The sequence below is a fragment of the Zeus faber genome (genome assembly GCF_960531495.2).
Source record: "Zeus faber genome assembly, chromosome: 10".
Classification (NCBI taxonomy): Eukaryota; Metazoa; Chordata; class Actinopteri; order Zeiformes; family Zeidae; genus Zeus; species Zeus faber.
In genome coordinates, this window is record NC_137199.1 from 18,672,654 (window position 1) to 18,744,742 (window position 72,089).

Sequence of the window (72,089 nt, forward strand, 5' to 3'; positions counted from 1 at the left end):
AACCCTGAGTGGCAAGAACACACGGCGGTGTCTCGTACGGGAGGCTCAGAGCGCGCGGGTTGGTATTCTTAAACATGCTTCACAAGTCGTTGGCAGCTGCTCCCCCTCGCAGCTCGCTGCCAGGAGAGCCGCTCGCCTAACCCCACAACCTATTTCACCTCTTTTACCTGGAACCCTCTCTCCTCTGCTGCTCCCACCACAGCCACTTACAGGATCTTAATCTCTCTCTACCTACACAGTGTTTATCCTGTGTGCTCCTCCACTCATTATTCCACGTTCAACGACCGCCCCCATCTGCCCCTCCCTCTCGCCCTCTCCCTCTCCCTCACTCCCTGCCTCTCCAGCTCCACCTCGGCCCCATCCAACTCTCCGTCTCCTTTTCCTCTGATTATTCCGCTCATTCCAGTCCTTTTCGCCTCTCCTCGCCGACGCTCGGCTCCCGTGCGCTGGGAAAGAGTACGGAAAGTGATTCCCCTTGGTGACCGCTCCGAAATTCCACCGCCGCGTCCCTCGCAATGACAACTCCAGACCGTTTCCATCAAGGCGTCTGAGAAACAGACGTCCGCGGACCAGATGTCCGAGGCCCCCGACAAAAAGTCACTCGTCATTGCGCCGTGCGAGTACGCGCGTCCTTTGAAATTACTGACAGTGACAGAGTCGATGCTTTATTCAAGAGAATCACCGTAATATTTATGAGCATTTAATCTTGGAAGGCGCAGGCTCGTGTGTGGTGCTAATGGGGTGTTCATAAATTGCACTGAGCTGTTGCAGCAGCGGACAGATGCTCCACTCGCCCCCGAACGTCACGTTGCTGCTCCGTCGACGCTCAGCTTGGTCCACCAGCAGATTCTCACGGCGCTGAGCACATCTGGTCCATGGGTTTCTGGTTCTGGAACACGGAGCCTCCTATTTGTTAACCCATGGTGTCATTAACCGGGGCCTGCGCTGCCAGAGTAGTGGGGGATTCTACAAGGAGCAGCTATTTTGAGAAACAGTCTGTAAAGTTATTGGCGTGAGGTGCCAATTGCCACCTGTGTCGTTTATTACTATCTTTCCTCCAGTATGTAATATATCTGAACGCTTAGATATTTCAACATCCTTGTATTCTGGGAGGGACTGCCTGATATATAGAGGGCATTCAACATACGATATGTGCGTGTTAGGTCAGGTGACGGACATCGATCGTGGTGGAAGAGTGATTCCGTCCCGTGTGAATCCAGACCTGCCCCTCAACCCCGTCTGAGCTGGTAATGTCAGCAGAGGAGGATCATCAGGACGCAATGAGGCTTTTCCACTCTCTGCCTCAACCTATTCCCTGCTGCACCATCAGTGAGTAATAGACTCCAGATCTGCTTTTTTAAGCCACGCAGCTCTGCTGTATGGGAAAAAGGGATGTTCCATTTTTTTTTTTGTTGTGTTCTACTCATTTTTCTTTACAGTTTCCCCCCCGCTCTCTGTGTGCTCAGCCGCACCACGGCGTCCTTCCAGAGTTTGCCTATAACGTGAGTGGGCGAGATTAAAGTCAGAAGTCAGTTTATTTTTTACTTATGAAGCCAAGTAACGGCCCCGGGGCGAATCGTCCCGAGGTGTGGCGGGCGCCGGCACATCTTGTCAGGTGCGAGTGGAAAGAGCACGCAGACACAGATAGAGGGCGTGGGGGAAGCTGGAGGCTGGAGCACAATGCTGAGCAAACAGCATTTGACCCCACGGGATGATAAGACTTTCCAAAGAACTCTCTGAACAATCACACCTTACCCCAGAACAGCGGCAGGCACCGAGCCTCTATTTCCGCCTGGCTCGACAAACAACAAATATTGATTCGAAATTCAGTCCACTGTGTGTCAAAAAATGGATCCAAATACGAGGATTGCCTTTGTGTGTCGTTAAAAGCTCTCAGCGTACCGTCTTTGGAGGAAAGGGATCCATTTTTTTCATCATCTGAATGTTTCAGTGGCAAACAGAAGGTTAAACCGAGACACATCTACAATCAGTGTTTCCGTTTTTGAAAAGGATCCGAGAAAAAACGTCATATTCGGAGATCTACAAACGAATACAATAACACACCTCACCGTCTACACGTCCACACTGTCTGTCTTTCAATGGTAATTTCGGCTAATTGCAATTCAATGGAGTTTCTCAAGGCACCAGCGTTCCAAAATACCAGCGCGCACACGTAAGCCGTGACACGCACACGGCTAAATGAAATGCTTTGATTACGCGGCGTGTTGCCCTCGTCATGGAGCGGCCATTGAAATTTCCATGATTATTGAAGACACACAGGGCTCCACCCTGCTGCAGATTTATTTTCACACATGCTGGGTGAGGTGTCTGCAATTCCTCCCCGCCCTGTCATTGTTTGTTCTGCTGTTAAGTGTGAATATGAGCAGGGGCCGGCGAGAAACATAGCCCGGTTATGAGACCTTATTTTTTCGCTCCACCGAGTGTCGTTTGCTCATGTCACCAACTGAACAGCTTTCCAGACGTCTGCAGTCTCCTGTCTGACAATGAGCTGGAGAAGCAGCCAGCGCCGTTTCCCCCCGTCGTCCCCCACATCAGAGCTCTTTCCCCGATATGACCTAAGAACGAGATGCTGTGCATTTCCCTCAATGTTTTTACTTGGTTTTTTTTCTACCAAAATGCCTTTTACACTCATGCATAATGCATAGTCCATGAACGGCCAGTACATTGCTCACTCCGGTGTTGAAGTTATGTTTTTCAGAGCAACAGATTGGTGTTAATAGGTTAATGGGAGAACGCTTAATACTTTCTCTGTGCAGTGTCAAAATAAATTGCCAATGATGTGTGAGGCAAGTCATTTCTACCATGTTCGATGAAGTCATGGCCTCGCGTTCTTGTACTGGTAAATCTCTCTAATTACCCCTATGTTTATCTGCGGCTTTAACACACGTTCACCTCGATGAAGTAATTTGGGCAAATGAGACGGGCGAATCGTTAAAGGTACATTAAGCAATATTTCGTACTGCCGATCGCCCTGAGAATCATCTCCCCGATCTACCACTACATGTGCTTTGCAGCTAATTTTCTTTTTGACAAGATGGTACCTGTTAGTCTAACATCCAATATGGCCTCAAAAAAATTTAATTTGTGGTGTTAACAAGGTCAGTACGGTAGATTTTTGAACACTTGTGTGTGGTGTCACACTTCCTGCTCCTGCTTTTACTTGTGCAAGTTTTGCCAATTGATACACTCTCAGCAACCCTGTGCTTTTAGTCATTTCTTGGTCACTATAGCTCCACGTAAAACCATTTCCTGGAAAAGAGCATCGGAGGGCAGAATTAGGAGTTTGATGACTTCAGTTTCCCTGAGGCGTAGCTTGTGGAGCTAGTTCTGTCACACAATTCGACACCGCCACACACTTCCACGCCCTTATGGGCGGGACTATTTAAGCAGCCAATCCCTTCTGCCCTACCTGCTCTGCTGCTTGCTTTGCTGCGCTCCCTCCACCTCCCCTGAATCCCCCAGCCCAGACGGCAACCTCAAATGATGCAAAACGTATAAAGATCATTTGAAATTAATCTAAGAGTTGTCCGTCAGAAAACGCAGCTTTAACGATTACGAAACACAACAGCGTAAAAAGATGATTACATGGCTGTCAGCGATATATCAATTCAATGCGCGCATCCCATCCACCTCAAACGGGTGCCTCCATTACCAGCTCTCTGTCCAGAGGCTGAAGTGTGCTGGGGATGAACAAGCAAATGCCATCAAATTCCATCTCATAATACCACAAAATACCTAAGCACTTGATTCTGCTTTTCGGATATGAGCCTACCCTTCCAACACGGAACATCGTTAGCATTAACCCGAATCGTCCTCCGCTTTGGAGCAGACGGTCTCAGCGGTCAAATGAAACACGGGCTCTGAGGGCCACTTCATCTCCCAAGGTGTCGCGCCGCCGCTTGAGAGGGGAGATGGCTAAAGGCTGCATCGATCTCCCGCCGGTTTCTGAAAAGCCACGCATGACCTCTCTCCAAACGGGCACCGCTCCAACTGCGCTGCCTGTTTATCTACACTGCCATCAGGGCGGCGTGGAATGTACCACGAGCATTCGCGCGCGCACACACACACACAAACACACACACACACACACACACACACACACACACCCTCGCTCATGAGAGGGGTCTGCCTCAACCTGCTAATATGAGGTGTTTGTGTTTTAACCTCTTCTTTTTTTTTTTTCTTACTCAGGGTAAATGTTTTGATTAAAAGGCTGTTACTATTTTGCTCGTCACAATGGCTTTGTAGTGGAAGGGCTTTTGCGGCTGTGTTGATGGACTGACAGCCGCTCCCTGCCTCAAGTGAGCGGCCGAGCGAGGGAGAGAAGCTGTCAACACCCGACTGCCATCACCGCCGCAGCCTGAGAGGAGGGAGGGAGGGAGGGAGAGAGAGAATGAAAAAGACGGAGAGAATTACCCAGAGAGAGAGAGGGGGGCGGGGGGGGGGGGGGGGGGGAGAGATCTGAGAAGTTGGTGGGATTTGAAAAACAAACTGGACTGGACAGACTGTGTGTGCGTGTGTGTTTGCGTGTGTGTGTGTGTGTGTGTGTGTGTGTGTGTGTGTGTGTGTGTGTGTGTGTGTGTGTGTGTGTGTGTGTGTGTGTGTGTGTGCGTTTGCATGTGTGCGCGTGTGTGTGTGTGTGTTGGAGCGAAAGGGAAGGTCGGTTGTCAGAGTTGGAAGAAGTACTCAAGAGCTTTGACTTAAGTTAAAGTAGAAATACTTGCAGACAAAACTACTCTAATCAAAGTTAAGAACCATGGTGACGCTTCTACTCAAGTAAAAGTAGATAAGTACAAGCTTTAACATGTACTTCATGCTTTATCTGTAAACGTACTACATGCTCAACATATCTCATCTGTCCTGCTTTTGATCTATGTAAATGTAAATAACAGATTTAAAAAAGCGACTGAAAAGTGTAGTAGATATATATTTTGAAACCTTGTGGAATGAATGTCTTTGAAACTGAATATCCTACTTAAGTAAGTACAGATAGCTACTTGAATGTATACTTAAGTACTTGTACTTTATTACTTTCCACCACCATGTAAAAAAAAAGAATAGAAAATATTTATAGACCAAGTTTTCGTGAAAATCTGATTTACCGTGTAGCAGGAGTTATGACCTTTTTAAACAAAAAAATTGACTTTTAATTACTAGCGCCACCATCTGGCCGATCTGAATATTTTTTGTTTATGAACCATTTGCAAGGGAATATCTATGCATGTTGCAAATTTCATGTAAATTTAAAATGCAAATTGTATTTCCCATCTCACAGGAATTGCACAAACATGAAGAACAACTGCAATATTATCAATGATAATAATAATTTATATAGCTGCAGGCGGCAATACACAAGGTCCAGTTTAGGGGGCCTCATCCCCGCTGCGCGCTGCCCGGCCAGGGAGAGCAGAGGAAGCAGGAAGGTTATTTCTCTGCTCTTTATGATTGGCTTTTCATATCACATCGCAGCACAAGTAGATGAAATGTCTTTAAAACAACTGTCCATGTTTACCTGTAAACCTTAACTTGTCATTGTTATAACTCATTGTGTTCTCTGTGGAAATAGAGCTGCACTCTCAGTGACAGACAGGTGACCGTTTGGTGGCGTGTCAGGCAATGATGATGGAGTGACGGAGCGATGTAGCGACGCGGTGACGACTTTCTGTGACTTTATAATTTTCCGATACCATGATGCGTTTGATAAACGCATCATGGATTCCTCCAGTTTGTATCTTATGACTTCCTTGAATCCCGCAAAGTAAGGAGGGACACAATGCCACATCTAACACCGGGTTGGATGCGAACGCAATGCCTTTATTTACGAAAACAGCAAAAGAGCTCAAATACCAATCGAAAAGCCCCGCCGACGTCGAGCAGGTGAGACGATACACAGACACATACACATGAGAAGTTTGTAACCGCTACAGAGGGATGGAGTCCACACCACACAGCTCACACGATTTGAATGGACGTTTGGAGCCACAACCTGAAAATATATAACATCATTTGTGACAATGATGATGTCACAAAGTGATCTTGCTTCACCATCTGACCGGAAGTTTTAGAACGTTGGCGTGTCGGTGATGCCTGAACGTTTGGCTACTTCCGGTCAAATTTCATTGTTTTTTCACTAATTCCCGCGCCAAATGCAGATCGATATGGAGGAAAGTTGAACCACGAGATGTCTAAGGCGTCCCAGTTCTGACGAGACCTAAACTGTGTCCGTGGGTCCAGGTAGAGTGAAGCCCATGCAGACCAGGGTCCCCTAACCCTAAATCTAACCCCAGACACAATGAAAAGTTTGGGCAATGGACGAGACTGTTCCGCTGTTTTTTTTCTGTGAGGATGGAGGATTTATGGCAATGCCATAAACTGTGTCAACAAAAGGAGTAAAACAAAAATAATAATTAAAGAACAAAACAAAAACTAAGGCGAGTTTTCCTCTGGAGGAATTAATAAGCCACATTGGAGGGGAGAGTCGCACACATGAATAAACAAAAGATCCATGGTTATCATCTCTTCCGTTTCCAGTGACATCAGCAACACAGCTCTGTCAGGAATACGACCCATCCCTGTGTTTTGGGGTTTTTGTGTGTGTGTGTGTGTGTGTGTGTGTGTGTGTGTGTGTGTGTGTGTGTGTGTGTGTGTGTGTGTGTGTGTGTGTGTGTGTGTGTGTGTGTGTAATTGTTTTCCCCGTGGACGTCTCATAAATGTTGCTCATAAGTGATGTTCAATTTCAGGAATAATAGTCGCAAAGGTGTGATCCCTCTGCAATGTGCATATCAGAATTGGCGGAATGAAAATAACTGCATATGAGTTGAGGAAGGGAAAAAAAAGAAATGGGAAAAACAACAACAACAACAACAACAACATGAGGTAGAGGACTATCATCCAAGATGTCCATGTAAAGTTAAAGGTATTTTTTGGCAAACGGGCTTTCAGGTGTGTGTGTGGTTTGGAGATGGAACCGTGGGGACTGAAGAACAATGTCACAGCGCCCCCTCCTGGTGTTTTGCAGTGCAAAATGTGGAGGAGATGGAGATGTATTCGACTTAATTTTAAGTGAATGCAGAACAAGGTGACGTCGGAGTCAGGGCAGTAAAGTAAAAATGCCAGAGGCTAGAGGCATTTTCTTCCCACCGTGACATGCAATGTATAAAAAAGGAATACCTTGTCAAACATGGTCAAATGGAGTCTTGAATTGCCATGACATTACATGTGTACTGAGATATTATACCACACACACAATAAGCACACAGGTAAAGGTGTGTACATATTTGAAGGGAAGGAGAAATTTTGAACCAACCCATCTCATGAAAAAGGTTTATATTCAGATATAAAGTATTACCTGTGGACAGCCAACTATTATTGGTGAATAAAACCCTGCACTTTGGAATAAAAACAAGTTCCAACAAAAGCTGCTTTTTTTTTTTACCTAATGAATCATAATTTCAGGGCATCCTCTACTTCTGTAAATGAAATAGAAAAAACTTTAGAAATGCAAGAAAGCTTATGATTGTGTATGTGGTTATGATACCCTACCTAAGCACCAATACTACTACTACTACTACTACTACTACTACTACTACTACTACTACTACTAATAATAATAATAATAATAATAATAATAATAATAATAATAATAATAATAAATATAGCTGGAGGCAGCAGGCAGAAATTCACAGGGTCCAGTTTAGTTGTTTTAGGTCTGTATTACAGTTTTCCCTGTTCTGTGAAACGCAGCACAAGTTACAAAAATTATTAACACCGTGGCCTTATGTCTGGACGAATCAAAGTGCACTTATTGTATGTCACTACATGTTGCTCCTCTGGTGTTCAGTTGAAATATCCCTGAAGAACGGTGTTTAAAGAATTACGATCGTTCCTGGATGACGCAGTGCGGACACATAAGAAATCATTGATTCCTCCAATGGTTCTTAGAATTTCCTGTGGTGCAAAAATGTTTAATTTGAATGATTATAGTTTTCCGAGATTTCTTTAAAAGCAGCCCCGGCTCAAGCTGTCTGTCTGTCTAGGCGTTGTTCTCGCAAGTGGCTGGAGGGGAATGAGTTCTGAAAGACGAAGCTTGGACTTATTTAACTTTGTAGATGATGTCACAAAGCACCCCACTACTTTTTCACTGTACAATCGATGTTCATCAAACTTGGAAGACAAGACATCTGAAACAACAATCGGTTCTAACCAGACCTCAACCATGTCCCTATGTTCTGCCGTTGTCGGGTTTTCAGATACTTTTAGCCCTTAAAATGCCAACATTTTAAAAAAGCAATAACAATAACTGCAGGCTTGACACCTAACAATAATAATATTGATATTAATGTTCATATTATTTATATACATAAAATAATGCGATAATAGGAGAATGCTTAAGTTATTTGAACTTTACACTTCTGCCTAAATCAAGTAATGCAGCCAAATAAGGCAAGTGTTTTTTTTAATAATCAGTGATAGTGACATCGTGTAAAGATGAATGCATGACAGTCCTCACTGTTGTCGCATATTGACTGCAAGTGATGATTTTATCCGAAGATGACTATAAGTCTATTTCGCCAACATTTAATCAAATATGATTAAATACAAGCGAATTATTTTTCTATTATACTTTATCAGGAAAAAACTAAGTCATATGGTTTCGTTTTAAATAACTGGGTTGAAAACAGTAAGAGGCTGGCAAACAGTAAAGTTTTGCACAAGAACATGAATTCAAGACCAAGACACTGTGTACTGTATGTCCTTCACCCATTTGCCTCGACATTGATGAATTGATATTAATGCGTTTTTACATTAAATGGGATAAAAAGTGGGCATGTACAGTAACAGGGGAACCTACCATTGAGTCTCTGAATGCGTACAACAGCGCCCTCTAGCGTCAGAGAACTATACTTCAAGACCTGGAACAGAACTACCGATAAGTCTAACGCACTTATCATAAATTGATAATAAGAATACACGTTTTAGGCATAAAATGAAAAAATTGCTTCAGATAGAAATGCTGAATTGACACAAAAATTTGCATCTAAATGAATTTTAGAATGTGCTTTAATTATGCATTTTATTGCTTTATTTATTGTTGTCTTTACGTAAAGCAAAAACGTTTTTTATATTGGTGTATATTATGCAAATCTAATTTGTAAGGGACGTTTTAACGTAATACCGGTCTGAACTCAATTTAAAATAGTCTGACTGTGGAGACAGTATTTTCCCATAATGTATTTGCCGCACTGCTCCACCTCATGGTACAAGAGTTATTTCAATAAATATGAAATACCTTATTCAAGAGTCACCTTGTTTTTCATGTTATTTTTAACATGAAATGCAAGGTTGGTGGTAACATTTTCCTATGACAATGTATTGTGTACAGCGACACAGAACATTGTTTAATCTAAATAACTTAAATAATTATCGGAATATAATGATAAAATGCATACGCTTTACAGATCATATACATGAAAATACATTGATAAATAAGGCATAAAAAAAGAAAATACAAAATAAGCATTATAAATGTACAGAAGATAAGGGAAGACATTCACTAAAAGGGTTTACTCCAATTACACAAAGTACTGTACACTATACTATATATTCCCAAAGATGCATACATTGATTACATTAGTACATTACATTACAAAATCACTACATGCAGAAGTTATGAAAAAAGAATAATGCTTTTTGGTATTTGCTATTACATTGTTTCTTTGAGGTTGAGCCTTCAAATCATAACATGGTTTCTAAGTGGATATGATCTCTACACATTATCTGACCCAGACCCCGCCCTCCCCCTCTCCACCTGACCTACTATGCCATGACGCTCTGGACTGCTTCCCTCCTCCCTTTTCTCTACACAAGCAGTGCAGCAGACCTAACCCTCTCCGGTGCATCTCTCAACTCAGATTAACCCATCTCTAAACTCACCTGAGCCCACTTGAGTTCCCCCATCGGACGAGTCACCGGCAGGCATGAAATCCCCTAACCTCATAGGTCTCGGCACTCCCAACCCCCAACCATGTCCTAATTGATCCCCCTATCAACTTCTATAATCTATCCACCTCAGTGAAAGTAGTGTCCTAAACTGTCATGGGCCACATTATACGTAACAATCCAATCCGCTCCAACCTCTCTCCACCAACACCCTACTCAAATGCCCTAATTATCACTCCCATCACCATAATAAAAGCTAGTGAAATAGTGCAACCTACCATTATCACCATCTGTGCATGCTGCCATGACGTTTTGTACTCAACTGCAGTAAAAAAAACAAACAGAATATGCTCTTACTAGCCCCACAATATTACCAGGGAAACAAATTGCCTTCCACAAAAGGCGTTTGCAAAATCCACCCGGCACACGCACACGCACACGCACACGCACAAGCACACGCACACGCACACACACACACACACACACACACACACACACACACACACACACACACACACACACACACACACACACACACACACACACACACACACACACACACACACACAGGACAGGTGGACTGAACACCCTCCCTCTCGCCCCGCACTGTAATTGCTGTTCCAATTTTTGTCTGCTTAATTAATCATGTTTTGTCAGATACATGTCGTTGTCTGATGTTTCTATGATTATGTTTTGTAAAGTACATATTGTTGTCTCTTTGTTTATCTATCTCACCCTGATTCTCTCCCTTTTGGAGTAGTAATGATGATTGGTTGTTTATAGATAAAACATGGTAAGATGGTTCTCTAATGAGGGGGATTGGTGGAGGTCTTGTGTAACAAAAAGCTGGGCCCTGGTCACCCCACGGGTGAGAGTTGTTGCAGCAGTTCTTGACTATTTATAAAGTGTGGCATTGCAGGATGAAAATTCGAACTCCACTTGCAGATGAACTCTGTCTTGGATAAAATAGCATACAAACACCCTGTGTTGTATGCCCAGCATGCTGACAGCAGAGGTTAAAAAAATAAAGAAAAAATTGAAATCCACCAATAGTGCGTGGAGGTCGCTTTTCTCCCTCTTGACTATTTGAATTCCTGCTTTCTGTACCGAGGTGTAACCTGTTCTACTTTATATAAGCTTAACCTTTATGAATTAACCGAAATGAACAAGACAGAGTGGCCTCAGGTGTCCGATCCCTCCTGCGTAATAACGGCAAAGTAATTTTAATTTTAATTTTAATTTTAATTTCAATTTCAATTTCAATTTCAATTTTAATTTTAATATTAATTTTAATTTTAATTTTAATTTTAATTTTAATTTTAATTTTAATTTTAATTTTAATTTCAATTTTAATTTCAATTTTTATTTTAATTTTAATTTCAATTTTTATTTTAATTTTTATTATCACGATTGTTATTCAGCTAGGAATAATAATCGGGTCCCTTAAATCCTGAACGAATCGCTCCCAGAGAGAGCGATGGGTGAATCCCAGGCATACTAGTCGAGCGCAGATGGCGACCGGGGTCGGTAGGAACATGGCTCTTTCCCGGGGACTGAGATGCTGTCAGAGGGTCTTCTCCTGGATCCCAGTGCTTATTATCATCTCGGTGGTGCTGTGGTCATATTACGCTTACGTATTTGAGCTATGTCTGTGTGAGTATCAACATATGTTGTTGTTTTCCTGTTTTCCTCGCAGTGTTTTGATCGCTCGCAGCGATCTACCTGGTGTTGACAAGAAGAGCAGGAACTGGTGTTTTTTTTTTCCTGGGAGCTTTTGTTTAGACCACTAACGTACAGGGATTTTTTTTTTTCCTCTTTAGTTTTGTTTGAAACGTGTGACCTGCATCGATTCACTCTCGCTAAAAAACACGGATCGTTCAGCTCTCCCTTGTTCAGGTTAGCCGGCCGGTGATCGCAGCTTATTGTCTTCGTATTCAGGATCGGAATCTCGATCAAGAATCAGATCAGAATCGGAATCTGAATCTATTAACTGTGACAATTGTATTTTCATATTAAAAAGACTTTGCCTTGGTAGTAGTTGGTGCATTGTAGTTCAGACAGACGAGTAACAAAACAATACAGAATATACAAAATGTGCCGGATAAATATATATAAATGACAATAAAACCCTATGGGTGGGACTAGTGGCAGAAAGTATTGACCGAGCAGAGATGTAAATATCAACATAAATATCAAATGTGTATATTTCTGTTGATTTTTTTCTGATGAATAATACGTATACATACTGTAGTATGGACACGGCCAACAATGGGTTAAGTCTAACTTATTACAGTGTTATTACAATATATTGTTATGATATATTGCACCGTTATTGTACCATTATTCTTCTATTGTTATTCCTCTATTATTTATTATTAGTTATGTATTATTAGTTGTTATTTTAACGCAGAGAGTTGCTGTAGCTTTATATGCAAGTTGTGTATAACGTGGCTCATTATGTTCTGTTTCTGTGTTGTTGTTGTGTTACAGTCACAGTCACCAACACACTGGAGAAGGGTAAGCGCTGCTTTAGTGTAACACACATTCAGATTGATGTTATTTCATGAGCGTCAGGACGAACCAGCGACTGCTATTGTCTCACTCTTGCAGTGGCGTACCTGCTAGTGTTCCATGTCTGCTTTGTGATGTTTTCCTGGACGTATTGGAAGTCCATCTTCATTCCACCTGCCTCACCATGCAAAAAGGTAGCGGGTATGACACAAACCAGTCATGTCATTCTTAGAAAATATACACATTTCCCATGACAAACACAATCAATCTATATCTTTGACCATGTATGTTTTTTTCTGTTTGCTGTCCCTAGTTCCAGCTGTCGTATTCGGACAAAGAACGATACGAGATGGAGGAGAGGCCGGACGCTCAAAAACAAATCTTGGTTGAGATTGCGAAGAAGCTGCCCATTTTCACCCGGGCCCAATCCGGAGGTATTACTGCCCCTTTTTGGTTTTGCCGTATTATAGGTAATGTGAATCTGACGTCACATTGCTGGAGTGAGCCGCCATATTTGGGGGGGTCACTTGCATCGACTGTGATTGTCGGTTGGCGTTTTTGAGTTATAAAGTGCCTTGGAAGTCTTGTCGAGTGGAAAAACCGCCACAGAAAATCTCGCAACCATTTTGTGTGAGACCTTGACCCCTCTTTTTCTCCTTTCCTTTCTCCATTTTTGTACGTTTTGGATATTATAGCTATTTCTCTATACAATTGAATGGAGGTGATCCTCCGAAAATGGCGACTGGAGTCCATATCAACCGTCAAACTTCACATTCCTTATAGGCTTATTGCCAACATTTTTGTTTAGTGTTTAAGGATTTTATTCTATGTTATATATGTTTGTGTGCGTGCATGTGTTGTAGTGTGGTGTGCTGTGTGACAATTAAAGATTCTTCTTCTTCTTCTTCTTTATTTCATTTGTTATTGTACAGGACCGTATATATTTTGTTTTTGGACAGGACCTTTTATTTTTTCTATCTATCTATCTATCTATCTATCTATCTATCTATCTATCTATCTATCTATCTATCTATCTATCTATCTATCTATCTATCTATCTGTCTGTCTGTCTGTCTGTCTGTCTGTAAGGTATTTCATTTAGCATTTATGAAATACCTTCTTTCTTCTTCAGTATTTCCTTCCACGGGCCTACATTTCTACATAATACCTTTTGGTGTTCAAAAGGAAGAAGCGAAGGCAATAAGCTTGGTGTATATCTCCGTGTGAGTGCATACAGGCACCGCCTCCGGAGTAATCAGCCTCTTTCATGAGCACTGATCGCTTCCACAGAGCTCTAGTGCTGGAAGGCAGTTGAAGGGTACGCTCGGCTCGAATGTCTGATCTTTCAACTGGCCATCCCCTTGTCTCCAGCTATCAGGTTCTGCGACCGCTGCCAGGTGCTGAAGCCCGATCGCTGCCACCACTGCTCGGTTTGTGAAACGTAAGTCCGCCTCCCCTCTCCAATCCATTCATCTAGATGCATTGCTCCCAGTAAGAGGATATTCGTCGACTCATCGACTGTTACGATAATTAGGTGTCGCGAAGTCGCGACACAGTCTGTTTGAGAGGAAATCACAATCAGAGCGGTGGTGTTGAAACTTTAGTCCAAACTTTTAAATTATTTGTAGATCTTATATCAAAGATCCAGCAACTGGATTGCTTATTTCAGAAACAGATTTGGGTGAACTGATGAGGAGAAATCAGTGAAAGTCAACAGAGTAAATAAAACGAAACCCAGAAGCCATGCTCAGACACCATTGGCTCCCAGAACCCGGAACTTGTGCTGAAATCCTATCGGCTCACAGAACTAGGGGCCTCGGGAGGGTGGCTCCTCCCACTGAAACAGCAGGTTTACAAAACATCTTTTGGGGACCAGAGACCACATATTAATTTGGTGAAAAGGAGCATAATAGGTCACCTTTAAAGTCGTATTTGAAGTTTTATTCGATTTCCAATGCAATGCCTTTTGTTTTGGTAGATGTGTCTTAAAGATGGACCATCACTGTCCGTGGTGAGTGGCAACCTTTATTTATCCCAAAGCTGGACTCCATTTGATTTACACTGACTTAAATACTGACTTGTGCAATTTCTCCTTTTTTTTTTGTTTTTTGTTTTTTAAGGGTCAACAACTGCGTCGGTTTTGCCAACTACAAGTTCTTCCTACTCTTCCTCTCCTACTCCATGGTGTATTGCGTATTCATCGCCGCCACAGTCTTACAGTATTTCCTCAAGTTCTGGGTGGTGAGTGTCACTTGTGCTGTTGTGAGTCACCACCGCCCGACAGGAAATAATGGCTGTATCTCAAGATTAGGAAATCTGTTGAATCACCTTTGAGGCGATAATGTTCGAATAAAAAATGGAGCCTCTGCGTTAAGATGATGCCCTTGTTTCTCAAGCCTTTGTTTCCCTTTCCCAGGGAGACTTGCCAAATGGACCCGCAAAGTTCCACGTGCTCTTCCTCATGTTTGTTGCGCTCATGTTCTTTGTCAGTCTCATGTTCCTCTTCGGTTACCACTGCTGGTTGGTGGCCAAGAACAGGTCTACTCTAGGTAAGTGTTTACATATTTATCAGAGCCACTCCTGGGCCCCTTATTAGCAGATTTCACTCCACCGTCTCGCTCCCTAAGCTGTGACTAGGGTTCAAGCTGTGACTAGGGTTCACATTTACCCTTTGTGTTCTTTCAGAGGCCTTCTCCGCTCCAGTCTTTGTTAGCGGACCGGACAGAAACGGCTTCAACGTGGGCATGCGCAGAAACTTGCAGCAGGTTTTCGGAGAGGACAGGAGGCTGTGGTTTATTCCGGTCTTCACAAGGTGAGACTCGTGCCAAAAGGAAGGACTCGCTTATCGCTTGGATCTGTTACCCTTCCTAGTGATATTCGTGACTGAAGTTCCCCCTCAAGTGGATGAGGAACTTGAGAGAGGGACTGAATACGTGGCTGAGACTTAGTAACAGTGTTTGCAGTACTTGCAGTAATTGCGTTGCATTTGTTGTGTTTTCCAGCCAAGGTAACGGGCACTACTTCCCTCTAAAGAGTCTGAGTGAGTCGCAGAACCCCTTACTGGCAAATGAGGAGATGTGGGAGGAATCAGACGACAGGTCAGACGACGGGAGCTTGGGTGAGTTGCACAGGTTTTGAGATGTGTGCGTAATCCTACGTGTTGTTGATCCACTCCCCTGTTTCTCGGAGGATGACTGATGAATACACAGCTTCTTTAGAAATCCTGTCATTGGGTCATTTTCACGGCGGCTCTTGACTACCACCTGGTGGTCAGACGCGAATCAACAGTTGTTTCTGAAACCAGGGATATGACAGATATTCTTTTTTTATATATTCTAGTTCATCTGTGCTTCTTTATTTGTTTTAAATCCAGGTGATGACCAGGACCCCTCCATAACGATAGAGATGGGGCAATAGGGAGTCATTCAAGTCGGCGCAGAGGAAACAGGATTTCATCGATCACTCTGTTCCACAAAAAGCATATGCATTCCCAGTCTCGTGGACGTTCGGATGGACTGAAAGATCCAAAATGGAGCCAAATGTGTGGATGGTACTTGCACCCCCCCCCATTGAAACTTTTACCCCTGGTCATCAATTAAATCGACGAGGGATGGGACTTGATGGACAACCGCAGCGTCGCCCCTCTTGTGCGGATGAAGCTACGGATGGAACCATGTACAGCAGCGTCACTGTGATTCAACAGAAAATGAGAGAGACGTCAAACATCTGCGCACGTACACACACACACACACGTACACACACACACATGCACGCAAACACGCACGCACGCGTGAGGGACATGCATTCTTGACTGTGTTTCTCTTAACTTTGCATTGGTTGTTCAACACGGTGTCAACTTCTCTCGGGGCTTTGACGATCGTTCACTGGAAACCTTCCGGCCTCGTGCTGAGGCCTGTTCCAGCGCCCCTACCAGTCTCTTCTAGTTCAGATGTTGGTTTATGAGTTTACAGGGCCTAGTGTTGAGCCAGAGCATCCAAACGGTACAGAGTGTTTTATTAATTTATTCTTTGATTTAATCCATGGCTTCCCTGAGGTCTTACGTATGTGACGTTGCAAAAGATTTGTACTTATATCCAATTGGCGTCTCAAAGCACATTGCAGGTAGATTATTTTACTAAAACCCAAGCTTTATCTGTGCCTAAGAATATTTTTACAATGAACATATCCTCTCCTACGGGCACATCATGCCCTGTTTTGGACCTATTTTGTTACAAACAGATCACATCTCTTTGAGAAGGTCTGAAGTTGGAACGCCACTGTGGATGAGCTATCAGTCTACGGGCCAAGAAGCTTCTAGTCTGACATTAATTTGTGGACTTAAGTTTAAAACACCCTTTTGTTAAAGGGATAATTCCAATTTTTCTGTGTGACATTCATCCTTATTTACCAATCATATCATGTTGATCAACCTCGTAGATCGATAAAATATGATTTTCATGTTAATCCAACCTTCTCCGTGTCCTCATGTAATACTAAGTCATGTTTATTTGGGTTGACGTGCCCAGAATGTGTCTTTTTCAAAGTGAGGCGATTATTGCTCTCAGGCATAAAGCAAAACATCTGAAAGATGGCTCAAGGCCATTTTATGCACCTTTGAAAATCTCCTGGAATGTAGCAGTCACAATGGTAACATTCTGTACATTACCGTCTGTAAATTCCATCACTATACTATATGTTGACATTTGTGCTTAACCGTTTGTTACTTTTCACAAATTTACTTAAGATTAGGTGTTTCAAAGAAATATTCAAGTCACTGATCCTCATTCACTGGTGGGTAGAGGCCGTCAGTGTTCAATTGCTTATATCATATTGTATTGTTTTCTAAATCATATTTAATGTACGGATTTAAACCAATGACATAGATTCCCTTCATTGACCTAGTTGAGTGGGGGAGGGTGTGTGTACTCATTGTCCGAGCGGATGCACTTTGAGCAACAGCCTGTTGCAGTGGAAAAGACTTGTCTACTCTGTACAAAAAGTTCACCTTATAACAGGTGTTTGACAAACATGTTGACTTATTCAATTAGATAGCCCCCCCCCCCCCCCCCGCAGTTTTGGGAAGCCAAATCACATGCCCCTAATGCATGACGATTGTCATTGTTTTAATAATCAAGATCTTATTTTATGTGGTGTTGTATGATTGTTGGACATGTGTTGAGAAATTAAGATGTGATATTCCGACGTGGTGTTAAGTTTATATTTATTGATATAGTATGCAGAGAGAGATTTGGCCTATCAATTTACAGGCGGTGTCATTTTACTCCATGAAATATGGAAGGACTCTTGAAAAATTATTGCAACATAGATTTATTAAATTTTAGACAGTTATTACAGGTAAAGTACACATCAGACCAGTTCAATGTACTCGTACAGAGTTTGCAGTTAGGAGTACAATATCACTACACAGTGCTTATGATCCCTTTTAAATGACGTTTGCTCAAGTACATGTTTGGAACCTCCCTTTTTAAAGTCACCTTTAATATCAAAAAAACCCCCACTGATTCTTGCTTCAGTTGCTTTTCTGTCAGTTGACAAATCTATGAATTCTGAGTCAGTGGATGTAACGGATGAAAATAAATCGAATTGAATTAGAATGTCAGTAGCACTTTCTCTTCAGAAACGATACACGGCAAGAAAATAAATACAGTGTGTATGAGCAGATCAGTCGTAACGTACGGGAACCTTTAGAGAGCGAGAAGCGGGATTTGGCACAACAAGAAGGACAGCACGAGATACAGTTAAATGAGGCGACCAATAACACAAACAGGAAATAAAACAAACCACGCACACAACTGTATCCAAGTGTTCTTCAGGTTGTCATGAAGTCAGTCAGTGCCGAAGTACCGTTGTCCAAAATGTGTTGGAGCCACTGGATGCACCTCCGTGGTCAGTATAGTGATGTCTGGGAACTCCTGGATGATGGACTTAGCTCCTTGAGCAAAGAAAAAGAACTGCATCATTAGCCTGGATGGATCAACATCTGAAAACATCCTTAAAACTGGAAGCATTACAGATATGGATTGTGGATAGGCAGAGGTGGGAAAAATCCAGGTTCCGGAAGTACGCTTCTGGGGTTTTTTCTCCAGCCATGCACTGATTCGGCTGATTTCACTCATTACTTGGACCTATTGGTTGATGCCTATTAGCAATCAACACGGTTGACACAAAATCCTGGGGTGGAATATTACTTTCTGAACACGGATCTTCCACCTCTGCCGATATTCAGAAGAGCAATTATGGGTTAAAAAGAGGAGATTAGAAATGGCTCATGAAACCGCTTTTTATCCCCATGTTACCATGTGAATTTGGTCATTAATGGGTTATGTTTAATTGCAGAGCCTCTCAAGTGGCAGTGTGCATCTTTTTGGACATCAGGACTAAATGGGAAATGAGTGGTAGATGGGAGTGTTCTCACGGTAATAACATACCATGGGGGGTGGAGAACAGGCTTAGTAGGATGATGTGTTTGGGCTGGACTCCGTGCTCTATCAACACTCTCACAGCCTCGATCACTGTGTTCCCTGTACCTGGACAGAGTGCGAGAGATGCATTGAAACGACATAACTAGTTCTAACAGCATGAATGTGATACTAGTATTACTTGTATTCTATGGGGCGGTTTTGCGGATACACATTAGGCCAAATCTTACACTAAATCACGCTTTTAATCTGGACAAGGTGAATTGGCCTTTCTCGGTCATGGTTTAAAATAGTCTAAGACTTGCCCTTGTCTTGATTAAAAAAAAATATATATAGGATTTCCATAAGGAAGATTAGATTAGAGCTAATCCAGGTCTAAGTGAAGGAAACCCAGGCAGAGGCAGGTTTATCTGGAATAATGGACGTGACCTCCAGGTCGACCTTGACAATCGAGAAAATGGATGATTTGGACTAGGACCAGCATCAAGACCAGACAGGAGTGGCTGACTAGTCCTTCATCACCTAAGTCGAGGACTTCCTATTCTAGAACTAATTCATCTAAAATCAAGGAAAGTCTCAGAAAGGCATTATTTAATTGTGGATTCATTTAAACAGGATTGTTTTGAATCTTGATCTTAGTCCTCATTTAGATCAAACCCTGTCTGCAAAACCGCCCCTGAATGTGGTACCAACTCCCGGTCATCGTCACGACACATTTCTCGACTTTCTACTTCTGGACGATCTGATACGGATCACGTCGTTGTGCCAAAACCCTGTTGCTACAATGAGCTCAGATGCCTCCCATGCATCAAATTAATTGTTCTCCCTTAGTTGTCGAGGCTTATTTTTTGAGGAAGAATGGCAAAATAAAATACTGTTTCATAGTGACAGAGGTGGCCATGGCTATTAGGAATCTATTTTTGGAGACCCTTATTATGCTATTCAGCAGCTTGGTGGCCAGCTTTCAGGCAATGTATAATTTCCACCATGAGAACTATAATTATGAGCAGTGAGTGAACAGTACAGTATGATGTGTAAATATAGAACGGGCAGTTACAGATAACAGGAACAGTAAAAATATGGAAAGGGTTTTTTCTAAAACGGGAAGAAAAAAATACATATAAAAGGTATTATTGAAGAAACCAAACTTGGATAAAAACATCCTTAGGAACTATAGGCCTATAGTCTAATTTAACCTTTATGAGCAAGCATGAGAAAGTCGTTTTCTATCAACTGAATACTTTCCACAATGAAGACAATATTCTAGAGAACTTCCAGTCAGGTTTCAGATCTAATCATGGAACAGAAACAGCAGTATAAACAGTGGACGACCTTAGATTTTGTGCTGATGCCAACAAAGTGTCAGTTCTTATTCTTCAAGATTTGAGTGCAGAAAACGGATCGGTCAATCGGAAAGTGCTCTTAACTGGTTCTGAACATGTCTTGGTCCCCTTCTTTTATTCTTTTTACATGCTCCGCCCAGGTAATGTCATCAGTCCACACAATGGCTGCCGGTGTCTTTTAGAATTGATTTCAAGGTCCTCCTGCTACTTGTTTATAAAGCTCTTAATGGAATAGCATCTCCCTATATTTCCGACTCCTTGTCTTTTTATGCCCTTAAACGAACCCTTAAGTCTTTTAAATGTCCCCGCAGCACTACCATAAGAAATGTGGGGAGGCAAACCTTACTCTGGCATTTAACTAGTAGGACTTCTTACCATTGTTTTTTGTATCGTATTTCATTATATATTTTTTTGTTTTTTCCTCAAATGTACTATTCATTCACTTTAAATTGTTAATTACTGTAAATTATGCTTCAGGGTATTTTGTGTGCACATTTCTACCACTTACTGAGGATGGGATACATGAGCAGCACTTTCCTCCTGTAAATGTCTGGGGGAAACTTGGCGTAGTAGACCTTGGCTTTTTGGGTCTCCTCGTCACTCTGGATCAGGATCTTTCCGATACGGATGGACCGGCAGCAGTCCCGCAGACCCTGCTCCATCGCCTCCCCTGAATGAGGCCGCAGGTAAACAGAGCAAATGTTTTGGGGCTCGTCGCACTCCATCATTTTGGCTGCGGTGTATGACCCCACTGCTCTTATCTAACGGCAAACAAAGATAGGCACGCAGTGTTTTGCAATAGCCACATTGACAATTAATTGCATAACTTTTCTCATGTAATCAAAAGGGGAGAGGATTAGGAGGAGGGGAAAAATTTGTTGATTTTAACTGTGAAAATTGCTTTCGGAGAAAATTGTAATATATTGGGAATCCATCAAAATGTCGTCCCATAGAATTATTTTCTCAACACTGTCTGATCAATGTCAATAAGAGAAAATAGGTTGTGACTGCTACAGAGCCAACACAAAAGGCTGAGCTCGAGAATTAGGGCAGCTAAAAATGTATGCGGGTGTGCAGTGTGCACAGACTGCAAAAACTGTCAGGTGCTATGTGACAGACTTCCTCCTGTCCCTTGACTTACCACTTCTCATAATGCTGACGCCACAGTTGCCCCTTTCAAACTTGACACCTTCATACTTGTACCCTGGGGGAAATCGAAGCAGGAGCAGTCAAGAAAAAAAGATAGAAACCTACTCAGACAGTACAGATCAAGGAACTCCGTGTTTTGTTTTGTTTTTTTGCACAGGCTTTGTTGAACAGCTCAATTTACGTAACACGCCAAATCCGGATCTTCGGTACCGGATCTCAGATCACAGAGTATGCTATGTGAGGATGAGGAGGAGGAGGAGGAGGAACGCACCTGTTGGAGTGGTGACGGTGCACTCCGAGTAGGGAAGCTGGTTCAGTCCCTCCTCAACCACTAGTCTGATCTATCGACGGGGAGGAAATTAAGCACTGCACGGATTTAGATGGACAAACACACGCAGCTGTGGAATACTGAACGATGATCTTACCAGTCGGTCAGCACAGAAAACAAAGTCTCCCCTGCTGGTTGTTCTGCAAGGTTGAAATCAAAATATTCTCAAATTGAAGTCAGGGCTGACAATCATGATTTAGTTGGACATTAATTGTGATCGCGATTACATATTGCATTGTCTTTTTCTGTTCAATCATACGTGTTGTGGAATTGTTTCTGAGGACACGACCTCTCCAAATAATCGCGATTAGGCGACGATGCAACAACCTGGCGGCTCAAGTTGAGATCGCACAGCTTTAAACGCCATTATCAAAACAAATGCGGTTTAAATTGAGATGGGTGACAGTAGATGTCTGTCAGCGACTCACTTATCTCTGATTATTGTCTGTAATTCTCGTATCTGGTCGTTCAAGGGTAGCAATTTGAGCTGTGGCCCCAGAGCCTCTTGGCTCACGGGCTGGATGCTAGGGTCCTCTGAGGCGTCAGGACTGGGAACCACCGCGGGGACACTGCCGGTGCTGTTGCTCGCGAACCGCACTTGCTTCATCGGGTGCTCTTGACCAGTGTTGACATTGTTCAATTGCTGATTGTGGCATGGCATCCTGAATGGACTGGGGAGGGGAAAAATAGAAAACCAAAGCTCTTCCCTGAAGTGTACACGTAGCACTTAAGCCAGTGTTAGCGCCGCTGGGCACGCTGACCTGCCACACACACACACCAACTAGGCAGCGTGGGCTCGCTAATCTGGGACTCCACGTCCAAACGTCAATAATAACCTCCCCGACTACAAGCCTACTGGCCAGGCCTCGGACACCACCACCTGACGTACTATCCGAAAAATACTCGACGGCGTTGCGCAGACACCGGGTGAGATTAGCGAGAGCTTCCCCGACGAAAACAAACAGCGCCTCGCTCTGCTAGCGTCGACACTGACGGGCGGAATCGGGAACCAGGATGTGACGTAACACGCATGTCGACGAATCCTATGCGCCTTCTCTCGCGCTGCGTTCAAGTCTCGTGGTAATTACTGTTTCAACGCCATCGAGGAACTTGGAAGGAGCGTCAAACAATAGCGAAAACGAACACAAGTGCCGTGTTTGTTACATTCGTTTTAGTATTCGAGATAAATTACAAAGTAATGAAATGATCAAGAATTATTTCAGCGTTTATTAATAAAGTGGCATCATATGTAAAATAGTGCACACATGGCCGGATACATTGGTTTCTTCTTTTTGTTTGTTGACAACGTGTGTATTGTATTAGTCACTGATAATTTATCAATTTTATTTTGATTTTCGTTTGTTAATCAATAACATAATAACGAATCAATTCATATTTAATGATAATATTACCATGTGTAAAATAATGCAGACATGATCTATTTCATAGGTAGCTATATTAAAATCCTATTTGATTTGATTTTGAGCCATTTCGACTCTTTTTTTTTTTTAATGGAAGGCCGTATCATCAAGCGGGCCCAATCGGGTGAACAGCATTACGGATATCGAACAACCTAGTTCCCGTCTCTCCCATGTGACCTGAACGCATCATCAACAACATGGCGCCGATGTTGCTCCCGCTGAAGTGTGGGTTTCGCTATCAAAGACGCAAACTGTGGCTCCTGCTCCGCCAGACGAGTTCGTGTCCCGCGTGGAGCCAGAGCGAGAAGCAGGGCAGACGGGAGCGTAGACACCAAAGCACACATCTGGTAGGTGACACTTTGTTAGCGGGAAAGGGTGACGGTGTTTCCCCCCGGTGACTGTCACCACGCAAGGACGGAGGTGCGACGCCAAAAAGTGTGGCCGTCGGACGAGTTGAGTCGCGTCTCGTGTAGAAACGAACGGTCGCTTTCCGGAATGTTCGGGGCGTAGTGGCTTCGCTTTCACACATACCGGGAAGAAGGCGAAACAAGACGAAATGACCGCTGCCACTGTCATCTATCTATCTATCCATCCATCTATCCAGGATCTATGTTTTCATGGTTCCTAGTAGCCAGGGCCCATTTTGGAGAGAAAAACGTGTTTTATTAGGTCTGTCCCATGAGATAAGACGGCCTGTCCCACCCAGTAAAACTGCTGATGTCACCCCCCGCCCCACACGTGTCAACATTCTTCTCCTGATAATCAATAATAAACTTTTCTGTTTTTTCCCAATTGTCACTCGTGTTAAGAGGTCCCTTTGCCATCTTTGTCTGGCAAGGATCCATCACGTTCCACACTTGTTGATACCTGTATTAAAGTGCGAATCCATACCATCCTCTTGTGTTGAGTGGATTACGCAACATGTCCGAGGATTGCGTGCAGTTTCACGTTTTCCCAGTTTTGTTTTGCAAGTTAAAGCAGTTCAAGTGCAGTGAATAACCAGAAATGGTACAAAGGTAGGTGGTAAACTGCCAGAGGTAAAAAAAATAAAAATAAATTATATATATATATATATATATATATATATGGCCTTTTTCAGGGCTCAAGTAATTGCTTAACAACTTACAGATGTTCTTAAGCAATGGAAGTTTATTGAACGTGCAATAGATAACTTTTCGACTTCCCCCCCCCTAGAGTTTCCAACTGTTATTTTAGTTTACGACGCTGTCGCAAAGGCAGCTGGATTGCTTTACATTTTCATCGGTGTAGCTCCGTGAGCTAATGTACTGCAATGAAACGTGTTCTTTGTTTAGATTATCAAACGGAAAATGGACCATTTTGTTTGTTTCTGGCTGCTACCGTAAGCTAGCGTTGGCAACATGGCTACCGCGAGCATCTTGGCTACTCTCCAAACCAAGTAACAACCGCAAGAATCCCAATTTGCATTAGAAACCCTGATCCTAGTGCTACGACAAAGGCAGGTATGCAAATATGCAGGTTGTTTACATACTGGTCCAGTAGAAAGAATGGCAACTGAAAGTCTGTTAGGGACACTCTCAAGTCCCGGAGCTCTCTCCATCGAGTGACGGCCCGTCTGGTGTTCAATGTTGTTCTACCTTCTATCACTCTCCCTCTTCCCGTTCTTGGCCTCCTCTGTCAACAGGGTTCTTTTTCTTTTGCTGGATAGAGTTTCCACTGCCACTTGGGTTGTTCCAAAGTCCGCTACTGGTTGCGCATTGTGACGCACTCCTGTGATGCACTGCCGTGAATGGCTCTTTCATTTTCGTACCCACCAGGAGTTCGTACCCGGTGGCGTTCCAAATTGCATAATGATATGAAGGCTTATAGGGAACCGATCTACACGCCAGTGGTAGACATTATTCTATGGTCATTAAGCTGTGCAATAAACATTAACCTCATAATAAGTTAAAGCAAAAAAAGTTGTCTATTGCTCCTTGAAAGACTTGAAAGTCGACGCAAACAATTCCTACAGTTGTCCCAACTTTTGTTGATTACTTACAAACCCTTCTGTCTGCAGTGTTGGGACAGACTGTCTTATTACACCCTCTAAAGCATTATTTGGACAATATTGGACTGCAGGAAGTAGTATATTGCTATCGTAATGGTGAGAAAAAGGCAATTAACAAAGGTAGACGGAGAGACATTACTTTTAACAACTTTTAACCTTTAAAAGGTCTTTCCTTTAGAGAAATTGCAAAGAAATCCAAGGTGTCAATGAGTACAGTTTCCTACACCATCAAAAGGCACTTGGAAACTGGAGGACTCTTTTGACAGGTAGAGGTCAGGCAGACTCAAAGCCACAACAGAATCAGAAAACAAGTTTCTAATAGTCAAAAGCTTGTGTGCTAGGCGGCGCACAGGACAACACCTTAACACTGGTCGGAGTAAACAAGTCTCAAGGTGGAGGTATACTAAAAGACGCAAGAACAAAAGACGTTAGAACCACATGAGAACATGTCCCGGAAACACTGTCAGCAGGATACTCAATAAGAACTCTGCAGTGAAAGAAGCAGAAACTTTACAGCGAGAGGAGGTGGGAGTGGCTTTGCCTTACATAAAGATGAAAAATAATAAATAAATAGTGAAATCAAACTCAATGTCACTGATTGACAGTACCCATATTTCTTTAAATAGTGACAAAGGCTGTTATTTACCTCAACTGCCGTCTTGGTGCCGTACTCCCCAAAATAAATACATCTAAAATAAAATCGAGTTATTTTATTGTTCTGAGACACTGGATGCAGAGTGCACCAGAGGTCACCAACTCTCCATCACGCAATCCACTATCCTGATTCAAGGCAGAACCCCCTTGGTTTAAAATGTTCGTATCCAACCAGTAGAAACTAGCGTAAACAACTGATCCAAAATAAGAACACAAACCAGCTCAGGAAGCGCTCTGGGCGCGGTGTAACGCTGGAGGAGAAAAATAACACACACGCTGACTCAGATTCAGCCTTTTTTATATTTGAGGAGATACTGTAAAACATGCTTCGGATGTTGCGGCTCCCGGAAAAAAACAAGCTTGTTGACCCGGTAAAAGGAGGAGGTTGAAGTCCGTCCCCTGCCGCGACGCAACAGCATTTGGACCAATGGCGACCTGGGGAGCTCTCACAAACAGAGAAAGACGAAAGACAAAGTTTGCCTCAGGGGCTTGTGCAGAGAACAGCGCAAGAACCCAGATTACCCCGTCAGTTTGTTCTTCATCTTGTTCTGAAGATGTATTTTTGGTCTTTCTAAGTCTACCTCCACCTCCAGTTTCCGCTGTGAAGAGAAGACTTGGAGCTGCAGATCTGACAGGTCAAGTGGCGGTAAGAAAGCCATTGCTAAGATGGCAAAACCAGAAATAGAGGCTCGCCATGAAGAACTGCCAGTGGACTACTGAAGATTGGAAGAAGGTCTTATGGACCGATTAATCAAAATTTTGAAATCTTGGGTTCATCGCACAGGGTTTTTGTCAGATGGTTCCTCAGTGTGTGATACCAACTGTCCAACAAAGAGGAGGAAGCGTGATGGTCTGGGTTTTTTTGCTGAATCCAGAGTCGGCGCCTTGCACAGAGTGACTGGCACCCTGTACCAAATGGGCTACCGCAGCATTTTGCTATGCATCTACGCCTAGTGGTCAGGGGTTCATCATACTGCAAGATTATGACCCAAAACACACCTCCAGGCTATGTCAGAACTACCTTAGAAGAGAGGAACAAGACGGTAGGCTTCAAATCAGGGATTGGCCAGCACAGTCTCCAGACTTGAACCCTGTCAAGCTGCAGCAGCACCCTGTGTTGCAGCTTGACGCAAATCAACTCAAATCAGCAAATCAACTCAAATCAGCAAATCAACTCAATGCAAATCAAACAACAATGTTTGATTTGCATTGAGTCAAAAATGGATTAAAGTTTGTTTAACAAAACGATTCCATGATTACTTTATCTACAATTATTTATTTGTTCTAAGCTTTAATTTCAGAGTACATTGAGACATAAAAACCGCATAGATTTAGAGATGGATTTTCAATAAAAACTGGAAAGATTGAGCTATTCTAAAACTATTGACCGGTAGTGTATATACTTTTATACAAATTCTTTAAATATGTGCTTGCAGTTTTGTAGTTTGTCCTATCATGTTACCATTACTCAGACATGGCAGGTCTATATACAATATATATATATATATATATATATATATTTTATAAATGTTCTTAGACGGAACTCATAGGCAAAGGACTTTAACCTGAGGTATATGGATTTGAAATGTTTCGATCAAGAGTTTTATTTGTTCATATTTATTGGATTTGAAAACATGCTTTTGGCTTACGTATAATTATATCTGAGTGCATTCACTCAAACATCACATTAATGAGTCAATTCGATTTACTTTTTCAGTTGAGTTCCACTCCACACTTCAGACAAGCAGCATGGAGCGTCAGCAGTACAGAGAACAGTCGGCGGATTTTGGAAGCAACAAGAGTGAGTGGTTCACCTGGCTTATCAAACACAATGTCATAACCCTCTTTACTTTATCACCTTATTTACAATCAATGTCTTTTTTTTCTCTCCAAAGTGCTGTGTTAATATTGTGTAAATGAGCTAAACTATTCACTTATTCACTTCTCAGTACAATCACTGTTCCATATGTTAGCAAGGTCTTGGCAAGATTCCAACAAGTTTGGAAACGGTGCTGTCATAGCCCAAAGGAGCAACTCAGTGCTTTAACCTTAGATGGTGCAGTAGCTCTTTAGAAGGAATCCTCTGTGCTTGGAGCAACATTTGATTTTCATTTAGTGAGAAAATTGATAATCTAAAGTTATACATTAAAGTTATTTTCATACTTGCAACAGGACCAGAATAAATTGTTAAATTTGCAGGATTGAAATGAAGTGAACTAGAATAACTCAAGTAGCCCACAGCTCAATGGAGTAACTATTTGGAACACATCCTAAACCTGTTATGATTAGTTAATTTTTTTTGTAAATAGCATTTGCAAGTGACCAACACACGGACATGCTGGCATGGGAATGCAGGAGGAGGTCTGAACGCAGACCCCAAAAATGTGGTGAGTAAAAGTACTGGCTCAGGTCTTGTTGCGCTATATTGAAGTTGATCATTTTATAGTATTGAGTGAATTACATTGTGCCGCCCAATAGTGTGTGAGTTTTTTTTTTAACGTTTTTTATTTTTATTTTGATCTGAAAATGCATATAAAAATCACAAGTGGCTGCAATATCAATGTCATTATCTCTCACTGCACTTTTTATACTCTGCATACAAGGATTATCATATCAGAGGTGTCTTTCAGTAACCTTTTGGTTTCTTGACGAATATTTGTTTAAAAAAAACAACTCAATAGTCAACATTTAAACTAATATTGTACAAGGTTTTTATGGCATTCTGCCATGTGGTAAATCATCCAGGTGACATAATGCATTCACAATCACTAAATTTGTCCTCGCTGATTCACACTTTATTTCCAAGTAGTCTTTCACAAAATCTATTGGACACGTCAGATGTCTTTCGAATCTGAACTGAAGCAAATGGAATACTTGGTGAGTGTGATCGAACTTTGCTCTAGTTAGGACACAGGATGCCACATCAGCCTCACTGTGCGGCAGCAACATTAAGATGAAGAGTCTTGAGTTCACAGATGACCAACTTTCCCGATAAATAAAGCTTTGAGCTTTAGAGGCAAACTTGAGCGAACCTGAAGAGTGTCTTGTAACACCGTTACAGAATGTGACACCAACTTTGTTTACACCAGTGAACTAAATGACCCTGGGTAATGACTTATGTGACGTAATACCATTTAAGTTTTTCTCTTTTGCAGTTCACCTCATAATTGGGGCTGAACAGTTAATCAAATTCAAACCGACATTGCAGTTGAACAGAGCGCAATTTTCATTTCTGGGCGGAGCTTCTTCCAGAACAATGCTTATTTTGTATTTTCTTTTTTTTAACCCTTTCCTTTTATTTATTTTTTATTAATATAATGAGCATATTTGTTTTTCATTTTAATTTTTCGGATTTGAATAATTACCAGGATTGAGGTTAATTCAATGAGTCAATATTCTACTGTAATTGGAAGTTTTTATTTTTACAATCAATTAATTAAATATATGTTATTCATATCTTTTCATGAATCAACTCATCTCATTTTATAATAAGATGTAGGCCTTGCCTACATGAAAGAGCAGTTGATATGTTGACTGTATCCAATGTTGTGTTGGTCATAATATAGAATGATTCGCTGCTTGTGTTTAGTGAATAATACAGACGATAAGGAACTTTAAAAATAATTGCGTACTAAGTCACAATCGCAATATTGGTCTAAAAAAAAAAAAATCGCAATTTAATTATTTTCTCAAATCATTCAATCCTACTCATAATGGCACAAATACACTATACCCTTATTACGTCATTATTTAACCACAATTTGTAGCTATAGTTACACAATTAGCATTTTGCTACTGGTTTTCATAGTTTGTCTGATATAGCCATATTGTCATCGCAATGTGGTGCACATTTATCACATTGTGTATTTTCTCATATCTTGTTATCTAATGGCACATTTTGATACCTCAGTTGCTTACCGCTTAATCGTCACAGAGTAAAAACAAAATCCTTAGTTTCATTGCTGCAAATTTGGTAATACTATAAAAACTGGTATCGCCATTGTATAAACAACACCCAGCCCCCATCTAGACAATTAGTTGTCTTGGTGTCATGTCTTGGTGTCATTGGTGACGATTTATTCATATTCTATTAAGCAATCAAAGGGGAAAATATGGTTTTCTATTTTACAATTATATTAACTTGAGTCCCGTTTTGAATCAATACGTATTTAAATCAAAACGAACTTTCTAAAATAAAAATATTTTAATGAACCATGTTGCCCAGTGTAGGTGGGCACATGCATGTATAATATCTGCACAATATGGTTTGCAGCGCACATACTGAAATAACACAGCATCCCAACTAAAATAAATAAAGACTGAATCAATAAACGAATCTAAGGAATTGAAAGAACTGTAGGAAACAGTTCTGAACTGTTTCCACCAGTTCTTCAGGTTCGTTCACCGATTCCTTCGCAAACGACTTCTAGCAGTAGCTTTTGGCTGAAGCCGGAGACTCCAACAAACAACTAGTTTTGGGGAAAGGATTCAGTTCATTTCGTTCACTTAAAAGATTTTACCAAAAAAAACGAATCGAACGGCCCAACACTACCATAAACAATATTACATATGTTTGGTTCACTGTTGTTGGTAATAATGACACATAAAACTATTATTTTGCACATAAATGGCCGTAATAGAATCACCATAATCCTTATAAGGGCCATTAAACTTGGTGTATTTATACTATAATTGTATATCGGTAATTAGTAATTTACTACTGATGTCATTATTGTGTATATAAGCAGAAAATGAATTAAACTGAGTTCAATAGACTCCAGTTTGGGATGGAGTGCTCCACTCACGGTACACTGACCTTCAATAGTGCATCCAACTGTTAATGTTAATTTTCAGCCTCTTCAACAGTGTCAGTTATTGCCTGATTGCATCTGATTAAAGGCAGGTGTTGGGCACAGTTTCACTTTAATTTGCTTGGTGGCGCTGCCACTAAGCAGCATCAAAGCATAGTGCCACCATATTGAGTGGATTAGAGAAATTATTGCATATTCTTTGACCTATGGAGAGTTCCTGTGGCAGGTGTGTGGCGGAGCGTGCGTAAAAAGCCATGTTGGCACGGGTGTGCTCTCAGCCCCAGTTGGGATGACAGCCCAGGTGTCTCCTGGGACTTGTAGTGTCAAGCTGGATCCCTGGGTCCACCTGGAGACTCGGCTGTTGCTGCTGCTCCCAGACCTCCCCTGGGACTCCCACTGACATTTGATGTATCACGTGTATGTCCAGGAAGCCCTGCCAAGGCGACTGTGACTGTCAATTCCATTGCAGAATGCAAAGGTGGCTGCCAATATTGGCAAACCTGCAGAGATCGCAAAGTTCACATTGTCAAAAATAAAGGCTTTGCGTGCTTTGCGTAGCACATCAGAAAGATACTATTTCACTATCTGACCTGAATTTATCAGAACTATGAATTTTGGCCTGTGGATTAACCCTGCACAACTGCCTGATCAGATGTTTCCTCCCAACAGCTGAAGGAGGTAAATTCTGCCACAATACTCTCTGCAATGTTCTCCTACGTGTGGCCAAAGGACAGACCAGATCTGCGGGCCCGTGTTGCCATCTCTCTTGGACTGCTTGCTGGAGCCAAGGTAGGAGAAATTCCACACTTGGTTTTAATGATGATCTCCCTGATATTTTATTTGTTATATATTGCATTACTAAGTGAAGTAAATGTGATTAGTTTGATTAATACTGTGGTCCCAATAGGCAGTTGTTTATATTTAGTTCTTGAAGCATTTATAGTTAAAAAAAAAAAAAACTCGGTCAGAAAAATCATATTTAAAAAGGGTGTGTGTGTGTGTGTGTGTGTGTGTGTGTGTGTGTGTGTGTGTGTGTGTGTGTGTGTGTGTGTGTGTGTGTGTGTGTGTGTGTGTGTGTGTGTGTGTGTGTGTGTCTAGAATAGTCTCCCGTCCCGCATTAAGCCCTGTCCCGCCATTGACAATTTTAAATCTAAATTAAAGACCCGTCGAGTCTGAGTCATTTTATGTGTTTTCCATTATAGTCATGCCTTTCATGGATTATTCCTTTTACGCATACCTAATTTATGTCTTGGTTGTCATGTTTTTGTTTTCCGTCTTGTATTTTGTTCTGTTTTGGTGCTTTTATTCATTATTATTATTATAATTATTATTATTATTATTATTATTATTATTATCATTGTGTTTTCTCTTAGTCCTTCTTTTAACCCATACTCATCATTCCTTTTATTCATGTATTCTTGTATTGTTAATCCATCTGCCAAGAATGGAAAGCACTTTGGGTCCACTCCTGTTGTTTTTAAATGTGCTATGTAAATCAAAGTGACATGACTTGATTTTGACACCAAGTTTTTGATTTTATTTAAATTAACTGAAGTAACTTTTATGAACTGCTCATGGTGGTTAACCGGTGTTAAGATGGATGATGCCAATGTTTTTAATTGTAATGCAATTGAGTTTTAAGCCTGGCAGTGCATGAGGATCTGGTCAGTGCCTTTTAATGCTAATAATTAGACTTTTGGACAGGTTGTAACAGGGCATTGGGTCTATGAGCGAATGCAGGGATCAAGGCTGCGAGCATTTAGTCATGTGTGTGTGTGTGTGTGTGTGCGTGTCCAATCGCGGTACCCAGCCGCCTCCTCTGGAGAGCAGAGATCCAGACCTGAGGGTGCGACGGCTCCTTTCTCTGGGATAATTTTAGAAAGCGGCCCCCAAAAAATGGAGAAGCGGGGGTGCTAATTAAGCGATTGCTTTAACTAAACCTCCCGGTGAGACCTGGTGCTCCGTCCCGGGCCGTGTGCGCTGTGCGGGGCATGAGCTCCTAGCAGAGCCCGGAACACCTGTAGAGTCCGGATGAAGCCTAGAACACTGCATCTGTTTATTTTTTTAAGCTGTCCCTGCACCTGCTCAGCTGGCAGATAAAAGTAAAGTGCACGGAGCGGCGAACGGACAAAGCTCATTCACTTTTGCGCACAGAGAGAGTGTGTATGTGTATGTATGTACATTTTTATGAAAGGGCTGAACGATTTGGGAAAATAATCAAATTGCGATTTGTTTTTTTCTTTTATTTTTGATTTATTTATTTTTTTAAATAATTTTTATTATTTATTTTTTTTAGACCAAGATTGCGACTATTTATTTATTTATATATATATTTATTTATTTATTTTTAAGTTCCTTATCTTCTTTATTGTTCACTAGACACAAGCAATATATCATTCTATAGTATGACCATCACTACATTGGATACAGTCAACATATATACTGATCTGTCAATGCTGACCTCACCAGGGGTCCTCACTGAGCCACACACATAGGCTCCACTACCTTACTGTACTGTATGTAGCATACTTTACCACATACTGTGTCACTCTTCTGGGTTGTTCGGTGTTACTGTATTGCTGCGCCGTACTGTTGTTTACTGGGCTGTATATCTCACAAACACTACCTCACTTTATGCACTTTAATGCACATATCTGTATATACATAAATAGCCTATCCCATATACATAAGTCTACCCTATATACATAAGCATATTCCCTTTATCTGTTCTGTACCCCCACCCTGCATTACCCTTAAGTTCTAATTTTATTTTATTTTATTCTATAGCATTCAACTTACTGCATTACATTTTAGGAATCAGTTAGTTGGTCAAGTAAAAATTCTTAGGTAGCCACTGTGTTCAGTCTAGGACATATTGTGTGTAATCACTCGGTGCGTTGCATTGACATTTCACTGCATATACACTACTCACAAAAAGTTAGGGATATTTAAGCCATTTAAGTAGAAGCATGCAATGGTGATTTCCCCATCTCAAACAATTTATTGAAACAAAAGCCAACAACAGTGGTGGGTATACCACAACAAAAAATGTCAATGTCTCAATAACTTGTCATGTGCCCTTGAGCATCAATTACAGTTTGACAACGACGTCTCATGCTGTTCACAAGTCGACTTATTGTCTGCTGAGGCATGGCCCCCCACTCTTCTTGAAGGCTGGCCCTCAGGTCATTGAGGTTCTGGGGGTACAGAGTTACGAGCCTCTACACGGCCACTCAGCTGATCCCATAGGTTTTCTGTGGGATTCAGAGCTGGAGAAAGTTCGGGCCACTCCATTTGAGGTGCCCCAGTCTCCAGCAGCCCTTCCCTAATGATGCAACCTCGATGAGCTGGACCATTGTGATGAAGTTAGGCCTGTGTTGTTCATGCAGGGGCACAATGACTGGATTAATGATGTTATTCAGGTAGTATGGCCTTGTTTTTGTACCATTCACAAAGTGTAGGGCAGTTCTGTATTGACTAGACACATCTGCCCACACTGTAACACCACCACCACCACCAAAGGCTCGTCTGGTGACAACGGTGGCTGATGCATAGCGCTCTCCTTGACGTCTCCAACATCATTGGCGGCCATCATTTCTGCTCAACGTGAATCGACTTTCACCAGTGAGCAGCACTGAGGCCACTGGTGCCTCGTCCAGCGTAAATGCTCCCTGGCCCATGCAAGACGATGATGGCTGTGCCTGGTGGTGTGGTCAGGTACCCTTGCAAGTTGTCTAGCACACAGACCACGCTGATGTAAACGGTTTTGAATGGTCTGACGTGACACTTGGGTGCCTCTCACCTCCCTTAAATCTGCGTGGAGTTGAGTGGCATTCATCCGGTTCCGCAGGGCACTGTTTACAATGAAACGGTCATCAGTGTAGGATGTGGCCAAAGGACATCCACGTCTATGCCTTTCTGTGACTCTTCCAGTCTCGCTGTATCTCTGATGCAGCCTGCTGATGACACTCTGTGACACTCTAAGCTCAGTGGCCACTTCCCTCTGAGAACATCCTGTTTGAAGCCTCGCTATGGCGAGGTACTGTTGATCTATTGTTAGGTGTCGTCTTGGTCTCATGATGTCAAAATGTGAACAGCATGATGAAGAGGACTGTTTAAATACCAATTCTAATTGAACCAGGAAATGTATTAGTCAATTCATGGATCAAACACCTGTTGTGAATTTTGCCGTTCAGCTCCTTGTTAGAGAACAGCAAGTTGTGCAAAAAGTACTGAAACATTGAACAGTTGGACATGTGCATTCAAAAGTTTAGAGAAGGTCAAATTAAGTTCACCTGTAAAGGTTATAGAGCATTTTATCTTCATCCTGAAATTTCACCCGAAAGCCGGATAACTTTTTGTGAGTATTGTATGTATGAAAGTATGTATATGTATGTGACAAATAAACCTCTTGACTCTTGATCTTGAAATCTTTCCTGTCGGCCAGGTCTACGTGTTATGATGAAATGAGATAGAAGGACAGAGTGCGATCGCTGGCACGCCTATCGTCGGTACTGTCGGAGAGTGAGACAAGCCCTAAAAATGTGCCCTGATATCTCCCCCTCCCCCCTGGGATGGCACACTAGGAAGAGCCGGCCCTGGACAGCCCTATTGGTTAGATTGGATAACATAAAAAAAAAAAACAAAAAAAAAAAAATTTTTTTTTTTTTTTTTTTTTTTAATCGCAGGCTTTGCGACTTGAAAATTGCATTCTGTTAAATTGCTTAACGTTCAGCACTCGTAAGAGGGAGTTACTTGTTTTGTTGTGGTTGTTAATGACAATAATTTACTGACCACAGACCATATGTTTACATTTGTTCATTTATTAGTTTTTATTTTATTTATTGGTGTCTGTTTACAAAAAGCACTATTAAACTTAATAATTTTTTTCTGTTGAAGCAGTATTTCACTTTGTGCCTTTTTTCCTTTAGAATAAAACAGTGCATTGTTATTTCTGGAAATTGTCTATTTGTTAGGGCTGTACCCGACTCAGAATTGTGTCAGTGGAATCGGATTTGGCTGTTTAATGTGAATATTGGACTATACTAGTGAATAATGGATCAGGGCGCATTTTGCGCACCTGTCTTCCTCTCCGACAATGCACGCCAGCGATGTCTTCCGTGCCCCATTCCCACACTGTTTTTAGTTGTTTATTTTGGAACGGGGCACGCTGATCAGGAAAAGTTATTCTGGAGCCCTGCAACGGCCAGGTTTATTTCACAGGGGTAGACAGTATCACCTATTTTTTTTCTTTTAAGTAAATGATTGCCAATATCAATCAGTATGCAATGTAGCCTTTTGCTCTGCCTTCGTCGATGGTCTCTAATTTACACGGTGGAAAAACAATCAGAAATTCTCCGCTCCCAAATAAACATATCCTGCTGCCACTCAGCATGGCTCCCTCTAGTGTGTACACAGGAGGAACACACACACACGCACACAGACACACAGACACACACACACACGCACACACAAGCCGATCGCCTCTTCCTTGTTTCCTGCTTGGTTGGAGTTAGCCTAGATTTCTGTCAGTTTCAGCTGAAACCACCAGCTGTGTGGAGACAATTGTTAAATCAGCTGAATAATTACGCTGTTACGATGGCTCATCCCTCTGCACTCCACATTGCCAGTGACATTTTCATTTCACACCATTGATAATAATGATCTACATGTTTGAGTCGGTTCGGAGCGGAGCTTCTTTTGCCTGGGATTCAATGGCTAGCTTGCGTCGGTGCAGATCCATGTCTCACACTGTAGCTATAGGTTAATTCCTTGTATCCCGAAGGCTCTCCCTCGCCACTTCATTCACTCTCACCATTAGACAAGATGTTATATTTCCATGCGCAGATTGTCATGGTGCGAAAATAATCTCCAGCGTTGGCTATAAATGGACAAGAGCATCATATTCATCCTCGTTGTATATTAGTATCAGAATTGAGGACATGTTTTGGTCCAGCGATAATGGGCTTGGGCTATTTTTGTGTCATATTCTGTTGTCTTGGCAGCAAAGTGGGTGATATTGTTTTGCCCTGAGGGACTCCGAGGACTCCTATTGTCTGGGTATAATGCGTAAGGGTGTAAATAGAGAACCCTTGGGGATTTGGCTTTTGCAGTATAAATGGTGCACTATTAGGTTGTCTGATTTGTTATTAATTAATATATATATATATATATATTTTCCAAATGGCCATGTATAGTGCATGAGAGGGGAAGCGGGAGATGACTAAAATTAACAAATAAACAAACAAAAGAACATCCTAGTATGGGGGGGGGGGTTCAGCTCAAATGGGCTGCAAGTGAGTGAAAATGCTTTGCTGCGTGCTGCTGTGTTCGCTGGCTTTCCTAATGTGCTGTGGTTCGCCTAGCCTGAGTCACACAGCTGTCCCTGTGCTTTTAATTAGCCCTAATAACCATCTCAATTCCATTAGCAGGATGCATCAGCCACTGCAACGGCTCCCGCACAGTCAGCCAAGGATGGGGCGCACACGCAGAAATACACACACGGAGAAACTCATCTTTCACACAGACCCTTTGATCCGTCTGCATACAGAACTTTGCATGTGTCGGCGAATGACATGAGATAGGGCACAGTGCATACATGACAGGCCCTAAATTGATCACCCAAATAATACCATGAATGAATGGCAACCAAAAAACAAAAATAATACACCTAAATCCTGGGCTGTATACCTCAACAAACATGCTGAATTTCTGTAGGTGTCTGGCTGTAAAGAGTTTTTGTCCGTTCTCTTTCTGAGTGCCGTCTCCTTCCCTCTCCCCTTCCCCAGATGACCAATGTGATGGTGCCCTTCATGTTTAAGTATGCGGTGGATGAGCTCAACCAGATGTCCGGACACATGCTGAACCTGAGTGACGCGCCAAGCACCGTGGCTACCATGGCAACGGCTGTGCTGATTGGCTGTGAGTCCCAGAATTGTGTTCTGCTGGCAGGTGCCGAGCTCATCAGAGGGGACGATGGGACTGCCTATTACCTGCAGACTGACCTTTTCCAACACATTCATATCAATGCCACAGTGCAACCTGTACTTTTCCATCCCATTATTTGCTTTTCATCCTCACTTCCACGGTGGAGTTCACTTCAGTTAATCCAGATGGCCCCCTCGTGTGTCCTGATAGAATTTCAGTGTATTATCTGTGCACTACCAGGGATAGCAGACCTTAAAACTTCTGCTGGCTAAGAATTGTCTATGTGCTCTTGAAGCATTCAGTTGTTGTTTTTTATGTATTGTGTTATAGTATTGCCTTGACTCTCCTTTTGAGGCTATAAATAGTGGTGTTGTTTTTTTGTTTTTTTTCTTTTTCTCTCACCTCAGGACTTCTCACTCTCCTATGCCCTACAACAGAGGTCAGGGGTCATTTGTAAAGCGAATCTGATGTCCCTTCCCGATAAGAGAATTTCCACCAAGACTGAAAAAGTAGCTAAAAATCTAATTAATAAATTCAACCTGGCTCTCGGCACAAGTCGCTCTGGCCTTAAGTGAGATCATCTTGGGTACGCTGTACCCTCACCCCTGTAGCCACTTATTTTAATAAGCCCACGTAGGTGCTGCACACTTATGCTGCCTGTGGAATAATTGGCGTGCAGGAACAGGACTCCAGATGGGAGCATTAGAATAAGTAAGAATGAAATGCATGTTCTTGGAGAATAGAATTTCATTCTCTGTTCCCAGTTTGAGATGCTTTTAGGCCCACCCTCGGAAGACTGTGGTATTTGTTGGATTTCAGCTGAAAAACGTTCAGTGTTCATCTTACCTTGTCAGATGTCGACACGTTCATTAGATGAGCATTCCCATTTAACGCCACATTACAGCCCATGAAGACTATCATATGGAGCTATTATTACCCTGCCTTGGTGGTTTCAGCAGACATGTCATCTTTTCGGACAGTAAAATGGCCACGTCTTGCTGAAATGCACTAATTCATGGCTGACAGCCATACATGCTGTATGACTTTAATATATTTGATAAAATCAAATGCCCAGAGAAAATAACAGATTGCTGATTATTGCTTGGACTAATTTGTACAATTTGAAGTTAAAATTCTAAAGGACCTACTTTGATTTTCGTGCTCATCCAGATGCCTAAAAACTAGTGAGATAAATTGTAATTTGGGCACTATCCTTTCTGTCCACATCAGTGAGGGAAGGCCTCAGCCTGGGCGATGGAGAAATTTAGCTTGTTCATTGACAAGTCTAGTCATATCTTTCCCTGGCACACTTATTAAAAATCTCCTCCCCCTCCTCTGGTATTCTGCTCACACATGCAGCCCCCCCCCTTGCTAAGACACACACACACACACACACACACACACACACACACACACACACACACACACACACACACACACACAGACAAATAGCTTCCCCCTGTCTGCAGTGTGCTGGCCTGCCATAGTAGTGAGGCTTCAGACAGCATCCTACTCTGTAATTAGAGAGCCTTGGGAGAGGATGCAGCTCCTGCACTGCAGGGCTTGCAGACCAGACTGGATGTGAAAGAACTGTCCTGCCATCGTTTACAAGCCTTCAATTTAGAGCGGTCGACTAGCCTCAACCTTGTCTGGGGGAGCTTCCTCTCCTTCGGTGCAGCAAATGGCGACAGGCCAGGTGTTTGTTTTCCTCCCGCATCCCTTATGGATCTGCATAGCTGTCCCCAAGAGCTGAGATGAGGCTGTTCCCATTTGGTAACACCCTGTCCTGCTCTTTGAACTGCTCTGCCTCTCACAGCAGATGTCCTAATCTCGCTCTCTCCTCCACCAACCCAGATGGCATTTCCCGGACGTGCGCAGCCCTCTTCAACGAGATCAGGAATGCCGTTTTCGGCAAGGTGGCCCAGAGCTCCATCCGCCGCATCGCCAAGAACGTCTTCCTCCACTTGCACAATCTGGACATGGGCTTCCACCTCAGCCGGCAAACGGGAGCCCTGTCAAAGGCCATCGACCGCGGCACCCGTGGCATCTCCTTTGTGCTCAGCGCGCTCGTCTTTAACCTGGGGCCCACTGTCTTCGAGATGAGCCTCGTCAGTGCCATCCTGGTGAGCGGAGGGTGAAGTCCAGTAACACCAACAGTAAACCCTTAAGACCTAACCCAAAACTGTTTTCCAATTTTACTGGAAAGATCAAGTGATTCTGGTCATAAATGTATCTCCCTGTTACCTGTTAGCTGTTTGATGTGAATAGATTACACGGGTGTCTGATCGTCGTGAAACGTGCCACTGTAATTACAAAAAGGCTATGCAGTTCCAGTCTCCCCCATGTCAACTCGTGATGTTCCATCACCTTGATGCTTTTGAGTGCAGATTGTCTGATTATGAGTAGTGACATATAGAATCTAGTACAAAGCCCATTAAGGGTCAATGATGGATCCTACAGCTTTGAAGCTGCTTAATGTCTTCCTGTGGTGTATGCTCTGAACAGATACCCCCCTCCTTGGCCAGCACCCAAAGGATGGCCCCCTATATTGCTTTGTGCTATTATCCCACTCGGGACCATAATGCCAGCAATGCCTGTAATGAGGGCAGACTCCATTGCCCTAATGGCTAAAGCATTAGCACGATTGGTTTTTGTGTTTTCCCCTCCATTTGTAACAATCAATTTCGTAGTAGAGTGGCCCAAAAAGAGTGCATTTGCAGAGACATTTAAGAACAGTATTCAGAATTTCAGCACAAAGCATCTTGAGTTGCATTATGTGTAGGCTAGGCTTTGCTTTGCTCCGACAATTATTTTCTCCTCCACAGTATTACAAGTGTGGCGGACAGTTTGCGGCGCTGACCTTGGGTACCTTGTCAGCGTACACGGCCTTCACCATTCTAGTCACTCAGTGGAGGTAAAAAAGCATCAATCTGTACTACTGTATCAAGCTGGCTCACCATCGATTGTACTGCGACCTTGCTGTTGGCTTTTTCCTTTGATTTGGCCGGGCGGACTTGGTATTCTCAACTCACGCACATTCTCACAATCTTTCTGTAACTCGCTGACAGAATGTGTTTTTTTTGTTGTTGTTGTTGTTTTCCCTCTTTGCACACAGTAATGATGCTTAATCATAGATTTAGAGTTCCTGAGGTCTGTGTTGTAGTTTCTTTGTGTGGGTGTGACCCACACACCCCCCCCCCCCCCCTTTTTTTTAATTTTTTTTTAATTTTATTTTTTTTATATACACACAGAACTCGTTTCCGGATAGAGATGAACAAAGCAGACAATGAGGCAGGCAATGCAGCCATTGACTCTCTCCTCAACTATGAGACTGTCAAGGTGAGATTTTTTTTTTTTTTTTCCTTCTTATCAATCACTTTGGCTTCTCACCCCCCCGCCCTCCCAACCACATACTGCATTCTTCCTGTATTCTTCTCACCCACCTAAATCGGCTCCCTCCCCTCCGTTCTGCTCCTCCTCTTCCCCATCCCTCCCCTTTCATCAACCCTTTCTCCTTGTCTCCTCCCCCTCCCCCCATCTAAGCCAGCCACACTGATGTGAACAAATATTTATTCTCCTCTGATAATGTCGCGTTTCATTAGCATGATTGCCCCAAGCAGAATGTGCCTTTTAATTAATTTGATCGGAAAAGTCTCTCTTTCTCTCCGTCTTTCACCAGCCCGAATACTTTCTCCCCCATTGAGGGGGGGGGGGATTATCACTTTGTTATCCTTGTTGTTATCCTTTATTAAAGAAAAATGATTTGCGTTGGACACCCAGGGTTGGTGTCGTGCCTCAGGATTTGTTACTCATACAAATGTTTTCCTCTCAATTATAGTTTTATACTACGGGGCCTGTGAATGGGAATTTGGATAGAGGTATCTAACCAGGATCAGAGTGGGTTTGCAGGGATATCTGCTCTCAAATCACAAATAACATTGTCTAGACTTTAAGTCAACATATATGTTCTTTTGTTTTAAGTCTCCTAGGTAGCTTAGCAGAGTTAAAAGGCGACGTAACCACCCCCGGTTGCTGATGCTTTTGTTCGTTGGCCCAGATAGATTTTGATAGCAGTTATTTCCTCCGCCGCACGACTTTTGTCCCATTTTTGTTGTTGTTGTTGTTGGTGGTTTTTCTTTTTAATGTTTTGTATTTGTGGTAGTTTTTGTGTCATCTGTGTCAATGCGGCTGGATTTAGCATCCGTGTGAGCCTGAGTGTGCATATGTAATTAGATCTCCGCCCACTCAGAAATCCGTTCCACTTTCACACAGGGCTGGATGACAACCTGAGCAGCAGCGGCACCGCACACTGCTCCAGTCTGTTCTCCGTGCGCGTGTCATCTCCCTTGCTCATCCCCTGCATTTCCCTCTATGCAAATTAGCGGCACCTTGGCGGCTGCAGCGCTGCTACGGGCGAGAGTAGTGAATCGCCCACTTAACTAGAGCAGAGCAACAACAGCACACACTAAACAAACTCTACTATTAGGCAACGGGCAGCCAAGTCGGAGTGTTGATTTCGATTTTTCTGCTGTTTGTGCAGCGTTAACCTTAAACTTGCTTTTTGTCTGACACAGAGGCCTGTTGTTTTGTATTTACGGCTTCTTCTTTTTTTTCCTTTTCTTCTTTTTTTTTTTTTTTTTTTCCCAGTCGGTGCACATTTTCAGTCTGTCAAGCCATTGAAATTCTGCATTTCAGATGTATCAGACTGCAGGCTCAAACTAACCATTATTTTCTCACTAAATGGAAAACCAAAAGTCGGCTCCTCAAGTTTTGAAATCAAAACTCTGTAAAGCCTGTTCGTTTTGTGGCGTTCATTTAAGCGTCTAGCTCAGGGAAATCCAGTAGGTGAGGGCAATGCATGTCTTTTATATATATGCTGTCTTGCAGTGATCTGCCTGCTCATTGAATGTGTTTTTATTATTTCCCATCCTAATGTTTTTGTTGCCACTTCATTTTTTTTTTGACCATAATCACTGTTCTCGCTGGTGTTCTGTCAGTTTGTCTTACTGAGCAGGCACTGGAGCTTGTGCTGTCGCCCACTAGCTGCCTTTCAGATCAGTGGTTTGCAGACAAAGATACAAGATGTGAAAATGTGTTTCAGAGACCAACTGAGATACAGACATCATTCAGACTGGTGACTGAGAACAACTGCAGCCAGGAGGCAGGTTGCACTAATGTGACTGACTGCCTAGCGCTGCACTTTGATTCCCCCAGCCTTTAATCCACACTATGTTCTTTTCACATCCCTCCCGCCCTCTATCTACCCTTCCCTCTCCCTGTTCCGTCTCCAATTCCCTTCCCAAACCTTCCCGTCTCGCTGTTCCGTCGCAGTATTTCAACAACGAGAAGTACGAGGCTCAAAGGTACGACAACTTCCTGAAGATCTACGAGTCCTCGTCGCTGAAAACGACGACCACACTGGCCCTGCTGAACTTCGGCCAGAGTGTCATCTTCAGTGTGGGACTCACTGGCATCATGCTCCTCGCCAGCAAGGGCATCATGGCAGGTGAGGGAAGAGGGAGAGGTCTTCCAAACCAATGAAAGCCCTAGAAAAAAGGATTAAAGACACAGCTGGACTGGATAACAGAAACCAAGTAGAAATGAAACACCAGTGTTGCCCATTGATTGATACATTGATTTATTTCTGGCGGCCTGCCACAATATCAACATTGACTGCCACATATTGATTTTCTCTTTTTTCGCTTTTTTCTTTTTTTTTTTAACTACTTAAAATGGCTAAAACCTTATTTCATTGTAGAGCTCCATGCAGGGCATTGATTCGCTCCGCCACTCCTTGCCACCTCTCTCTCTCTCTCTCTCTCTCTCTCTCTCTCTCTCTCTCTCTCTCTCTCTCTCTCTCTCTCTCTCTCTCTCTCTCTCTCTCACACAAACACATTGACAACAGCACCCATCTGAATAGCGCCTCCTCTCCATGCACACTCTAAATCATCATGCACGGGATGTTTGGGTTGGGTACCGAAACCCAGTACCACCATGGCACCCGTTCCTATACGATCGATATCTACCAGACCGAATCACAACGCAGATTTCATTGCCTCATTTCTGTGCCATGTCTGAGCTGCCAATTGAAATATTCACCCTCTGGTGCTCCGAAACAACCACATGCGCCTTCATTAACATTATATTTTGGAGCGTGCCGCTTGAAATCCTCTGTATGACGCTCCGGCGCCTTCCTCTCCCATGCGACTCGTCTTCTTTACTTTTGGCTGAGAGCCAAACAGCAGTGGCGCTCGTCAATATTACATTATGGTTGCTTCGCCAACCAGATAAAAGAGATGAGTCGTAAAAGTTTTCACTATTGATAAAGTCCGGTTCATACAAACTGTGAGTTATTTTAACATGTACCGTGAAAAGTATATGAAAAGTGCTTAAGGACAAATGGGTTTAGTTCACAAAAAATCTAGAAAATTATTAATTTTTTTATAATAATAATAATAAAAAAATAGCCAAAGTACGTTTTGGGCCCTCTGTGTGGCCTCTGAGCTGAGAGAATTTTCGCCCCTGTCGCCCTCTCCATGTGTAATGGAGACATTTGAGAGGGAGCGATTGCTTGGGTGCTCGGACCACTGCATTGTTCCTTTTTTTTTTTTTTAATTAAAAACATCCCTTAAACTATGGATATAATAATGAGTATATCATTTTATGTTTCTCCAATAAGGACAATTCTTTATTTTAAAGTACGGATGCATAGATTATTTTGGGTTAGAGGTTATTTATTATTCCAAAACTAAACAGCTCCCCCATTTTAATAATAATTAAAAAAAAAGCAGACACGGCACCATCTATCTATATAATTTATATTTAATATGGAAAGGTAGAGAGGTTTGAAATGTTTGGCGCACACACAACAGCCATTCGATTTTGAGCCGACATGTCCAGGAGTGCCATCGCCGTCGGCGGTGTGACCCTACCATAACTTTGGTAAATAAAAATATATCTTAGTGTGATCTATTTTAGCTGGTGCTGCAATGACATTAATTAACCTGACTGTTTTGTTTGCCTCTGATCCGCAGGCACCATGACAATCGGAGACCTTATTATGGTGAACGGCCTGCTCTTCCAGCTCTCCCTCCCTCTCAACTTCCTGGGCACAGTGTACAGAGAGACCAGGCAGGCCCTTATTGACATGAATACCCTCTTTACCCTGCTCAGCATCGACACCAAGATCAAGGTAACCTGTCAACTTGACCTGTTCTGCTCTGCACTGGAACACATTCTCGCTGAGTATCTGAATCACAAAATCTTTCTTTATAATTTTTTATTATTTCATCTTCTTTCCCACCTTAATAAAATACAGTCTGTAGCCTCATACAGAGGCCCACAACAGACCAATAACGCGATAGACTTCATTGAAATAACCAGAACTAAATACTAGAGACGGGTCCGACCCAATATCGGTATTAATGGCTGATACTGACGTAATTCACTCATCGGACATCAGGCAGACGTGGCCGATCCACATGCAAATCCAAACTCCATTCTGTGGTCTGCTTCCTCAAAAATTCAACTTGGCAAATAATTGACCCATAAGGCACAATTCACAGTGTGCGCGAATAGGAACTGGGAGTTGGAGTTGGGCAGACCGTCACTGATTGAAGCAGCCATTCAACTGTGTTGGTCCTCAAAATAAGGTGCCATGACTGCGGCGTATATAATATGTGCCATCATAGAGCTACTGGGAGTTGTAGTTCTATTCGTGCAGAGCCACACCAAAACGAATCACCGGATGAGGATTAAAAACTACACCGATACGTCCTGAGGCTTGCCCGTTGCATTGCGTTTAAAACCAAAATAATTCCATATAGGGGATTTTGTATTCTTTTTCACGAGCTCTTCAGTGGTGGATTCACTGAAATTCCTTGTTCCACCCGAGCACTGCACGCCATGGTCGCCGCATTGACTGCGTCGGCAATGTTGCGGCGATACATCAGCGCTGCCACCATATTGGAACGGGCAAGACTGGCCGGTAAACAAATACAAGCAAACGGGGGAGCTGCGGTTTTTCTGGATAAAAAGCACTTTCACGTTTATATTTCTCAACCAATTTCAATGGCTCATTTTTATAGTCAAGGGTTCATGATTCACCTGGGGTAGAGTATTTATTTTTTTCTCTCTTCTTCTTCACGTAGAATAAAAAGAAGGAAAAAAAAAAAAAAAGCTCTGGTATTTGAATCAGTTAGCAAATATGAAAAAAAAATGGATCGTGCATCTCTCCTAAACACACACCCCTGATCACGCCTCAACATAGCACATCTTAAACCTTTTATAGTTTATTAGCATTTGAGTCCTTTGGGTCATTGAAGCTAATTCAACATTTCAATTTCTATGAGAGAAATTCAAACCCGTTCTATGAGTTTATATGTCTGGTTGATGTTTTCGTGTTGGTGTATGCCAGAGTTCATTAATGTTAATGAGTCAGAATTGCGGGAGGCTGTCAAGAAGGCTGGTGAAATTTGTGTAATGAAATTGAATCTGTTTGGCTGATTCAACCAGCCTCCTCCGGCTGGTCGTGGGGAATAATTTTTACACACCAGTTTGTATGGAAGAGCTTTGCTGCTAATTGTAACCTGATCTGTCTGTGCTGCAAAAGATGACATGGCTAGATTTAAGAACAAATGATTTGCAAATAAATGTCAAAATACCGGTGAATGATATGTGGTGTTTGGTGGTGGTATTTGGTGCTGTGTTTGCGAGATTGGAGAAATTTGAGTGTTGTGTTTCAAATAGAAATGATTTCCATGCGTGTCTTCCTTGAAGCGATTTATCTGTCGTACATCGGTATCAGACAATATTTCATAAATGATCTGCCTTGTTGCCTGCCATCGACCTATCGGCAAATGAGTTTATATTCACCGATGGCAGTGACCGATGTTTATCCAGTGTTTCCCACATGTGGGAGCTTATGGTCATTTGGGTGGTAGTTGAAACTGCTGGCTTCTCGTGTATATTGCACTGTTCTTAGGAAATACATCCACATGACCACATGACATGAAAATGATGTACGAAAACGTTTATTCCATCCCCAGGTAAGAAAATATGTCCACAACAAAATCTTCTTTACCAAGAGTAAATCCATAGTCAGTTATTAATTCCTCAAATCACGCAACTGCAACTACGGTAAGAAAACTGAGTTGCTCCACCTCTAAAACACCGCCGACTCTCCTGGCTCCACGACTCAAAGAGCCGCTCGAATGAGAGAAGAGCGGAGCGTGTTCTTAGCACAAGCGGCTAAAGCTAAACCCTGTTAGTGTGTACATGAGGAAGTACGGAGTAACAGGAAGGACAAAAAGGGTCAAATCACAGAAAAACTACAGAGGGACAAAAAGGGTAAAGTGCAATGACTTTGTATTTGAAATAATGGAACCAAAGAAAGGACTAAAAACGGCATTCTAAGCTCGTCTATTGTAAACCTCATTACCAATACAGTTTTGAACCCGTGTCATCGATGTAAATGTCATTTCTACTTATAATGTGAATCGCTTGTGAAACACTTGAATATATAATTAACACACACAAGTCTAAGATGCTTTGGCTCCTACACCACACATAGACTTTACTTGGGCGGGCCGTCCAGGTATATTAAAGTATATTTGGTGACCCATTTTAGCATTTTTTTTTTCTTGTTTTTTTTATCTGTCTGAGAGAATGACGTCATCCGCGATCAATTTTAGAAGATGCAGACACAGCTTCCTGCAACGCTCCAAGCAGCAACTTATGCTGCGTTCATTGGAACTCGGAAAAGTGATGCTGCATTCAGGGGAACTTGGAAAACATCGGCAGCTGGCAAATTGTTATTTTAGACACCGGTATTTGTATTGGCCCAGAATTTCACAATCGGTGCATCCCTAAGCAGTTCTAAAGGTCAGTGTCAACAAGGCCAACGCTCAATGTGAACCATTTGAACTCTTGAGTATGGAGACTTTGTGTAAAATGAGTGCTAACTTATTTTCTTACTGTATCTTCATGGTTGTCACACCAGGTTGGATGTCAGCGCTCTCACCTGTGATGCATTTTGGCACTGCAGTATCAGCAAAGAGGTTTTCTCCAAAGCTGGGAATGCAGTCACTGCAGAGGGAAGTCGGATACTTTTGGGGGAAAAATAGGCAGACATGCTTGCATTTCAAAACAAAGCCAATTTGGAAAACATTTATCTATCATTTCAACTAATATTGTTGGGTCACATTACTTCCAATGTGCAAATGCGCATTCCTTTTTTTGCAGTGATAATCCCATATTTTATATGTATTCTATATTTATTTTGCTGGCACTTTTTCTAAAACTGTCATGCAAATATTTGCCTTATGTATGTCCTTTATATATCCTTTATATGCTGTTTCCATTTTTGTTGGCGGGGTCCGCCTATCCCTGCAAAAATGGACTGATCAGGCACATGCAAGAAGTGACAGGCAGCAGTGGTGAATGTGATAAACCGTCGTAGCTGCTTGCGGTCTGTAAACTGTCGATGTGGATAAAACATTGACCACAAAGAATAGCCCCTGTGGATGACCAAGAAAAAAAATATTGATCTGAAGAAGACATACTTTCAAGAAAATAGTCTGTCTTAGAGCAAGGAGGAGGGTATGCGTGGATGTTAAGAAAAACAACAGTATGATAAAATTAATTAAGATCCTAAGTGGCTAAATTAGGTTGTACGGTATTTATTGTCTTTGCTAAGGTCTCAATAAAAAATAAAAGTAATAAAAAGCATTGAATTTGTTTTTCCCAAACTGCAGGATCCTTGCTGTTTCTGGCCACAGCGGCACACTCTGCTTCTTTCTAATACATTATGATCAAAGCCTTTGGCCGAAATGTGGGCAGTGATACAGACAACTTTGGCCACTGTTATGGATGTTATAAGCATGCCACCCCATACAATGAGGGAAAAAAAATGCTGAAAATCAAAGTTTTGCTGGAATTGGGTTGATATGCGCTGCAGGTCAAAGTAGGAGTTGGGGCTGCCTGCTTCTTTGCTCCGATGTGTGATGATTGCTTTGGTGAAGACTATGATGTGTTATGCAGCAAAAGTGAGATGATACTAACAAGACTTGCTCTTACTGTTGCAACCCAACACCTCATTCTTTCATCCATCCTTCCATTTCCTTGTTTTCCATCCTGTCGTTTCCTTACGCTTGTGTGATGGAGGTAACGATTATGGCAGACATGTGACAACTCAATGATTAATGGTGGGGAATTTATCATTGGAAAATGTGGCCTCAGGTGCTCATAATGTACATAGACCCTAGGCTTTATAAAAACAATTTAAAAAAGCCTTTATACATATTGTCGGGCACACCATAACTCCTGGTGGCAATAGGGTCGTTTTTGGTTGCCATACAGATGCTCATATGCCCTCTATTCTACAGCACCTGTAGACTGTCGAAGTTGTAGAGGGTCTGGTGATCTCTTTACTTGGTAGCGAAGTTGCGATGAACTGGTTTCACTATTAATTGTGGTTGGGGAAAAAAGGTTTCTGAGCCGTAGGAATTGTAGAAGTTAGTCTTCAAATGTAAATCTTTTCCCAAATCCAATTTGTTTGGGAAAATCTGCTGACGTGAGTGACTGGCCTTATTTGCCAGCGAAGTGCACTATTGTTAATCACAAATAACTGTTCCAACAATATTGTGAAGCCGCAATACAGTGTTTTTCAACCGTCGTGCTCCAGCACATTTTTTCGCCTTGGACTTTAATTTCGGCCTCTCTAATTATTTTCAGTTTGAATCAAAGACTCACTCTTGATGGACTGATTTCTGACTCGCAAGTCATTGAAAATATTTGTTCTTGTTCTTGATTCTGGTCTTACATCATTACTCATAGGCCATAATAATAAGCGCGGCTCTACATGTTTCTGACGTGACGTCCTGTCTCCACAAACACTGCCATAGTATCTGGCTAGAGCTGACTCATTCTCTGCGCATCAGAGCTGTTTCATGCTTCATATTTCTTATGTGTGACCTCACTGAAGAGCACAAAGTGAAAAGGTTTTCTTTCAATCATGGATTTTGAAAACAGGAATAGAATCTCAAAGCATGTGCTGACCTTTGCAAAGTAATCAAACACTAGTCCCGGCCTTTCTCTGCCCACCACACAAATTTAGAAATATGGAACTTTGGGTGAGACTGCAGAGAGAAAGGAAGAAGTGAACGGAGTGACAGTGGAGAAGGACGTGGCTACCCTGCAAGGCTGCAAAGAGTGATGGTGACACTATTCAAATAAAGGAATATGTCAACCCTGCTCTTTTCTATGCTGTTTAGATGTGTTTGAGGGATGCCCAGACTGGGTTAGCTTACATTGTTTTTACAATACTGAGGTCATGTTTTGTCCATTATAGATTTCATATATTGTGCTTAAGCACTAAATAGTTTAATGAATTTTAATCTTTTTTTTTTTCTTGGTAATTGTATATTGACCTCTTGATATTTGAGAATGACCCAATATATAAAGGAAATACTTTGGTACCATAATGCAATTTTAGCAGAGAAAGGCCTCGACCAGTATTTCTGCTTTTTTTTTTGTTCCTCTATCTAATAATACAGATAAGTTATTTTTGTGAGCGTTGCCTCCTTTTTTGCACAAGCCTAGACAGTCCATCTAGTCCAGCGTCACTAAAGGCACACTTAAGTGGAAATGCGTAGCTGCTGCTTAACAGTGTGAATGCCACGCCTATCCTCAGCCTGTAATTACAGTAGTAGAAGTGAATCTGCCCAGTTATTTTCACTCATCAGTAATGCTCCTCTCCGTTGTGTTTCCCTGTGGGATGGCACTGCCCGGCAACATTTCACTTGCCTCTCGCTCTCTCTCTCATTCTCTCTGTCTCTGTCTCTGTCTCTCTCTCTGTCTGTCTGTCTCTCTCTCTCTCTCTCTCTGTCTCTCTCTCTCTCGCTCTCTCTCTCTCTCTCTTTCCCTCTCTCTCTCTCTCTCTCTTTCTCTGTCTCTCTCTCTCTTTCTCTGTCTCTCTCTCTCTCTCTCTCTCTCTCTCTCTGTCTCTCTCTCTCTCTCTCTCTCTCTCTCTCTCTCTCTCTCTCTTTCCCTCTCTCTCTCTCTCTCTCTCTCTCTCTCTCTCTCTCTCTCTCTCTCTCTCTCCCCTTATGAGTATGTACAGCTTTTTATGTAAATATAAAATCATGCCAAACTCCCCCTCCATTAAAACTATTCAGCAAAATTCTTATTTTATTTTAGCCCCGCCATCCCTGTCCCCATTTAGTGCTGTGTGGAATTAGCATCTGTTTATACTAATGGACCATGTGTTATCATTTCTATTCATTGGCTGAGGGGTATTGTTGGTGATTATGTTGCTATTAGTATAAAAGCAGTGCAGTACAGGATTTTTTTTTCTCCTAGAGGTTAAGGTGCTGCTCTATTCACTGCTGGACTTCGCGGGAGCCAAAAGCTTAAAGGCCAAAAAAAACAAAAAACAAGAAAAACCTCGCTAAATACACAAGGCGTACTCAAATTATGATTTGTCGATGGCCATAAAGATGGCATGGAGAAAAACTCTTCAGATAACTTTTATTTCCTACTTGATTTTCTGTTTTTTCATTGAGCCGTGTGTTGAGAGCTGAGTGCTTAATTGCTATCCTCAGTACCTTTTACAATATGTTGGACTGATGTTGCATCACCCACCCTGTTGCACTCTGCCTCCTGCTACTCTTCCGCAGGAGAGGGATCTCGCCCCAGCATTAGCAGTCACACCACAGGATGCCACCATTCGCTTCGAGGATGTCTACTTCGAATACCTGGAGGGCCAGAAAGTCCTCAACGGCGTGTCCTTCGAGGTGCCTGCTGGGAAGAAAGTGGCTATTGTCGGCGGAAGCGGGTCAGGGTAGGTGCCACAGGAACCCGCCCGGGGACTACGTTACACGAAACCCCACCACCCGCTGTGCTTGTTTACTATTGTGCTGATGGACGGACGGAATAATTGCTCTGTGTCTGATCGCAGGAAGAGCACCATTGTGCGTTTGCTGTTCCGTTTTTACGAGCCCGATCAGGGGAACATCTACATAGCGGGGCAGAACATCCGAGACGTTAGCCTGAACAGCTTGAGGAAGGCTGTGGGTGTGGTCCCACAGGTCAGAAATATACATTTTTTTATTTATCTATTCCTGTCTGTCTGTCTGTAATGGAAGCTAATTGGAGAATTATTGGAATTATTAATCAGTTATTCTGTGTTCAGTGCATACATATATAAATCATATAAGCTTTTTAAAATGTAATTTTAATACAATGAAATTGAAGTTGAATTCATTGTATACAACAAGGGGGCAGCATGCCTATTAGTCTGGAATCTCCGTTCATTTTCGATTTCCATGGGGCGTTACCAATGCAGACCAAAATGTCTCTGGATGCAATTGGATAGACCTTCAACCAATCAGAGCAACAAAACGTGTGACGTAGTGCTGAGCAAGTGAGTTGATTAATTATTCTTTGGCCAAATCCTGTCGGAAGTACGGCAAACACATCTTTCTTATCAAACCAACAAACGCTTTTAGAGAAAATGTACAGTCCAGTTCGTTATTATACTGTCGCAATAGCAAATTCAACAGACCGTTCCACATCAGGGTCAGCCATCTTGGTTGTTTACAAAAAGGCCTCAACAGCGCTGTTCTGCGTCGTCATTGTATCGAACCCTCCCTTTGAGATGAAGGGTTGATTGGCCCGACCCCGGCCTGTTTGAATGGAAGGGAGGCCAGACGTACTCTGCAGAGCAAATATTACAAGGAGCTGCAGATTGGTCTGGTTCCCAGGTTCGGGCAGCATAAAAGAACAGTGTAAAATTAGAAAGCACGAGAAGTAACCTGAATTCAGTCAAGCTTTCATTGCAGTTAGCTCACAATCTGATCTTAGCAGAACTGTATTTGTCATTGTATTTTTCTGCTTATTTATTCTTCTGCCCATTATTTCTACAGCTTTTATGTTTTTGGTTTTGTTTCTATCTTTGCAGCAAAAATATTGTCTGAACCTTTTATTTTATTTTATTTTTTTATTTTTTAGGATGCCGTTTTGTTCCACAACACCATCTACTACAACCTCCTGTACGGGAACATCGATGCTACGCCGGAGGAGGTGTACCTGGTATCACGTCTGGCGGGGCTCCACAATGCCATCCTGAAGATGCCCCATGGCTACAACACCCAAGTGGGGGAGCGGGGTCTCAAGCTCTCAGGTACGCCGCCCATGACCTTGGCCCGCCTGTGTCTGTAAGTTAGTCTGCAGAAATCGCAAGGATAAGCAGAGCTCTAACACAAAATCGCTTATATGTAAAATTGGAGAAGGGAAGTTAACCCCCAAAGTGGGGTTTTAGAGTGAGAATATGACACAAAAGAGAATTCCACTTCCCGCACTATGTCACATTAGGACAAATGTGAATGGAAATTGATGTCACGAAAGGAAATTGGCTTGTTGAGGGGAATAACAGTAATTTAACGAAGCATGCAGGGGAGATGCAGCAAAGCATTGTGTGTAGATAATATAGGATATGGGGAGAGTATTTTTATATTATGACCTTGGCCAGTCCAATCAGCGTCGGAACGGATGAAGACAGCCCCCCCTAAAGCGGGATATTAAAAACGAACTAAGAAAATATCAATTTATTTAATGGAGCTGTTCCCTGAACAAGACAGACACTGTGAGGAATTGAATGTACGAAAAACACTCAAACGATTCTATGGATCAGTAAGAAAAATGGATTTAAAGGTTAATTTTGTGGTGTTTTGTTTTTCCGTTTGTTTGTTTGTTTGTCAGGTGGACTATTCCCACTGCAAGGTTCCCTGAAACGAAAACACGTCCCTAATTAATCTGAAGTGATAAGATAAAAGCATTTAGTATATGGCTCATAGAGTCCGCCCATAATCCTGCGCCAAGTCAGTGTTCGACTCAACACAATTACTGGCAGCACAATTTGCTTTTTGTGGACCGAGTTAGCCAGTGAGTGAGGGAAATGAAGAGATGACTAAGTTCTCATTAATTTCACTCCTTCGGTACATGCCAGTGTGTGCACAAGTTAGTGGGCGGAGGGTGGTGACGGTCCGCAAGGTTTGTAACCTCCCGCACTGTTTTCTGCTGCTGGCGGTATTTAGATCCGCCTCACACCAGTTGCTCTGTGTGGGAAACATTTGTGTGACTTATATTAAATCTTTACCCACAATTAAGTAAAAGTCTGTTTTTACCAGTCAGGGGCCTAGAGTGTGAGTATCGTTGGCGTTTGAGGTAAATGCATCATAATAGCGCCCAAAAACAACAACAAAAAAAAAAAACTAGGCTTACTAGGTTTTTCTGCCCTGGCCCCTGGTCCCTGCTAATGTACATGTAATTTTTCCAGGTGGGGAGAAGCAGCGGGTGGCCATCGCTCGGGCGATACTAAAGAATCCTCCTATCCTTTTGTATGATGAAGCAACGTCCTCCTTGGATTCAATCACGGAAGAGGTGAGCGTGTAATGACACATGGCGGCTGACAGACAAGGCATAGACAGCATAAACAGTATACTGTATATCTATATATACAGTACTGTGAAAAGGTTTTAGGCACTTTTGAGAAAATGCTGTAACGCGAGGATGCTTTTAAAAATAATGCCATGAATAGTTTTTACTTTACATGCAAAATGTGATAAACAGAAAAAACCTTCATCAAATCAATATTTGGCGTGGCTACCCTTTGCCTTTAAATCAGCACCAATTCCCATTGGTACTGTACTATACGCTTATGTACAGTTTTTAAAGGTACTTGGCAAGTAGGTTCTTGGAGCATCAGCATCTTGGAGAACTTCATAGATTTAGGCTCAGGTCTCAATTGCTTCTGTCTGTTCATGTTATCCCAGACGGACTGGATGAGTGTTGACATCAGGGCTCTGTGGGGGCCATACCATCTGCTGCAGGACTCTTTGTTCTTCTTTTTGCTGAAGATTCTTCTTCATGACTCTGGCTCTGTTTGGAGTCGCTGTCATGCTACAGACCTATTGACACACTAATGCAGAAGATATAAAATAACCGTCTAAGACAAATGTTTTTGTGAAACATCTAAAGTGCCTAAAACTTTTGCCTTTGTGTGTGTGTGTGTGTGTCTGTCTGTCTGTCTGTCTGTCTGTCTGTCTGTCTGTCTGTCTGTCTGTCTGTCTGTCTGTCTGTCTGTCTGTCTGTCTGTCTGTGTGTGTGTGTGTGTGTGTGTGTGTGTGTGTGTACAGCGAACAACTGGCAATTGAGCTATAAGATGTAGGTGGCGGTCTGTCCTGCCTCATCTTTTAGCGATGTCCGTAACCCCGATCTCCATATGCGCGCGCGCACACACACCCCCACACATTACTTGAAGCCTGAAAGTTTTGTAAATAAGTTCATGATAAAAATCCTGAAAAAGAAAATCCTGAAAATGAATTCATAGTTGACGCTTTCATTTGTGCGGTGCGTATAATATAATATTGTATAACTTTTGTGACGGCTTTTTTTTTTTTTTTTATTATTAACCATGTGCATACATTTGAAAGGGGGAGTAGACTTTTATTAGTCTGTGAGAGCAGATATTGCGGAGCCACATTATGTTGACTTAACACACACACACACACACACACACACACAGATATACTGTTCATGACGCTGGGATAGAATTCCATGTATGTGTGTATATAATATACATTTTTCTGTCTCGAGAGATTTTTTTTCTGTGAATGTCAATGGCTAATGTTTTTGATTGTCATTGTACACCTTGCCAGTCTGTTGTTTACCTGTTTGTGCCTTTCTTTTCTTTTTTTTTAAGACCATTCTGAGCTCAATGAAGGAGATGGTGAAGGACAGGACATCGATGTTCATTGCCCACAGGCTGTCCACAATCGTAGACGCTGATGAGATTATAGTACTCAATCAAGTAAGGAAACCGTTGACTTCTTATATCTGTATTTCAAGCGTACCCAATAAATGTTGGATTATTATTATTTTTCCATCAACAGCCCATTACGCGACTTGTGGTTTACTCAATTTAACAGCAGGCTCTGTTAATTACCAGCCCAATTAGACAGTTGTGCCTTGATGAGGGACAGCAACCTTCACACCGCCTGACCTCCAGTGCCTTCTCATGGCCAGTAATGGGGATCTCGCCAGTAAACTAAATTTTTGCCACTTATTTGTTTTCGCTTACCTTTCCCCTTCCAAGTATGAGATGAAAATAGTTTGCTCCGTGTGCTCTCGAGCTCCGCTCATTAAGCCGAACAACAACAGGGCACTGTTCGTTAAGCAAATGTATTATTTTCTCCATAAACGCTCATTAGAGCACTCAGACTCAATTGGTTGATTTTGTCAGATGGCACAGTGGAAAGAGTCTTGTTTGTCACCATGACTAATATTTTATGGGCCAGCTTCCCAGACACTGATGAGGCCTCGTCCTGGACTAAAATTGTCTCTCAATGGACGTCTCCATTCAAATGTTTATTTTTATTTTTTTCTCTTACCGTTTTGGCTTAATCTGCCCAATCTAACATGGCAAAAAAAGGTCAAAATCCTAACCCTCTAGGAAAATAATAAGATGTTATGCAAGAATAAAACAGACATCTCTCATGCCAGACATGAAGAGCATAACTGTAGGCTTTTACAAAAATGAAGACATGCAAGACGGTAAGTTGTATTGGTATCTACAGAGCCGTGGTAAATTAGTGGCGCGCAGCGCAGGTAAGGTGACGTTAACCGTCTACGCCGGAATCGGGAGGCGATAAAGTGAGAAGTGTTGGTTTCTTTGAACCGCAGAAGACGAGCGCGTTTTTCTCTCCCCGCGCCGCCGACGCCCGCGTTTCCAGCGTCAGATGGCGGGGATCAGAGGGTCGTGGCAAGGAGGCATGTTCACGTGTGATGTCGCCATGGCATTCGCTGGTGTCATCAGCTGAGGACTGCCTGGGGGTGCTCATTAAAATAACTAGTCGGAGCAATCACGTGCTCATCTCGTGCGCGATAAAGACAATCCCAACACCTCTACGTGGCGCTCCCGGGAGTCGGGGGCGTGGTGGGTGGGTGGGTGGGGGGGGGGGGGGGTGGTGTCTTTATTCGTGTTTGACTGTGTGGGAGGGAGGTCGACGGGCCTGCGTGTGCCCACGGTTTTGCGGCAGGAAGAGAACAGTTGTTTAGGAGGTGGCAGGAGGGAGGGGATGGGCAGCTCTCTGGGGGCGGGGTTGGCTGCGAGTCGCCGTAGTTTTCCACAGTGTTTGGTGGTCACAAAGAGCCGCCAGCCACACAACTTCATATTCACGTCTCGTTCCATTTTTTACCTTCATTCAAGTTGTAGTGCTTCTTTTATTTATTTTTTTTTTTTTTTGGTGCATGAATCGGCCGAGACTAATCTTCGCCTTTATCTCTCGTGTTTCCTTTGTTCTCGTCGGGTGTTTCTAATTCCTTGTCCTTTCTCCGCCAGGGCAAAGTGGCGGAGCGGGGGAACCACCACACGCTCCTCGGCACCCCGGGCAGTTTGTACGCAGACCTGTGGAACACCCAGAACAGCAAGATCCTCCGCGGCGACAGTGACGGCGCCGACAAGCCCCCGGCCGAGCGCCCGTCCTCCAAGGAGGAGGAGAGGAGGAAGTTACAGGAGGAGATCCTCAACAGCGTGAAGGGATGCGGCAATTGCTCCTGCTGAGACCCCATGGCGCAATGGCCGCTGCCGCCTTCTCGTCCTACTCCTCACAGATGGACTCCCCGGCCCGTTAGCTGTTGGAATTCGACCACCCCCCCCCACCCCTAAAATCACGTCACAGCTCCGCCATCTCCTTCCAGGAAATAAAAAAAAAAATAGGCCATCGGCCGCCTATGTTGAGAAGCAGGAGAAGCGGTTGAGGGATGGAGTCTCACTGGCCTAGGTTCAGGGACTGCGTTCCTCCGCCGGTTGCCTAAGCCGAAGCTGTGTGTGTGTGTGTGTGTGTGTGTGTGTGTGTGTGTGTGTGTGTGTGTGTGTGTGTGTGTGTGTGTGTGTGTGTGTGTGTGTGTGTGTGTGTGTGTGTGTGTGTGTGTGTGTGTGTGTGTGTGCGCGCCTGCCTGACGTCTCCCTTTGACATCAGGTCTCGTGAACCGGCAGCGATCTCTCACCGACGCCGGACGTGAGCGCGCACGTAATGGTTGACACGTGCGCCATCCGTGTGGCCGATCTACTAAGTTTGTTTAAAATAATTTTTAAATTATGTTTCCGTTGAATTTCAAACTGTCATTAGCTTTAAAGATGCAACTATATGTGACTATGTTAATATGATCTTCTCTGATTACAAAGATGACACGCATCATCTGTTTGTTTCAACTCCCCTGATGTACATTACAGGTTTTTGAATAAACGGATGTTCTATTAATAACTTGCAAAAGATGATTTGCGAGTCTTATCGAGATGTTATCGCGATGTGTGAATATTCAAATTTACTGAGCTGTGAACAACTCGCGTGTGTTACAATCACAGAAGTCATACGCAAATAACCCAAACGGATTATGAATGGATTACACCACAGTCACTCAGAATCAGAATCATCTTTATTGCCAATTAGGTACAAGGGTTTCGTCTCGGCGTTGACAGTGCTTGGTGTACAAGCATTGTACGTTGGAAAATAAACTGGAATAAGTTATGATGGTCGAAGTTTCTAAGACTTTCTGGTTTGTAATTTTTTTGAGGGCTTATTCGTTGTTGTACGCTTGGGGAATGAGCGGTATAATGGAAACCTTCATGTGCGTACATGAAGGGAATCAATAATTACTGCTGCACACTATCTTTAAACCCTGTGTAGCCGTCTGCTATGTTTTGAAAAGTAACCGCAGCTCTTCTGGATATAAAATGTTTCCTTCGTCGTTTCAGTCTCTAGACTTTTGGGAGGATAGCTGATAATCCAGCCCTTGAGGCGAGGCGCCTGTAGTCTAGTGTTGCCCCCGAGAAGACCATAACAAAAAAGCAGGGATCCAAGGTGACGCGCGGAGCCCTGATGGCTTGGTAATGCGGCTGCCAGCACCTCCGAAAAGGAAGTCGCACGTTAGATATGAAAGTAGGATCTGCTTGGAAGGAAAACCCAAACCGGATGATTACTGGTTGGACTGGGGCTCCTTTCATGTGTCGGATGACTTGGTTGATGACTTCATGTTAATGGAGTCCCTCTAATCTAACCTAGGAAGAGATTATGAGGCAATTCATTAGTGGCTCTTGACAATGTTCCACGACTGCTTCTAACAGATTAATTAGCTTATTATTCAATGGACATTTTTTCTACTATGACCTTTTTATATATATATATATATATATATATATTTCATTGTGTGTGAAAATAATTGATTTCCTTAATGTAGCTTCAGAAACAGTCTTCATGGACTGTTTTAAGTTTATTGAGCAATAGAAACGCACAGGATGAGTATTTTCTGTTTCCCTTGTTATAAACGACATCACGTATCTGTGTGTGTGTGCATGTGTGTGTGTGCGCGCGCGCGATTAGTGCTGTAGGGAGCTGTTTGTGTTTCTACAGAATGTAATGAGGAAACCATCTCCCTGTTTAGCATGCGGCGGAATACAGCCGCAAAGGCAGACAGACACACAAAGGCCTCTAATAACATGCTTAATATGGACTGCAGCAGGAGAGTCATCCCTTAATGCAAACCACGGCCTTCAGATCTCCTGTCTTTAAAGGGGGTGGGTTTTGTATGAAGAATGGCCTGGTTATTTGGATTGGGATGTTGTGTTCTCGTTGTGCATGTCAGTGCACGGTCTCCGCCATACCGTAGCATGTTGGGGGGGAAACGTGCGCGTTATTCCCTGTGGTAATTCAATAAGATATTTAATATGTAGAACCCGCTCTTTTTTAGCGGACTGACCCTGCTTCGTTTGCAACGTTCCAAGGCGGACAGGTGAAGAGTTCAGTTACACACACACACACACACACACACTCCCCCCCACCCCCCCCGTGAGCCTCCCGTGGCCTGTTGATGAGGTCCGATGCATTCTTTTTCATCACGATAAAAGACAGAATAGACCACGACTGAGGGCTCTCCCTCTGCACAAGACAACCAGCTCACCCCCACATCCCACTACAATGGAACTAGTATGTGGCCGAAGGCGTCTACGCCTTGATAAATATGCATCAATGCCTCTGAGAAGACGTAGTTATTTCCACCGTTTTGTGTGGGAGTGGAAATTTATGTGTGTAATCCCTGTGTACTATCTCGATGCTTCTGGTCAAAATGGAAATGAATATTCACATATGCTTACGCACACTCGATAAAGTCAATAAATGCACATGTGGTGGTTTTACAATCTCCAGACATCTACTGTATGGTGCAGATGATGCAGCCTTTGAGCAGAGCCCGCATGATGCAGGCTAGGATACAACCCTGTATGTGTGCTTTCTTCCACTGCCACACTTTTACATTTCCCATCTTGCCTTGCAGCCTCCAATGCATATAGATGAATGTTGTTTTGTGTGTATGGGAAAAATCCATTGACTCACACCACGTTAATGACAATTCTTTCAATGAAAAAATCAGCCAAGTCCAAGGCAAACAGACTGCCATAAAAATCAAGGACTCCAAAACAGAAAGGCAAGGTGATAATGGTCCAAGGTCTTGGTCTGATATACCCGGAACACACCTTTTCTCCCGATTTCGATCAGTCCACACGAAAGGAACCCAAGCCCCATATTAATTAGTCGCTATTGTGAAGGCAAAGATTGAATACGTTGAGGTTAATAATGATCCCAGCGATCCCAATAATTCCAGATTCCTCATATGAGCAGCTTTGTTTAAAATAAGCTTATACACGTTTTATTTCTTATGTGACAAGTTATAAATTCTCTGGGAAATACTGTATTCATTTTGGGTGTATTATGAGTTCATATAATGATAATATAATATAGATAATGATAATATAGACCTAGACCTGGAAGACCTTTGTTTCTGTCAAATGTCCATACTACAGCCAAAAGTCAATGGGACTTCAAGGGCCTTCTGAGTTATGAAGAAAATGTATAGTTATCAACTGTATTTTATACTTCTGGTGACATGTTTATATCAATCATTGGTAGATTTGAGAACCCCCCCCCCCATTTTCATTTAGTTACAGCGATTTTATTGATTTCTAGATTTTGGCCGATCATTCGTGATTGGATTAACATACTGTTGCATTGATTGCAGGGCTTTCAAACTCAAATAAAAAAGCTGCAGTGTCTTTTTTCTACTTTCTGATGAGCGATATCAGAAATATAAAATCAGATATATAAAAAAAATTCCAAAAGTTTTGCTGGGCAGCCTCTGGGAATGTCTCAATAAGCCATTTTATATCATCGTTCCTCTGAGATTGGAGCCATAATGTACGTTTCTTTTAGAGTCATAAAGTGAGAAAGATTAACCAAAACAAGAAAAGGTTGATTATGTCTTTGGAGTTATGAAAGCCACCATCATGTGTGAACTAACCTCTGGTGTCTCTGCCGTGCTGAGAGTCACCTGCGCACGTTGTTGGAGTTGGTATTTTAAGCAGCGTGGGTATAATTCATGTTGCTGTGGAGATCATTTGCACAAGGCCTTGTGCTTGAAATGCCAAAAGAAAACAGTTCTAATTTTAAAAATTGCCTTTCAGATATCACCAAGGTAATGTAAAGGGTAAAGTGATGTTTTCGCTGTGTGCGTGCATGTGATTCGCTGTTTGAGAATGCTTGCAGACTTGAGCGTGTGTGTGTGCGTGTGCGGGAACATGTGAACATGTTAGCCGTAAAGTATGTATTCAGATAAGGGACATGTCAATGCAGGTGCATCGGTCAAATATGGAAGTGAATGCTATCCATGTATTTAAAAGCTGCTTTAATCCCATTTGACCTTCAGGCTTAGACCTTTTTATCGCATTCGCTGTGGCAGCTGAATGTATTCTACCATAAGGCTAACCATTCCCGATGTCAACAATATCCTTTTGGATCAATTCATTTTTTAATTTAATCTAATCGAATCACATCTTGCAGCTTTTTAATTCTGTTATTTAACTTATAAATTATAAATATATTAATCGTAAGTCAAAGGCACCCCAGCCAGTTTTTGACTGGAATTGCCAATTTGTTTAATCCACTCGCATGATTTATATTTACAATTCAAGTTTGTGAGGTCAAGTTTGTTTACACTGTGGTTTTACAAAGTATTCAGACCCCTTAATTTTTTGCACACTTTATTTGTTGTATATGTAATTTTAAATTGATAAAATTGTCATTTTTGCCCATCAATCTACATGCAATAGCTAACAATGAAATAATTGTTGGTTATTGAGTGTGGAAAAATGTTTTTAGAAATTTTTGCAAATGTATTAAAAATTGAAAACTGAAATCCATAACTTACATACAGTAAGTATTCAGACACATTGCCGTGGCGCTCATTGTGGTCAGGTGCATCCTGTTCGCTTTAACTGTCCTTGAGATGTGTCTAGAACTTGATTTGAGTCCACCTGTGGCAAATTGACTCAATAATGATGAACTGGAAGGAATTTGGAACCGTCCTGGTCAGGGAGGTGATCCTTGATCAGGGAGGTGATCAAAAACCCAGCGCTTCTGAAGCCCTCCCCATGGGGAGATTGAGAACCTGCTGGGAGGACAACCACCTCAGCAGCTCTCAGTCAATCAGTCCTTTATGGTAGAGTGGTCGGACGGCCACTCCTGGGTAAAAGGCATGTAATAGCCCGCCACGCCCACTTGGTCTTTTAAATGCCAAACGGCAAGAGAGATGAGAGATTTCAGTTAAATGCCAAACGGCATTTTAAGGACTCTGAGAGCATGAGGAAAAAGATTCTCTGGTCTGAGGAGACAAAAGTTTGAACTTTTTGGGCGGGACTCCAAGCACAGTGTCTGGCGAACGCCAGGCACCGGTCGTCACCTGGAGAACACCATCCCTATGGTGATGCATGGTGGTAGCAGCATCGTGCTATGGGGGCTGTTTTTCAGGGGCAGGGACGGGGAGACTGGTTAGAATTGAGGGAAGGGAGAATGCAGCCAAATACAGAGTGATCCTTGAAGAGCCCCAGAGCGCACGCGACCTCAGACCGGGGCGACGGTTCACCCTTCAGTGTGACGATGCGACCTGACCCCAAGCCATAGCCCGGCCTTGAACCCCATCGAACATCTCTGCAGAGACCTGAAGATGTTCGGTTCACATGCCACTTTAAATGCACATATCTGTATATACATAGGCATATTCCTTCTAGCTATTCCATTTTATTTCAATTTATTTTTTATTGTATTTTATTCTATATATTTTTTATCTTATTCTATAAGTATTCCACTTACTGTATTACGTTTTAGGAGTCAGTTAGTCGGTCTATTAGAAAGGAATTTTCTACTTTTTATTTTATTTTTGTACTTTTTCCTAGGACTTATTGTGTGCTATCACCGGGTGCGTTGCATTACATTTCACTGCATATATGTATGGAAGTATGTATATGTATGTGACAAATAAAAATCTTGAATCTTGAATCTTGAATCACAGACGCTACCCGTCCAACCTGACGGAGCTTGAGAGGATTCTGCCTGATTTGATTTTTTATAAATTTGTAAAAATTTCTAAAAATGTGTTCTTTCACTTTGTCATTGCTGTCGTTATTGGGTGTAGATGGTTTAAAAAAAAAAAGGCAATTGTCTCCATTTTAAAATGACATCTACAATCTTTGCCTTGTTATTTTATCTTTTTATGCCCACTATGTAGTTGATGACTGTCATGCGCTAAGAATTTCATTGTACTGAAGGACCTTGTGTTGTGCTGTACACTTGACTTATAAAACACTTTGAACTTTGAACACAAAGCATGCCGTACAGTATGTCCCTTAATCACCGTGGTTGGTGTCTCAGGGGCCTCACCGGCCCAAATTTTAGAGAAACCGCCACCGGCATCCCCTGGCCTTAGAATTTACAAATACAGTAGTGTTGGAAATAAAATAAAAATAAATTTAAAAATAAATAAAATGTCCAGCGGTTAGTAAAAAGAAAAAAAATTAAAATCTGCAAATGCTTTGTGACATAGAAAGACATCAGATTAGTGAGGATGACTATCATCTTTCGACATTGTTTTGAAATGACAAAATCGTGCTTATTTATTTATTCAATCACTGAACCATTCTTTTTCGGATTCAGTGGGGAATGCAGCTCTCGCTGGGTGGTGGTGGTGGTGGGCACTGAGGGACCGGGAACATCTCAAGTGAGTGTGCGCCCCCCCCCCCCCAAATGCTGGTGTTTTTGACAAGTAGCACGAGCAGGCTCTGTAATCCACCCCCTCCGTACACGAGTAGCCCGTTCATTATTGATGGCGTCGCCGCAGCCGCCCCGCCGCGACCCGGTGCTATTCGGAGCGCGGCGCTCTACCTGATTTGCTCGGCGCCTGGCCTCGCGTCGGCTTCGCCCGCGCGCGCTCATAGGTCGGACGGAGAAGGGATCGGCGGCGCGCGCGCTCACGGGACCGCGCGCGGCGAAGAGGGGGAGAGGTCCAGCTGCAAAAAAAAAAACAAAAAAAAACAAAAAAACAAAAAAAAAAAAACAACAAAAAAAAAAACCAAAAAAAAGGAGGAAAGAAGGAAGGAAGGAAGGAAGGAAGGAGGGGGGAAAAAGAAACAACAACAAAAAAAAAAAAAAAAAAAAACCCCAGACACCGACAGTACGACAACGGCAACACGGAGCGCCCCGCGGAGAAAAAAAAAAAAAAGGTAGATAGGCGCCGCGAACCGCGAGTTTCAGAGCGGCGGCGGGCCTCCGTGGAACGCTCCGAAAAGCGGAGGGGTGTGGGTGGAGGAGGGGTGTGGGTGTGGGTGGGGGGGGGGGGACAACGTCGTCGCGCGCCGCCCCGGTGCGGTCGGTTCCTGGAATACGAATTTCTTCCGTTAATTGAAAAAGGAGAAAAAAAAAATGGAGCGGCCGCCGCGGAGAGGAGGCTCGGGCGGGCTCCATCACTGAGAGGCGCGTCCACCTGCTGTTCGGCGGAGGCCCCGCGCTGCCGCTGCCGCTGCCGCTGCCGCCGCCGCCGCCGCTGCCGCCGCTGCCGCCGCCGCCGCCGCCGCCGCCGCTGGTGGCGGAGACGCGGTGGGGAAGGGTCCGCGGTGCTGATGGTGCCGTCTTGGAGGAGCTGAAGGAGCCCGTTGCGACGGAAAAAAAAAAACGCAGTTCGGGCGCACACGCTGTTGAGGTAAAACGCTGTTACGCTGCCCGCGCGGCGTGTTGTCGGGAGGGGGGCGGGGGGGGGGGGCGGTTGGATGTGGTGTGTGTTATGCAGCTGGATGTGCACATGTACGGCGCTATTCCCGTGATATTCGCCGGCCCTTTTTCTTAAATGTAACATCGGAATATGCGGCGTAGCAGCAGCAGCAGCAGCAGCAGCCTCAGCCTCCCTCCCCGGGACAAGCTGCCGTAGCCCGGATCCGTCCGTCTCTGCTCCATCGATTACCATATTGTCGGCGAAAGGAGAAAAACACCCCCCCCCGTCCCCCCCGTCCCCACTTATTTACACCTCTGCTCGGACCCGTAAATACCGCACGAATGTACTTTTACCACGTGTGGCTCGTCCGGATCGGAACCAGGTTACGGCAGCGTCGCCTTAAAAGCGGCAGTTTATTATTACTATTATTATTTTTGTTATTTTTTTTGGCCCGCGGACGTCATTTTGAATCAATGTTACGCGTCCCGATCTGTGCACCCCCCCCCCAAAAAAAATAAAATATATATATAAATACATATAAATACAAATAAATTAAAAATAAATAAATAAAAGGGGGTTGAGTGAACGGGAATAATCTACGCTCCGACGTGATCAATGATTCATGAATGGGTAAATGAAACCCGAAGGGGGACGGCGTATCCACAGCTAGGCCGACGCGCTGCCACTTAACTGCGATATGGCGAATAAATGATTTATTATCACCGGTGAAAAGGATGGAAGGATGGATGGACCGTGATGTGGAGGCGCTCACAGGTGTGGTTGCGGGTGTGGGGGTGGGGATGGGTTGGGGGGGGGGGTCACTGGATCACTGGCTTAGTGCGTCTTTATGCCTCCTGACAGATGTTTACTGGCTGTCCCGGTCAGCCCGACAGCCATGCTTGATATAATGAGCAGCAGCCAATAATAAAGGGATCCTGGGTGGCTTTCGTGGAGGTGTTAAGTCAGCTAACTTTTTTTTTCTCAAAAGGATTTTTAATTGGAATTATTGTTGACTTGGGGCGTTTGGCTGGCTGACTGTTAAACGAAATGCATTCATATCTTAAGGTGTTTCGAATTCATTTGTCACCCAAATAGTGTTTGTGTCATTAAGATTTGTTTAAACTGCTGAGTGTTGTCATTCCCGTCCATTGCCTGCTTGTATGGAGGACTGCAAAATCATTTTGATGATAGGGCAGGGAGTTGGAAATAAGAAATTAAAAGACGACACTCTCTCGAGACCAGGAATCAACAATAGACTAATGTGCGTCTAGCAAGTGTGGTCTTTCCCATTTCAAACCCTCCTTCTCACCCTGCAGACGGCAAGGAAACCAGATGGAAGGCCGTGCATTGATTGAGTCAATGAGAGCCTATATGAGGGGCAAATTGAGTTGACACGTTGATGTGGGTGTCATTATCGCGTGTGACGGCACAGTGTACCATTGGACCCGAAGCTGTGTGACATGTCGGAGGAAGGAGACCTCTGTAGTCAGAGCGCCCGGCCTTGTTTGAAGATCATGGATGTGGAAAGTAACTGGATCTATCGCATAAGAACCGTGGCTTTATTCTGTAATGCACCACTGAGCTCACAATAGAGATTTGGCTTAAGACGGTTGTTAAATTGCATCTGCTTCTGTCCAGCTCATTCTGTCTCTTAAACGTGTCGCTCTGTGCACCGTTTAAATGGGGTGAGAAATTGAGCCCAATGAAACATTTCAACATCACAGCTCCATCCCACAGAAGAAATGTGAAAATGTGTTTAAACTGCTATTGGAGCGTAATGTTGCAGCGATAAACCCACCAGCTTGTGTACATAGTCCCTTATCATCTCTTCTCCATGTGTGTGCTGTGGCTTTTCCTCTGCCTCAGCCATAGGCATATGTGTTGGGCCTCTACAGCCATGCGTTCCTTACAAGACCCTTTTAATCATTCAATCAACTGGCCTTTATCAATAATATATATATGTGTGTGTGTGTGTGTGTGTGTGTGTGTGTGTATGTGTGTGTGTGTTTGTGTATACACTTGCATGTGTATGCAGGCCCTACAGCCATGTGTTCTTTACTAAAGCCTTTTAGTAATTCTGAATCAACTGGCCTTTATCAATAATACATATACATATATACATATGTGTGTGTATATGTTATCACATTAGAGAGATAATCCTCAACCTTGAATTTTGTATCCTATGTTTATCCCCACTAAGCCTATGACCATTGAGGTCTCTCATCTGTACCAGAGCATGTCTTTCTTTTTGTTAATAAACAGTGATTTCTACAGTAAATACTCAGGATTTATCATTTGCTCTTGACTTTGAGTTATCGACAGGCTGATATTATCAAGCCTGTATTAAATAGAGCTTTTTTCCCCCAAATCCTTATCCAGACTATGACACATGTGTATATATATCTTATTAAGGGTACAGAATGGAGAGTTGTTACCAATATGGAGCCAAGTTGTTTTTTTCTTTCCGGCCCTGGAGCATGCTGCAGATTATAACCCCACCAGTAAGGAACCGCCCTGACTACGTCCCAGTCCATGTACTATCCCGCTGAGCCTATCTGGGTCCGCTGTATGTTTAAACATGCTGTGTCTATGTCAGGCCATTGTATGCAGACGCCCGATGCTTCAACCGCAGCCCAGCATATGGGTAGTGACATGCCGGCTGGTGACATGCCGCTGCTGAGTTCTGTAATTAAAGGTAGAGGTAAGTCCAGGGGACAGGACCAGGCTCTGATTGCTTTTCATGGCCCTGAGGATTGAGCTGCGGTGTGTCCTGAGGGACTGGTGGCACCGCTGAGCTCTTTTACTTCATACTCTGCCCTAAAGACTGGAGTTGTTCCAGGAAGACACAGTCGTTTGTGCTCACATGTCACCGGCGTACACAGGCAAGCACACATGTAAACATAAGGCAGTGCACTCGTGCCTACACACATATAAACTCACTCTCTCTCTCTTTCTCTCTCTCTCACGGTCTGCATTGACACACTGTGCCTGTGAGCTGAGGATGCATGTGGTTGGCTGGGAGTAGCCCTCTGCAGGGGGAGCCACACTCCGGCTCTCCCCTCCCCAACAGCAGCCAGACAGGCAAGCGGCTGCTCCTCCGTAAAAGGGCCTGGCAAACATGCTTTGCATGGCTCTTGTATAGGATCGGACGATCCCCAATGGTTCGATTTAAAAAAAAAAAAAAAAAATGCTGCTGCTTACATACATGACAGTTGGCTGGTTAAAGGACACAGATGATTCATATCAGAATACACCATCAGAGATATTGTCACAAAAAAATGAAAGTATGTTCCCATGTTAGATTAAAAATAAATGGAGAGAGGCATGTTTTTTGGATGTGTTTAGGTCTACTAGCGTTACCAGCAAGTTATGCATCGGAATGCTTGCAATTCACAAAGTCAAGTTAAACTGTGGTGAATTATAGCACGAAAAGCATCGTCTCACTTACCCAAGTATGTACACTGATGGCCACTGGGATCACAAGCATATGGTTGTCACATTTATTGCTAATTTCCCTCTTGCACATCTCAACATTATATTGCAGATGGATAGATAATGGGAAATTTCCTCCTGCTTTCTTGGTATTCTCCCTGCATTTTAGCTCATGGGTTTTTAAGACACAGATAGTGAGGTTCAGTGCTGGGAAATCTCGAGGACAAGGTAAAATGAGAAGGGGATTTAATGCAGGGGACACAGGTGCACCGACATGAATGGCGTGAAAGCCGTATATTCTCAACATGACTTGGGAGAGAGGAAGCCATATGACTGAGCTGGATTTTAATTGGTTTCACACAGTTTGCTCCCGTGTATTGTTCCCTTTGTAACCGTGCACACAGTGGCGGCAACTGGTTTAGGTTATATAACGCTAATAGATTCATCGCCCCTCGTGTAATTTAAACATGTTTCTTTTTGAATTCCTCCTGGTGGGGCCAGATGAATTCAGTAGCCATGTTATGCAGGCTGAGTTGTGCTGTCATGGCCCTGAAAACTGGGATAATAAGCCACCTTCATTAGCCGCATCTTTGATTTAGGGGATGCGAAGGGGGGGAAGGGGGCGAGATGCAGAAGGGGCTTGATGATTAGAAAGCAAGCAAAACATTAGAATATGTTCCACCGTGGGGAGAGGTAAAGGAATAAGAGGTACCGCCGCGGAGAGGATGATGGAGGTAGGAGAAAGATTAGAGGGGAAAACGATTGAAAGATTGACAGACAGCGGGGAAGAGAACAGAGATCCGGGGGGACAGTTAAAAAAAAAAAAAGAAAAACAAAAAAGGGAGAGGCCTTGTTGTCAGCGCTGGTGGAGGTTCGGGGTGCGTCCACGTAACACAGCCCGTTGGAACAAACAAACGTCGGTGTGACACAGTGTTGCTTCTAATGGGAGAGACGCTTGCTGTGCCCTGGATGTTTCCCTGCACCTTTCATTTTCTAAACGCTGTTTTGTCTGTTCGCCATTTAACAAGCCACCAGTGCCTCAAAAAGGAAGCACGCTTTATTTGCTGCAGCACATAATTACCAGCCATTGAAGACGGGCTTCTTTGCTACTCTAACAATGTTGTGAATTTATGTACAAATAGCGGACAGGCTATATTCCCCTGCAAATCTTTCACCGCGTATGATTTTGTGCATTTGAATTTGCAGCATTGCAGGGCTCCTTCCACAACCCATTATCAGTTATTTGAATGCAATTCTGCTGATAGTTTTGGGAAAAACAAAGCCGGTTTTGCATCGGATCTGATACCAGCGATAATTAAAAAAAACAATGACTTAAAATTCACGTTTGTTGCGGTCTCGTTTTGGGGAATAGAATGACGGAGACCGTTTAGCAGATGCCTCACTTTGTGTGTCAGATACTGTTAGCTGAAGAATAGCGCTTTACTTTCCATTTGCCACAGGACGCCGGAGGCAAAGTGTAATCCGTGTTGCACACACATCGAAGCAGAAATCGAATGAGAAATGTTTTGAATATCACAACATGGGAAATGTGAATTGAATCGCATACATGAATTTCAAGTTGGATTTGACCCTCATTTGTTGGATGATGCCGCTGCTGATGCCAACAGCATGACTGCCATTCTACTACGGGTGATAATTATAATCATTCACAGCTAGTGGTCCTCATCACAGGAATGGGGCACAATGGAAATAATAATTAGAACAACTCATTTCAGATGTATCATCGAAAGGAGCATCAAGTGTACACTCGTCCTCCTCGACTTCTAGGATGTACATCTGTGTGTCTTCATGCTTGTGTGTGTCAGCGCCAGTGCTCTTCTATAAAGGATTGAGCTGGCTCTGGGTTTTCTTCAGCTGTCTAACTTAGACTCATATCATGTCTCAAAAACACAAGCGTGCACGCACGCACACACACACACACACACACACACACACACACACACACACACAAATACACAAAAATACACACTCTTGCACTGACTCACCAATAGATGCAGTCACTGACGCGCACACAAGTCGTACACGCACATACCCACACTTTCTTACGTTTTGATGGTGACCGCTGTTGTAAACAACTGGCTGATCACAGCCCAGAGAGACGTGGGGGGCGCAGGATGCTTACTTGGCATTTATGCAGATCTCGCCACAGCAGCAAACATTCAGCGACATACCCAAGCGATGTCATGAGCGAGTAGACATTTATTCAGCTCGCTACCTCCCAAGTTCTCCTGTAACCCATTTCCCCAAGTCATCACTCAGCGACGCCGTCAGAATGGAGCGCACATACTGTACGACAGTGGAGCCAGCAAATCGCATCTGCTGAAGGAGTCAAACATCCCCTAAAGAGCAGAGTGGCATCAAATGGGAGCTAATTCGTCTTTCAGCGGCCCAGAGCCCGAGCGGGATCTTGTTGGATATTCGCTGTACCGTGGGGACTTAGGGGGTCTGGATTTGGTGAATCCTGTCGAACATTTAATGGACGTGCGCATTGCAACGCACATTAACTGCTCAGCCCATGATGCCCCCGAGTGCGTGGTAATCTTCAAAGGCCCCTGTCTCGTAGTTGCTTGCATGAATTGAGAACACGTTGCCTCGCACTTCGGGGGCATCGCTCGCGCAAGTATTTCTATTGCAGACTGTTTGGTACGGAGATGTTTTCTGCCACCATGGGCTAAATACTTTGGGAGCAACAAGACAGTGGGTATTTTCCTTTTATATTCAAATGACGTTCTTTGTAACCCGCTCCCTTGAGAACCGTCTCAGTTGTGCGTAGGCTTGAGCGTAAAAGCACTATTGCTGGTTGGTGTGCATCGTTGGGGATTTGTTTATGGTTTATTTATACAGGTAATCCACTGAGATACTGTAGATTTTTATTTTTTTTTACTGTCACAGGAAAACCGCGTGTGTGGTTATTCAGTGAGTGCACCTGAGCCAAGGAAGAGAGTGAGAGTAGGTCACAACTATATCACTAGAAGTTCTGTTGAAACAGTGTTGTTTTTTTTACAGGTGTGTGTGCGTGTGTGTGTGTGTGTGTGTGTGTTAGAATTAGTTGCAGGGTGTGTCCTGTTCTTTCACAAGCCCCTCGATCAGACTCGTCAGGGGGAACAGCGTCTCTTCTGAGTCTCGGTGACCTCGCAAAAATTTTAGACCGCAGCACAGACACAAAGGGTCCGTCCATACCTCTCTCCTCTCTCTCTCTCTCTCTCTCTTTCTCTGATACACACACACACACACACATACAATCTCTCCTTGTGTCTTCTCTCCGTCTGTCTTTTTCCCCTTTCTCTCTCCTTTTTGTTTTCTGTAACACACAAAAGCATGAACTTGGGCTCAAACTAATGCACTTGTCTTTACTTTCTCATGTACACAGAACCTAGACACACTCACACACACACACAGACAGACACTTGATATGTATCTGTAAATTTTTTGTACATGAAAGTATTATTATTACTCCATTATTATTCTTAATGGAGATTGGACGCATTCATTCATTTCAGTCTTCTTACATTGTACAATAACAACAGGTCAGAAGTGTGTTGGTACCATTTTTGGTAAACACAAGGAACAAACCTTTGTTGAGGCAAAAATACAAATGATCTAAAGATTTAACACTTTGCCTCCCCCTCTGGGGATTTTACCAAGAGTTAATTTTAGTTCCCATTTTAACTATAAATTTAAAATATAAATATACCTAATCCCGACGAGGAATTAATTTAATTATTCTGGGATGCAGCTGGGGCTGCCGTATCAGTGGAGATGGTTAGCTGCTCCCTCCTGAGACCTGTGGGTTTTCCCATCACTTTTAAAATCAATTACCTTTCTGCCTCCCTCGCCTCTCCAACTCCCTCGAAGTACTCTCCTCATATTCTTCATTAGAAAACCCTCCACTTCACCCATAACACACTACCAACGA

At 43.0% G+C, this 72,089-nt stretch overlaps 3 protein-coding genes across 4 annotated transcripts; 2 read left to right on the plus strand and 1 right to left on the minus strand.

Moving 5' to 3' along the window:
* Window positions 1–11,495: 11,495 nt before the first annotated feature.
* zdhhc15b (zDHHC palmitoyltransferase 15b) lies at window positions 11,496–17,662 on the plus strand (the record flags this gene model as incomplete). The annotated part of the gene is made up of 11 exons (XM_080007669.1): window positions 11,496–11,613; window positions 12,451–12,477; window positions 12,571–12,665; window positions 12,785–12,905; window positions 13,843–13,912; window positions 14,450–14,482; window positions 14,592–14,712; window positions 14,888–15,020; window positions 15,157–15,283; window positions 15,474–15,589; window positions 15,845–17,662. 11 exons carry the CDS (start codon window positions 11,496–11,498, stop codon window positions 15,886–15,888), a joined length of 1,005 nt encoding a protein of 334 aa, XP_079863795.1. The 3' UTR covers window positions 15,889–17,662.
* A 120-nt stretch (window positions 17,663–17,782) lies between these two features.
* On the minus strand, window positions 17,783–22,719 carry uprt (uracil phosphoribosyltransferase (FUR1) homolog). Of its 2 annotated transcripts, XM_080007670.1 has the most exons (7): window positions 22,160–22,719; window positions 21,829–21,871; window positions 21,675–21,744; window positions 21,396–21,458; window positions 20,763–20,924; window positions 18,921–19,019; window positions 17,783–18,424 (listed from the first exon to the last, which is right to left on the minus strand). In XM_080007670.1, exons 1-7 carry the CDS (start codon window positions 22,390–22,392, stop codon window positions 18,318–18,320), a joined length of 777 nt encoding a protein of 258 aa, XP_079863796.1. In that variant the 5' UTR covers window positions 22,393–22,719; the 3' UTR covers window positions 17,783–18,317. The 2 variants fall into 2 exon arrangements, with proteins under 2 accessions (XP_079863796.1, XP_079863797.1); XM_080007671.1 differs by lacking the exon at window positions 18,921–19,019.
* A 629-nt stretch (window positions 22,720–23,348) lies between these two features.
* abcb7 (ATP-binding cassette, sub-family B (MDR/TAP), member 7) lies at window positions 23,349–58,186 on the plus strand. The gene is made up of 16 exons (XM_080007592.1): window positions 23,349–23,499; window positions 27,553–27,636; window positions 28,145–28,222; window positions 31,316–31,435; window positions 37,435–37,567; window positions 39,428–39,696; window positions 40,399–40,487; window positions 40,825–40,912; window positions 42,905–43,079; window positions 44,608–44,765; window positions 51,250–51,413; window positions 51,531–51,660; window positions 52,583–52,754; window positions 53,910–54,013; window positions 55,335–55,442; window positions 56,973–58,186. Exons 1-16 carry the CDS (start codon window positions 23,350–23,352, stop codon window positions 57,192–57,194), a joined length of 2,244 nt encoding a protein of 747 aa, XP_079863718.1. The 5' UTR covers window position 23,349; the 3' UTR covers window positions 57,195–58,186.
* Window positions 58,187–72,089: the final 13,903 nt, after the last annotated feature.

Coding starts and splice junctions, on each gene's coding strand:
- uprt (XM_080007670.1), bottom strand. CDS start 22,392: ATGCCATGCCACAATCAGCAATTGAACAATGTCAACACTGGTCAAGAG. Junction 21,872..22,159: donor CAGACAATAATCAGAGATAA/GTGAGTCGCTGA, acceptor TCAACCTTGCAG/AACAACCAGCAGGGGAGACT. Junction 20,925..21,395: donor CGTCAGCATTATGAGAAGTG/GTAAGTCAAGGG, acceptor GGCCTCATTCAG/GGGAGGCGATGGAGCAGGGT.
- abcb7 (XM_080007592.1), top strand. CDS start 23,350: ATGGCGCCGATGTTGCTCCCGCTGAAGTGTGGGTTTCGCTATCAAAGA. Junction 28,223..31,315: donor ACGCAGACCCCAAAAATGTG/GTGAGTAAAAGT, acceptor TCCTCCCAACAG/CTGAAGGAGGTAAATTCTGC. Junction 43,080..44,607: donor CAGCAAGGGCATCATGGCAG/GTGAGGGAAGAG, acceptor TCTGATCCGCAG/GCACCATGACAATCGGAGAC.